Here is a 62159-nt window from a genome sequence, read left to right as displayed (position 1 = left end):
TTTCTGTTGATATTAAATTGAAATGTTAAGGTTTAGATTGGTTGGTTCGCTCACATAGGAGGGTAAGTGTGGGTGCCAGTCGCGGCTCGGTTTTGGGTCGTGACAGTTAAGAAACAGAATGACATACACTCTCAAATTTACCATTTAATATTTTTAACACACTTTAATTATTTGGCTTTGTAAATACACTTAAATAAATAATCTTTTTAAATAACAATATTTTTCTAACAATATGTAGTAGAAGTTAAATATTGAAGTGCACCATGAATTCATAAAAAGTGCTATTCTCGACAAATCTGAGAAACTAAATATGAAAACATGTAATTGAACAAAAGGTTTTTTTTTCTAACATACTTTGAGAATTACTTTCTGTTAAAATTCAATTATTTCTATGACAATACTTAACCACTAATATCTTTTGTATTGTAGAAAATATGTGAAAGTTTTCTCCACGTAAGGAATATATATNTAGCATACATATAGATTGCAAGAACTTAACAAATATGTAAAATGAAAATTTTTACTACACAATTAAAAGGTTTTTGACTTTCTAATAGTGACATTTTGGCAAACAGCTGATGTGCATTTGAGATGTCAATGTTATAAATGTTACAACTTCCACATCACTTTTGATTCTTCCTTTTTGCGTATACTTACACTCCATGTTCTTCATAAATCACTTTAATTAGAAAAATGTATTTTATTTCCACTCCAATTTTCAGTTGGACGCATAACAAAAATTTGAAATCATATTTAACCCTCTACACTAAATCATCATGTTGAAGAAAACACTTTCTCAGTCCCAATTTAAGAAAATGCAGAATTGCAAATACAAAAAGATCTGAAGATGAAATTTGAGAAAGAAATGTTAAAAACTATTTAGATGATACGTGGCGATGTATCTGTTTAGTTTCACCAGAAAAAACCATATTGTATCTATCTATATAAAAAGTAAGCCACGTTGTATTTGCCAAAGAAATCTAAAATGCCCATAGTTTGAAATTATATGACATGAAGCTCACATGTTGATTCCAATTGGATCTCACACTTCTAATATAGTCGGGAAAAAAAAAGAGAAGAAATGCGTTAAGATTCACTTTTTTTTCTCAAATTTAAGTCAGTTCAAGAATATAAAGAAAATAAGTAAAAAAATAAATTAATTTTGTTTTATCTAAAAGAGAAAAAAAAGATACAAGCACCCAACACTACAAGAAAAATAGCCGGGAAAAGAAATCTGGTCCCTAAAAAGCTCATTCTCGTCCCTAAAAGTCAATAGAGACCTGCAAAATCTTGTGATCGCTCGTCCCTAATGGCTTCTTCGCTTAAGTCAATTGCGACGAGTTTTCGTAACCAGTCTCTAAAACACTTTTGCGACCAGGTTTGTTCCGGTCCCTAAAGTAGATAAAATTATTGAACATGACCTTTCCACATCTGCATCTCAAGTCCCTCCCTTTATAATATAGTTTCTCCATATCACCCTTCTAGACCTTATATAATTTACAGGATGGATTAACATTACTGTTTATATGAAAATGGAAAATGCAATAGCATACTTTATGTTTTAGGCTATAAACAAGCAAAGCATCCTGACCTAAAAATATTAAAAATACTTACTAAGAAATAATAATCTGATAAAAGTTCATGATTTCGTTCAGCTAAACTATTGCCAGCTTCCTTTCCATATGCCATTCATATTAAACTGCAATCATGTGGTATATACTCTTGAGCAAGTTCGATGGAAATAAATATATTAAAGGTTCATATAGAAATTACTATAATCTCTCTTAGCTTCAACTGCTTAGCACGAATAATTAACAGATGTACGAAGTAGCTAATAACATAGAATGTGAAAGTTTACTAATTTGATGACATTTCAATGAAGTATACATAACCTGGATTTCAAAGGCCTACGTACACAGCAAGTTAGATGGAACATGAGGTGTACATATAAGTTTGACTGCAAAAGACTACATACACAACAATCTAGATGAACATCTATACAAAATCTAACGTTTTTCCCCTTTCTATGCTACATTATTTTATCAACAATAAACTTTACAATTTACCATAGATACATTTGGAAAAAATGAATCCCTAATTGCCTCTACTGATCCTGCGACCGAGCTAAGATTTACAGTCCACATGATAGAATTAACTGTTAGAGAAAAAACTTACAAGATAATAAAATTGCAAAATTACAATTGAAAATAAAATAAAGAAAGTAATCTCTTCAGGCTGAGGCGCGGATATCTCGCTCTCTTTAAGGAGATTCAAGCCCCCTGCAGCAAATGTTTTCACTGGTCCAGCAGTAGTCCTCTTTGACTTGTCCCCTCCAGGATACAACAGCCTTCACAAAGTATAACTCAACAACTCTGGACAAGAGGTGAGTCCAAAGCTCCACAAAAAAGAACACCTCCCTTCAACTAATAAGAACTCTCTTTTAGACTAACTCTTTCACTCTTTGTTTTCTCTTATGAATTGTATGTCTCTAAAACCAAATGAAGACACAACTATTTATACTACAAGAAGTCTTCCTAGCAATGAATAGGAAGATAATGGAGGTACTAAATAGTGAAGATAATGGCCTTAGGAGTTTCATAAGTTACAATGGGAGTTACATAGGTTACATAAGTTACAATGGGAGTTACATAGGTTACATAAGTTACAATGGGAGTTACATAGGTTACATAAGTTACAATGGGAGTTACATAGGTTACATAAGTTACAATGGGAGTTACATAGGTTACATAAGTTACAATGGGAGTTACATAGGTTACATAAGTTACAATGGGAGTTACATAGGTTACATAAGTTACAATGGGAGTTACATAGGTTACATAAGTTACAATGGGAGTTACATAGGTTACATAAGTTACAATGGGAGTTACATAGGTTACATAAGTTACAATGGGAGTTACATAGGTTACATAAGTTACAATGGGAGTTACATAGGTTACATAAGTTACAATGGGAGTTACATAGGTTACATAAGTTACAATGGGAGTTACATAGGTTACATAAGTTACAATGGGAGTTACATAGGTTACATAAGTTACAATGGGAGTTACATAGGTTACATAAGTTACAATGGGAGTTACATAGGTTACATAAGTTACAATGGGAGTTACATAGGTTACATAAGTTACAATGGGAGTTACATAGGTTACATAAGTTACAATGGGAGTTACATAGGTTACATAAGTTACAATGGGAGTTACATAGGTTACATAAGTTACAATGGGAGTTACATAGGTTACATAAGTTACAATGGGAGTTACATAGGTTACATAAGTTACAATGGGAGTTACATAGGTTACATAAGTTACAATGGGAGTTACATAGGTTACATAAGTTACAATGGGAGTTACATAGGTTACATAAGTTACAATGGGAGTTACATAGGTTACATAAGTTACAATGGGAGTTACATAGGTTACATAAGTTACAATGGGAGTTACATAGGTTACATAAGTTACAATGGGAGTTACATAGGTTACATAAGTTACAATGGGAGTTACATAGGTTACATAAGTTACAATGGGAGTTACATAGGTTACATAAGTTACAATGGGAGTTACATAGGTTACATAAGTTACAATGGGAGTTACATAGGTTACATAAGTTACAATGGGAGTTACATAGGTTACATAAGTTACAATGGGAGTTACATAGGTTACATAAGTTACAATGGGAGTTACATAGGTTACATAAGTTACAATGGGAGTTACATAGGTTACATAAGTTACAATGGGAGTTACATAGGTTACATAAGTTACAATGGGAGTTACATAGGTTACATAAGTTACAATGGGAGTTACATAGGTTACATAAGTTACAATGGGAGTTACATAGGTTACATAAGTTACAATGGGAGTTACATAGGTTACATAAGTTACAATGGGAGTTACATAGGTTACATAAGTTACAATGGGAGTTACATAGGTTACATAAGTTACAATGGGAGTTACATAGGTTACATAAGTTACAATGGGAGTTACATAGGTTACATAAGTTACAATGGGAGTTACATAGGTTACATAAGTTACAATGGGAGTTACATAGGTTACATAAGTTACAATGGGAGTTACATAGGTTACATAAGTTACAATGGGAGTTACATAGGTTACATAAGTTACAATGGGAGTTACATAGGTTACATAAGTTACAATGGGAGTTACATAGGTTACATAAGTTACAATGGGAGTTACATAGGTTACATAAGTTACAATGGGAGTTACATAGGTTACATAAGTTACAATGGGAGTTACATAGGTTACATAAGTTACAATGGGAGTTACATAGGTTACATAAGTTACAATGGGAGTTACATAGGTTACATAAGTTACAATGGGAGTTACATAGGTTACATAAGTTACAATGGGAGTTACATAGGTTACATAAGTTACAATGGGAGTTACATAGGTTACATAAGTTACAATGGGAGTTACATAGGTTACATAAGTTACAATGGGAGTTACATAGGTTACATAAGTTACAATGGGAGTTACATAGGTTACATAAGTTACAATGGGAGTTACATAGGTTACATAAGTTACAATGGGAGTTACATAGGTTACATAAGTTACAATGGGAGTTACATAGGTTACATAAGTTACAATGGGAGTTACATAGGTTACATAAGTTACAATGGGAGTTACATAGGTTACATAGGTTACAAAGAGTAATGGAGGAATTAAGAATGAAATACATTGATGGGTAACCAATGCTATGGATGATGTAGAAGTCATCCATTCCAATGTTCATTCTTATAACTCCAAAATAAAGCAATTTAATATGTTAAAAATTAATATTAAAATGCTAATAACCTAACAATCCCTCACTCATTTTAATATTTAGATAAGAGAGTATATCAGTTTAAGGAAGACTATTATGCATAATGAACGTGTGCTCTGCATTGAACCTCCACTTAGTGAAACAGTAACTTTTACTCCAGAGTCGTAGTGGTCTCAGACTTGAACTATGACTGCTTAAGGGAAATAAAATATCACTGCTCACACATAATAATCAAGGCGTTGACATGAGCTTTAACAGCCAGCACGTTATGGCCATGTGCTATCCCGGTTTCATGAGTGCATTTGAGAATAAGCCCCATTCTCATAGGAAGCGACCTACTTCCACACATCACATAGGTGAAATCTGTCGAGAGTGCTCCTGTAAGATTAACACTCCACCCATACGGGATACAGATATTCATTAAGAGTTTTATCAACTCAACCTTCACAAACTACAGGAAATAATGCACTCACATCATAGGGAGGGGGGAAAAATAGTGCATTTTTCACAACAAGTCATCATATGATCATTAGTTTTTCCCTTTGAACCTGGTTATAGGATCTCTAGTCCCCAGGTTGGGTTTCCTCATATATGACTCAAGGATTTGTAGGCTTCAATCCCATCCCCCTCGATGTGCTCCAGACCTTTTCTCTTGTTAAGGCCTTCGTAAGAGGATCTGCAAGATTATCACAAGATTTGACATAATCAACATTAATGGTACCATTTGTCAAATACGATCTTACATTACTGTGTTTCCTCCTTATAGGTATGGATTTACCGTTGTAATAACGGTTTTGAACACTACCAATTGCAGCGGTGCTATCACAATGAATTAAAATAGGAGGAATTGGTTTTTCAAAATAAGGAATTTGAAACAATAAATCTCTTAACCAATTCGCTTCCTCGCTAGCTGAAGCTAAAGCAATTAGTTCAGCTTTCATGGTAGAGTTAGCAATTATAGTTTGCTTTTTTGGATCTCCAACAAACAGCACCACCACCTAAAGTAAAGACATAACCAGTTGTAGAACAGGAATCACCTGACAAGGTGTTCCAATCCGCATCACAAAAGCCTTCAAGTATAGCAGGATATTTTTTATAGAACAAACCACAATTTTTCGTTCCAATTAAATATCTCATAACTCTTGTTATAGCATGCCAATGTTCATTACCTGGCTTGCTTGTAAACCTACCAAGTACTCCTACTGCATATGCAATATCAGGCTTAGTGCAATCAGTCACATATCTCAAACTTCCGATTATACTAGCATATTCCTTTTGATTTATTTCATCATTTTCACTTTCAACAGGAAATAAGTGAACACTTGAATCAAAAGGAGTAACAATATGCTTGCAATCATGAAAGCTATATTTTTTCAAAATTTTCTCAACATAATGTGACTGGTCAAGGAAAATCCCCTTACATGTTCTTGTTATTTTTATTCCAAGAATAAAATTTGCCTCACCAAGATCTTTCATATCAAAATGACTTCTAAGAACATTTTTAGCTTCATCAATAACATTCATGTTAGAGCCAAAGATCAACAAATCATCAACATATAGGCAAATGATCACATGTGAATTATTCCAAGACTTATGATATATGCACTTATCACACTCATTTGTTTTAAAATCATTTTCAATCATGCAGGAATCAAACTTTTCATGCCATTGCTTTGGTGCCTGTTTCAAGCCATATAGGGATTTAGTAAGTTTACATACTTTGCTTTCTTGGCCTGCTTCAACAAAACACTCGGGTTGGTCCATATAAATTTCATCATTTAGGTCTCCATTTAGAAAAGCACTTTTTACATCCATTTGATGAATTTGCAAATCAAAAATTGCAGCCATAGCAACTAAAAGTCTAATGGATGTAATTCTTGTTACCGGAGAAAAAGTATCAAAAAATTCTAGGCCTTCTAGTTGTTTAAAACCTTTTGCAACTAGCCTAGCCTTGTATTTATCAATAGAACCATCCGGTTTCAACTTTTTCCTTAAGACCCATTTGCAACCAATTGTTTTACAACCCGGTGGTAAATCAACTAACTTCCAAGTTTTATTAGAAATTAGAGATTCCATTTCATCATTTACAGCCTCTTTCCAAAAAATAGAATCATGTGAAGATAATGCTTCTTTCAAAGTTAGAGGGTCATTTTCAACATTAAACACATAAAAATCAGGACCAAAATCTTTTTCTACTCTAGCTCTTTTACTTCTTCTTAACTCAAAATCAACAACTTCTTTATTTTTCAAAGTTGAAGTAGAAGAACTAGGTAGTGACAAAATATTTTGTTCAATCCTTTGACCCCCACTATTTTTAGTATCAAAAGGAAATTTATTTTCATGAAAAATAGCATCACCAGATTCTATTACAATATTATCTTCAAGATTAAAAAATCTATAGGCTGTACTATTTGAAGCATAACCAAGAAAAGCACAAGTAGTAACTTTCTTACCCAACTTTGTAATCTTGGGATCCATTAGCCTCACAAAGGCTAGACAACCCCAAACTCTTAGATATCCCAAACTTGGCTTGTAACCTTTCCACAATTCAAAAGGTGTCAATTTAGACTTTTTATGAGGCACACGATTCAACACATAACAAGCAGTTAAGATAGCTTCACCCCAAAAATTTAAAGGTGCATGTGACTCAATAAGCATGGCATTAGTCAATTCAACCAAAGTTCTATTTTTCCTTTCTGCTACTCCATTAGACGAAGGAGAGTAAGGAGGAGTAGTTTCATGAATTATTCCCAATGATCTAACAAAAGAATTAAACTCATTTGATTCATATTCACGGCCTCTATCACTTCTAATTCTTTTTATTTTTCTTCCAAACTGATTTTCAACCTCATTGAGATAAGTTTTGAAATTTTCAAAAGCATCACTTTTATTTTTCATCAAGTAAACATATGTAAACTTAGAAAAATCATCAATGAAAGTGATAAAATATCTATTACCTCCACGAGTTAGAATTCCACCAAGTTCACAAATATCAGTATGAACTAATTCTAACAAATCAGTTTTTCTTTCAACTTGAAAATGAGGCCTTTTAGTGATCTTGGCTTTACTACAAGCCTCACACTTTTTAAAATTCTTTTTAACCATTGGGATTAATCCTAAACTACTCATGATTCCAACATAACGATCATTAATATGACACAAACGAGCATGCCAAAAATTAGTAGAAGAAAGCATATAAACAGAAGTAGAAGTTTTATTCATTTCAACATTCAACTTAAACATCCCATCACATGCATACCCCTTCCCCACAAAAATACCTTTCTTCACTATTACATATTGATCAGATTCAATAATCTGTTTAAAGCCTGCTTTATTAAGAAGAAAACTAGACATCAAATTTTTTCTCATAGAAGGAGTATAAAGTACATCTTTCAATGTTAATATCCTTCCAGAAGTAAAACACAATTCAACATCTCCCTTTCCAAGCACTTGAGTAGTGTGAGCATCACCAAGCATGATGGTTTTGGGCTCCTCAAAATGAGTGTATTTTTTAAACCAGTCTTTGTCATAACAGACATGACGGTTTGCACCAGAATCAGCCCACCATCCATCAACATTCTCAACCATGTTTATGTCGGTAATCACCGCCACAAAAGGTTCTTCGGTAACGTTTGCCTGAGGGTTAGGACCACGTTTCCGGAATCTGCAAAATCGAGCAATATGCCCACTCTTGCCACAAACAAAGCATGGTCCCTTTTCTTGAACTTGTTGATTTTGTGCTTGGTGATTTTCACCATTATTTTTCTTGGGAGGTCTACCATTATTTTTCTTGAATTTTTTCTTCTTAGGCTTTAAAGAAGTATTTTTGTGAGTTTCAGGAGTAGCATTATTCGAAGTAATTAAATTTACCTTCGATATGATGTTGTTCTCTTCTGTTTGTAAAAGTGCATCTTGGCCCCTTGCTTCTTCTTCCATGCGGATTTTCATTATCAAGGTTTCAAGAGAGGTTTCCTTTTGTTTGTGGCGCATAGTTTTTTGAAATTCCTTCCAAGAAGGTGGAAGTTTATCCACTATGCCACAAACAATAAGGTTATCTCCAATTTTAACCTCTTCGGACCTAAGCTCTCCAACAATCATGATGAAGTCTTGAGCTTGATCTACCACTGATTTGTTGTCCACCATTTGGAAACGAAAAAATCTACTAGCTGCATATTTTTTCGCTCCAGCCTCTTCGGTATCATACTTACTCTGCAATGCCTTCCAAATTTTCTTTGCACTAGAGTAAGTTCTATCATAATAATCATAAAAATTATCAGATAGACAATTAAGAAGATAATACCGACACTTATAGGAATCACCATCGTACTTTTCCACTTTCTCTAGATGAGAAATAGTTTCATCATCATTCATAGTGGTGATGTCTTCTTTATTTGGATTCTTCTCGGTTAATACATAAGAAACATTGAGAAGACTTAAGTAGAAAAGTACTTTACCCTTCCATCTCTTGAAATGGTTACCATTGAACCGAAATGGCTTGTTAAGATCTCCCATCTTGACATCCGCGGTTTTTTCAATTGTAGCCATCTTTGAATCTCCTTAAAATTGTTAGTGAAAAAACTTACAAGATAATAAAATTGCAAGATTACAATTGAAAATAAAATGAAGAAAGTAATCTCTTCAGGCTGAGGCGCGGATATCTCGCTCTCTTTAAGGAGATTCAAGCCCACTGCAGCAAATGTTTTCACTGGTCCAGCAGTAGTCCTCTTTGACTTGTCCCCTCCAGGATACAACAGCCTTCACAAAGTATAACTCAACAACTCTGGACAAGAGTTGAGTCCAAAGCTCCACAAAAAAGAACACCTCCCTTCAACTAATAAGAACTCTCTTTTAGACTAACTCTTTCACTCTTTGTTTTCTCTTATGAATTGTATGTCTCTAAAACCAAATGAAGACTACCACTATTTATACTACAAGACGTCTTCCTAGCAATGAATAGGAAGATAATGGAGGTAGTAAATAGTGAAGATAATGGCCTTAGGAGTTTCATAAGTTACAATGGGAGTTACATAGGTTACATAAGTTACAATAGGAGTTACATAGGTTACATAGGTTACAATGGGAGTTACATAGGTTACATAGGTTACAAAGAGTAATGGAGGAATTAAGAATGAAATACATTGATGGGTAACCAATGCTATGGATGATGTAGAAGTCATCCATTCCAATGTTCATTCTTATAACTCCAAAATAAAGCAATTTAATATGTTAAAAATTAATATTAAAATGCTAATAACCTAACATTAACAAAACATTCATTACAACAGTTCGGTGATCTTTAATAAAAATGTCTTAAGAGTGTTTGTTTGTGCAAACATTATTCATAAAAGATAACCTTTGACACTAATGATGCATGTATGAATTCCGGTACACCATCTTAACAAAAATCTCCCTCGATTCACGTCCTAATTTCTGGTCGAGCCTTCCTTGATTCATACCACATATGTTTCTCATTTATGATATATGATGAAAGCATCTCCGTACAGAAACACAATAGTATAAAAAAAATATAGTACCAATGAAGTTATCATACCAATCAAATAACGACTTTTGGAACAACAGGCCTGTTGGTAAATCTTATATTCTTTGGATGTCAAATCAAGTTTTAAATTTCATAAAGGAAGTATGATTGGATGTGCTCTGGAGGTTTATATGAAGAAGGCATAATATGAGAATCAACTAGGCTTTCTGAATTGGATCATTTTTAGTTGAATCATTTAAACAATGTTCCTTGAGATGGATTCTCTAGGTGACCCTAATATCTCACGTGGCTATTCCAATGATATTAGAGTGTAGTTACAGGTATTGTAAATGAAAGAAATTTCACAAAATCCATGTGTAAAGGTCAAAAATACATCTAAACTATTAGTTTTTCATTTGTTTTACACCTCAACTAGTTTGAGTAGATTGTCCCAGGCAAATGGACAAGCGAAAGAAACCTGACTGCACTACTTAATGAAGTACACAAAGTACTGCACTTGTAATTAATCATAAGATCAAGTGTTTTGGAGAAATTTTTCTTACCTTTGTCGAGAACTATTACCGGACTGTTCACAAAATTATTGGAATTAATGCATCAATGTTTAGTCTTCCAAAATTGTCTCTTAATTTTTGAAGAAGTGTTTTTAGAATTTCGTAATACATGTATCTAGTAAATTGTGATACATGTATTTAGTTATTTGTGCAAGACTTTTTGTTTTCTATTTTGAGTAGTATAAATACTGATATAGTTGATGATTGTAATCATCTCAAGTGGCCTTAAGTAGCCTATAATAAACTTGAGCATTTTTCTAAAGATATTATTTTTCCTTTCATATTTCCTACAAAAATTTGTGATGATCTGAAACCTGAAAATGAATAAACAACAGAGAAAAAGGTATTTCACAACCATTAATGTATTGTTAAACAAATACAAGATAAATTTTGTGTTCTACTTATAGAATTGATATACTCTAAGTAATAATAAGAACAAAACAAGCAAAAGTTGAAATTTAGAAGAATGAATATTGCTAATGAGTATATCAAGCGAAGGAAATACCGAAATCATATACAAGAAGTAACAATTCAAGAAATTAAAATTCATTAATTCCAAAAAGTGAGATTCCAAAACTAACTACATCGATATGAATAACTTTGAGATAACATTCACTATTTTGAAATCTCCATTGGATGAAAGCGACAATGAATGTTGATCGAGTTAGAAATATTTCATCAATATCAGATGCATTCATTGTTATTGTATATATGAAATTCCGTTAAAAAAAAGAACAATTTGAATTGAAATATCAACTAAATAACGAAACAAGAATAAGGTTACTTTCTCCAACCGCACTCCTTGAGCAGCCAACAGAACCACATTCCTTGAGCAGCCAACACAATACATACAAAGTAAAATTAGTACCAATTTTGACACTTTTGGATTCACAACGGCAACTTCGTGATGAGAAGATTAGGGCTTTAGGAATTTTATAAGAAATTGATTTTATTACTATACCCAAAAAGAAAGAGAAATAGATCTAAGTTATGTGAGTGGTGACTGGTGCCTTTTGACCCACTAAATTTACATTTAGGGACTAGTTATTTATCAACCTAGGGACCAGATTTAGCACCTTCTTTAGAAAATAAAATAAAATTGCAAACTAGAGACGAGAAGCAAAACTCGTCCCTATAAACATCCTTTTAAAGACTAAATTTTTGACTCGTTCCTGAATGTTGGTCTTTAGTAAGCCTTTTTATTGTAGTGCAAAACACACAAGTGCTACAGAGTAAAAATGACAGAAAAATTAAAATTTTAAAATTGCCTCTTCATAACAAATAACATGTCGTTACCTATCTGTTTCAAACCCTTATTTTAAGTAGGATTTTAAAAAAAAATAGGAAAAATATTTAAAAGACCCATTAATTTTTGTTTAATAGTTTACCTTTTACCCTTCGTTATATTATTTGAATATAAATCTGCATATTAAAATGTGCATTAAGATACATGTGTAAATCTGAATAAACATCTGAATATTAAGATGTTGTCGCTGAATTTGAACACTGAATTATTGAGACCGGTTATTTTCATTTTAGTAAATTAGTTTTTTATACATTAAATAATATTTTGAACATTTTTATCGTAACAAGGTAATATAAATTATCTTTTACGAATTAACATTAAGTTACACCATTAATATGACTATTATTTCCACTCAAAAACTTTTAGCATCTAATATAATGCAATGCAAAATAGTTTATATAGAGTAGTAATATTAAGTTTATAAAAACATTTTATTTTATAATAGACATATGTTATTGTTATCGATCAAATAATTAATACTTTCATATTTTCTAGAACCGTACTAAACATTATATCATGGAGCACTTATCAATTCAAATATATTGATTAATTATGAAAGTAAAAGGCATATATTAAGTTTATAAGAATAAAGGAAATTATAACGATAAGCATGTAATTAACATTAATTAAATAAAAAAAACTTATTGAGTTGTGTTGTAGTTGAATTAAGATAAGAGTCTTATTTTTGAGTCTGAATGGTGTTAAGAGTGTGTTACAGATGTGATTCATTCAGATATACTTAGACCCATTAAGAGGCTTATAAGGAAATAAAACAAACAAACTTAATGAACTGAATCTGAATAATTAAGATTTAGTCCTAAAAAGCAAAAACATCTAATAGGGCAAATCTGAATGAATAAGATTAATACCTCCATAAAGTGCAAACAAATGAGACCTACATATACATCTTAATTGGATAAAAAATAATATTATTCAATTTCAATTAAAATTCTCCTTTATCATTAATTAAATTTTTTGATTTTACACAACTAAATTTACTAAAGGCATGTTTGGAAAGTCGCTTGGTTTTTAAAATTAATGTAATAATTAAGATAGTAATTATTAACTTAGCAATTACATAGACTTGTTTAATTGCCACAATGTAATTACATTGTGATCAGATATGTGCTATTTGGATGCACAATTATTTTGAATAAATAAGAAACTTTATAAATGATATTCAGTTAAATATTCAAGATATAAATTATCTTTTGAAAATATATTAAATAATAAACATATGTTCTTAACTAATATTATGAATGTAATATTAATTTATATTTTTCAAGTTACTATATTTCAATGAATTGTTCAGAAAAATTAGAAGTATAAAATTTCTATAAACATCATGATAAAAAGATTAATATTATAAATAAAATATCATAAATTATTAAAATATTTGACAAAAAGATAGTTTATCAAATCTAACTAAGAAATGACTTGAAATGTGAAGTCTTAATTAGTCAAATACTAGAAAAATATACATAAGTTATAAATTCAAAACCAAAAGAGAGAAAAGACAGGAACTCACCACTAAAGTTGTCCCGTATTTGCATAAAGACACTTAACTTTGGAAATGTCCTATCAGCCCACATAACTATTTAATATCTTTGTAAATAGGTCATTTTGACTCATTTGCTCGTATGGGTTGTTACCATGCACATGAGGTGTGTGAGGCAGTTTTTCACTGCCATTAACAACCTATAAAGTGCAACCTGTCGTTTTATTTCTTTATTATTACTTATTTAATTAATTTACATCATCTTCCCCAATTTTAAAGAGAAAAGAGTCGTTGGTAACCCTTAAATCGATACAACTTTTTTTCCAAAGCAAGTTCATTGTTGGTGCCGTCTGTTTGAAGAATTCATTCTTTTCCATTATCTTCTTCACCCAAATATAAAAATCCAATTACCTTTTTATCATCTTCTTCAACTTAGAAGATCCATTTACTTCATCCATTATTATCACTTTTTGTTATTTTAAGGGATAGTGCACAAGTACCCCCTCAACCTATGCCCGAAATCTCAGAAACACACTTATACTATACTAAGGTCCTATTAACCCCCTGAACTTATTTTATTAATAATTTTCTACCCCTTTTCTGTCTATATGGCACTATCTTGTGGGCTTAACGCTGGTTGACTTTTTTTTTCAAACTAGTGCCACGTACGACCAAAAGGGGTAGAAAATTACTGACTAAATAAGTTCAGGGGGTAATAGGACATTAGTATAGTATAATTGTGTCTCTGCGATTTCGGACATATATTTAGGGGGTACTTGTGCATTTTCCCTTATTTTTATTTCTTGCTTTTCTTTGTTTCTTTTTTTTTTTTTTACAATAAATAAATAAATGTGAATTCAATTATTCGGTTGATTAGAGAGTACTATGAAACTCTATGTTTATTCTTATTTTTTTGTGTGAATATGGAACTCCATTACCTTGCTTTAGTATCTTGTGATTTCAATTGATTTTTTTTAGTGATGATTTAGTGACTGAAATAGTGTTGTAACAGGGAAGCATCATAGAGACTTATAAGTTGAAGGCGACAATGACTGCTACTTTTGAGGATTTACAACAGAGAAGTAAGGATTTGAGTAATGAAGGTTGAAGAAGAACTGAAAAAATAAAAATAAAGTTAATAAAAATAGAAAAATGAAATGAAAATGAAACTGAAACTAAAAATTAAAAGAATTTAATACGTGACAAATAACATTTGGTGCGTGGTTGCACTTTTTTCTTGCAATTAAGGTTGAGTAAAAAGTGAAATATTTATAACACTCTTAAATTGTTGAATAGGGAAATAGGACACCCATAAAGTTAAGATATCTTTTTGATAATTCGAGACAATTTCGATGGTGACTTTATGTCTTTTCTCAACAAAAAATTATCATAACTCTGATGTCAAATTTTAATTAATTTATTTTTTTTGCAAAAATGTCTACAAAAAATCATTAATTCCAAAATCTTCATTAAACATAAACAAGGAACTTTTGATCACAAGCCCTCTTCCTTGAAAACAAAAATACATTGCAAATGAAAAAGCTGGTGTTTTAACTACCTGGGTCCTTTAAACATCAATAGTGGTAGATATAGGCTTCAATTCTTCTTTTAACCACCTCCACTAGCCCTCATCTTGCGGAGAACACTAGACGTACCATACATATATATAATTTAAAAGAAAAGGAAAGAGAAAATGGTCAAATGACTTTCAAGTCTATAATCAATTTTTCAATTATATATTTATACTTCACGAGAATTCTATCATCCTCTTCTCCCGAACTATTTTAAAGTGAAATTATTTTCTCCCTGAATTGTCATTATCAAATGTCTTGTGATGAAATACACGCACTAGATAAGTGCATTTAACCATTTAATAGTTTTTTTAAAAAAAATTCTCCTCTTTCCTCTTTCTTTATTCCCCAATCATTTCTTCAATCCTAAATATAATACACCATTTTTTACCTGAATAAATTTTATATCTCTAACAATTTATAAAAGTAAAAATTCAAGTCAATTTTTCATCTACCCCGAATATCTAGAGCTTAGAAGATAGCGCTCCTAATCAAATCTTTCATTCAAGCAATTCAACTTTTTTTTCTAGATTTTCTTATATATCGTTCGATTTCCTCCCTTAGACAATTTCAGATACAGATTAAAAGAGTCATAAGCATTTGAGATTTGATTCAGCCCCTAAAGGTTCCTTCGACAACTCAAAATCATCGCAGAAGCATTTGAGATTTGATTCAGCCCCTAAAGATTCCTTCGACAACTCAAAATCATCGCAGATGAGAAGATCAATTCAAAACCAATTTGAGAAACCTCTCTCTTCCCCATTCTTTATTCTTTATCCCTCTAAAATTTTCATGATTAACTTATGATTTAAGTTTTTGATTTTGATTCTTTATGGATTTTAGGAGAACATGTAGGATACTTTTTTTAAAATGCATAAGAAATTGTGTTGTTTAGTTCCTTTTAATGAGTTCGAAAATACTTTTTTTTAGATATACAATTACTTCACTTTGATTTTATTACTCTTGAGTCCATGTCTTTAAAAAAAATAATTGATGGGTATGTTTTTTAAAAAAAAAAAATCAATTTGCTAGATATATTTTAAAGTCTATTGAAAAATTATTTGATCATAAAATGCATTAGTTGTTGATAATGTTATAGCAAACATCCATTGAAAAAACTTCAACAATTATAATGGTGAAAAATGTATAGTTATATAGATAAATAAGAAAAAAGAAAGAGAAAGAAAAAAAAAAGAAAAACTCTAATTTAAAAAGAAAATAAGCAACCCACTCTCTCAAAGAGAATGAAATACACTCTTTATGTCAACTCAACACTTTTAATAAGTTATTTATTCTAGGCCAAATACATAAACAAATTCCTAAACTTGTTGTTTTTTTTCCCCTCAGGTATCTCAACAATGCTATTTTCCTATTGAATCACCCATAATTTGTTCCTTTTAAATACCGTTGGTTGATGTGGAGCTAGATTTTGTGAGGGTATTGATAGAGATGATACATATGTTGTTCCAGGACACATTAGTTCAATTGATAATGAAAATATTTATGTTTTACTTCAAGTCATTTGAACACGTTAGAAAACAACCGAGACTAATAACACACAGTTTGTCTTCATTACTTCAATCAAAATCATTATAATACGAACACAATTGAAGGCATCTACAATAGAAAAGTCTATCAAAATCAGTCAACATTGTTTAAAAGGAACAAATTTATGGGTAGTTCAATGGTTCAATAGAAAATTGACGTAGTTAGGTACCTAAGGGGAAAAACCCAAACCCCTTATGGATCTGTTTATGAGTTTGGCATATTCTATATTAAGGTAGTTCAAGGGGGGTAATACAACTCTCGCGAAGGATCAGGGACAACTCAACATAATTCGAGGCCTAAAGCGAAGTTTTGATTAGGGGCCTAAAATTTAAATAAATTTTATCTGAATGTATTTATTTTTTAAATTTTTTAGATGTAAATTATTACTTAATATCTTTTTATAAATGATTTTTTCAAATACCTTTCTAAAATATTATTTTAAGCAAGATTTTATCAATTCAACATGGAAAACAACATTTAATAATGAAATTATATTATAAATCGATAATATTGTTCTATAAATAATGAGTTCATAAATTTTAAATAAAGAAAAGGGTTAGAATTATATAATCTGATTCAAAAAGTTGATAACTTGGCATATCCTACTTTAATCTAAAAAGTATGAAGAAATAAAGAATATTTGTTATTTACTTTGTTCAACACTTTTCGATTATTGACTCATATTTTGAGAAAATATTACTCCAACTTTAAAAGATATGAAGAAATAAAGTTAATAAGGAGTTTAAAAAGACAAAAAGTTGTGAGTGTTAGCTAGCAAAGATAAATGTGTAGTTGTAAATTGAATAATATACGCTGGGGGTCAACAAAAAATTCTACATTAATTTAAAATTCATAATGCAAATAAAACTATGCTAATGAAAAATAGAACTACAAAAAATTGCATAATATCAATGAAGTGAAGGTTAGGTCGAAAATGAAAAAGAAAATGGAATATAAGTGATATAAATAAAATATAAAATTGTTATAAATCCATTGAATGAGTGGATAGTCCATAAAGCTGGTACATGAACAACCATCTAGATTCACTAGGTTTCATGAACCTTTTTGCCGTTTTTGGATAAGAATGTATCTATTTATTATGATACTTAATATGGTGACTTTTGGAGTGATTTCTCACTCTATAAATAAAGTTGTTCATTAACTATTGTATGATATACAGTGAAACTTACATACACTTGAATAAGAAAAAAACTCCTCTATTTTATACTTCTTGTCTTCCTCTCTTTATGATTTTACTCTTATGAGCTTGATTTTATAACACGTTATCAGCACGAGTCTCTAGCCAATTGAGATTGAGTTTTAGTTTTTCTTTAACTCATGTTTTGGTTGATCTCGTTATGAGAATCAATGTATTATATTCATAAAATCATATATGTATTTTCTAAAATATTTTTATGATTTAGAATACAATAGTATTCAATCACTAACAATTATCAGGAACCTAAGGCATATACAACTATTGGTTGAATATGACATGCTATACAAAACTTCTTAAATGGAAGAAGGTAAAAAATTTTAGTAGCATGAGTTTGAATATTATTTTGATTATTTTAAAAGACTCAAAGGATGAGTCATGTTGTACTTCGGTCTATTATACTGTTGGTTAAGGGTAAGACGATGGAGTCAAGCCCATCGCACCAAAAGGATAGACATCTGGTTAAAGTCCGGATGACATAATGAAAAAAATAAAAATTGATGGTAAGACGGTAGATTCAAGTTCTATCGCACCAAGAGAATAAGACATCAATCTGAGTTTTGATGCACCATGATGATAAGGATTGGGTTCAAGTCCCTTAGAATTTGGCCTAACACCCCTTGTATGGATAAGACATTGAGCTTGAGTCAATGCACCATAGTGATGAAATAATGATGACTAAGGTTTTGATGAAAAGCCTTGAAATTCGTCATATTAAACTTGCTCCATTCCTTGAAAAGAATGTGGTAGCAACATATGATAACTTGGAAATCCGATGTTGACTTGCTTCATTCTATCGTATGAATGTGGTAGCAGTAAATAATTAGTCTGAAAGATGACAAATGATTAACGATATGAAAAAAGGACATGAAGGGACAGAATTATAATAGTCATCATTGTGGTAATTATAAAAGGAAGAACACTATGGGTTCTCCAAATAGTCCTTCGAAATGTGAAGGCAGTTTTCATTATCAAAATGGTATGAAAGGATATTGGACTTGTGAATGTTGTCGACCCAATAATTTGACAAGTTTATAAATCCTCCATCAAAAGACAAGAAGATAAAGTGATGGTACACTTGATCTTTCAAAGTGATGTTGAGGTGTGTTATGGAAATATGATGAATTTTAAAGCCATGACAATGTGCTTATAATGCAAATTTATGAAGTACATATAAATGATTAGTTCATTCCTTGAAGAGAATATGACTTGTGATGAGTATCGTGAATGCTCGACCATTCTATAAGAGAATTGGTCCAGATGTGATAAAATCATAATGGGTTGGATGTATGCCACATCTCACCTCTATGGAAGGTTTGACAAAAAAATGATATATGTCACATCTCATCTCTATGGAAGTTTTAAGAGAATAAATAAATTTTATTTGACATGAATGGTCAATGGTCGTGTACGTTTATACGTCATGAATATTATCGTATGTTTGTTATGAACTACCGAAAGAGCAAAAAGAAAGAAATAAGTCTTGCCTATAAAGGTTGTGGTCATGATCAAATACACTGTGTGACAATACAAATTTGTCATTGCTTGTGTACCTATAGTACAACAAAAGAAAAGCAAGAAACATGTCTTGCTCGTAATAATTTTAACCATGACAATAATGATATAATTTCTCCTTGAGGAAATGTTCACCATATGGATGATGTCATGGAATATGTGATAGTACACAAAATTAATTGCAATCTCTAACGACTTATGCTATTATCAGAGGAATAATATTGGGGTTGTAGTAAATCTCAAAAGAAACTTTTTAAGCTTCGGATGAATTGAAAATAAATATTGAGACTATAAATCACTACAACCTAAGAGGGTAATAAATATTTATGTAAATGATTACCCCACTTTTCCTCTTGTTTGTTCATACAAACATGTACATGCTGATGAAATCACATGTAAAAGTAAATTATAAGTATACTAAAATAAAGATCAGTTGGCATGAATGGTTGACCATTTCGATTAGATGTGATGCAAACGTAATTGAGAATTCAGGTGATTTATATGATGAAGAAATAAACATTCTTCAAGAATTCTCTTGTGTTGCTTGTTCTCTTGATAAAATGATCATTGTACCAGCTAAGGTTGGGATTGTAATCCCCTAAAATTTTTGGAACATATAAAAGGGTGAATATGGGCGCGTTCACCTGCCATGTAGATCATTTGCAATTATATAATCGATGCATCTATGCGATGATCACATGTTTTTTTGTTGTCAACTTACAATTGGTTTTTGTAATATTGTTTGCTCGAATTGTTAAAATTGAGAGCACAGTTTCAAACTATTAAATTATATTAATAATGCTGGTTGATTTAGCAGAAATTCTATGCCTCCAATTATAGCTAAATCATGGTTATGAGAACAAAACTCCCAAATAAGATTTGGTATGAGATAATTTTATTTAACATGTAGCAACACATGTATGCATCAAACCAACAATGTTTTCCATTAAAATTGGTTCAGGGTCAGGAATCATATAATTTTCATCTAAAATATCGAATGTGCGGTTATGATTTTAATTGCTCCACCACGCACAAAGATGAACTTTCAAATAAGATTGGAATGAATGTTAGATTTTCTAACATTAGGGGGAGAGATGATTGACAACTAAAAATTATGTGTGAGGTTAATTATGAATTATCTAGATCTTTGTTAAATAAATATGTGAACTTAAAGTTTAAGGGATAATTCAGTTGCATAATGTTGCAAATCAGTTGCAGATGAATGCACTGACCCTATGATATAATTCATCTGCAGATGCTCCAATGTGAAGTCCTTGAAGGACAGACTCTACTATACGCCGAAAACGTAATAGACCAATCGATTTCAAATATAAAATTCCTTGAAGAAGGAAGAAGCAAATGATCAATATGGTCATGATAATGAGGCAGGTGCTATAAAAGAGCACATTGACATAACACTTCATAAAATCTTGAAAAAGGTTCAGGTACCTGAAATAATGAAAAATGAAGAGATCTCGATAAGTTATGTCTTGTTGGAATCGATATCAAATAACCGTCGATGGTATCTTTGATATGAGGTAGCGCTCAATGATATAAATTGTGACGAGGATCTTGAATTCAAATCTGTCATATAGTGTGGACAGATAAATGGTTGGCCAAGTAAAATGCACAATTCAAGTATATTTTCTTTCACTTAGAAAGTGACATTTTGGACTGGTAGTCCATAAATCAAGGTATAATGTCAGTGGGGTACAAATAAATTATTATGCGATAGTATAACCGTAAGATATCAAATACGGTTTGTGACTTGGGGCATAAAGGTTTATCGCAAAAGTCCTGACATTATTGGAGATGTTTTCTCCTTTGGTGGATGCAATGAGGTTTGTTTTGTCTGGCAACATATGAAAAACTTGAATGCATGTAATGAATAATTGTAATGTCTAGCTAGACAATGAAGGTTATATGAAAATCCTTGAAACAATCGAGATGTCTGAAGCATATAAGAGTTTGAAAGAAACTTTTTCAATAAAGCTTCAAGAATCCTTATATGAATTGAAATAGTCAAGGAAGAAAAGGGTACAAAAGAATGACCCTAATTGTCCTTGTATTTTTATGAAAAGGTCCTGGTAAGACAAAAAAAAAAATTTGACCTGCAAATTGATAATTTGACAAATGAAATATTTATCTAACAGTGCAAATACACTAAAAAGTTTTGATGCAATTTTATATGGATAAATCGCATTCATTGAGTACCCTAATGATTATGAGATCACTTGACATAAATGATGATTCAGTTTGATCTCAAAAGAAGGATGAAGAGTTTCTTGGTGATGAAACTCTATATCTTGGTGCAATCAGGGCACTACTGCATCTTACTAACAATATTTGACCAGATATTTGTTTTGCAGTAAATTTACTGGCAAGATTCAGTTTCTCCCTGATAAAAGGACAATGAAATGGTGTTGAGCACATGATTGAATATCCTCGAAGGACCATAGTTATGGATTTATCCTATTCCGAGGAATCCAAGACAAAATTGATTGTTTATACAGATGCAGAATATTAATCTGATCGCATAAAGCACGATCTCAAACACGCTATTTATTTTCATGTGGAGGCACAATAATATCCTACAATCAATAAAGCAAATGTTGCTACACAGAAATAAAAGTCCTCCATGAAACAAGTCGAAAGTGCGTCTGGTTGAGATAAATGACACACCATATTTAAGAAATGTGTGATTTTTCTTTGAAAAAGAATATATCAACCACAATGTACGAAGATTGGAGACATCATCACAAGAAATTAAGTGATGTTTTAATCAGGGGGAGTATAATACGCGTTGCACTCTTTTTCCCTTGACCGAGGATTTTTTTTCACTGGGTTTTCCTGACAAGATTTTTAATGAGACAACAAATAGTGCGTATCAAACGATATGTGTAATCTTTTTCCTTCATTAGAATTTTTTTCCACATGTTTTTTCCTAGTAAGGTTTTAACGAGGCACATTATCTATGAACATCCAAAGGGAGTGTTATAAATCCATTGAATGAGTGGATAGTCCATAAAGTTGGTACATGAACAACCATCCATATTCACTAGGTTTCATGAACTTTTTTGCCGTTTTTGGATAAAAATATATCTATTTATTATGATACTTAATATGGTGACTTTTGGAGTGATTTCTCACTCTATAAATAAAGTTATTCATTCACTATTGTATGATATACAGATAAGACTTACATACACTTAAATAAGAAGAAAAGTCCTCTATTTTATACTTCTTGTCTTCTTCTCTTTATAATTTTAGTCTTATGAGCTTGATTTTATAACAAAAATAAACTTTTAGAATATTTTAAAACAATAAAAATAAAAAAAAATTCAAAACAATAAAAATAAAATATAAATTAAATTAAAAAAAGAAAATAAAATTAAAAAAAGAAAACTGTTTGTAATTACCCATGTAATTATCAAAATTTACAGTCCCTTTATGTAAATCGAAGACCGTAATTACTCCGTCAATTATATTCAATTATATGCTGACCTGATCCATCAAACAGGTCCAAACAATATAATTATATTTAATTATATTTAATTTAATTATTAAATGACTTTTAAATTAATAATTATATTTAATTTAATTATGTGACTTTTCAAATTGATAATTTTAAGGTGTTGATATGATGTAATGAGAAGGAGAGAATAAGAGCTGTTAAGTTTTAGGTGACAAGTGCGGCTGTTTAGCCACCTATTCAACTAATCTTTTTCCATGGCAGCATGCATGCGTTTCGTCTTTGCCGTTATTTATTCCCAACTTTTCGTATGAGTTTGTGATGTTGCCAATTATGAATTTAACATTTTTAAAATATGGATATATTATTAAAAAGAAGAAGAAAAAACATATTAAGTGAATATTGAATCCTACTTGTCTAAGGGAAACAATTCAACATCCAATTAATTTTAACATTTTTGACATATATACATATTTTCTCAGTTTCATTTTGTATGTCACTTTTTAATATAAATAATTAGTTTATAATAATTTATTTTATAAAATTAATGTATAAATTATCATACTATTTTTTATGAGTTATTAGCCTTAAAAATATATATTTACCAATTTAGAAAAGTTAAATAAATAATTAATGTTCATTAATTATATTAATTAATCAAAATAAATTAATACATATTCATAATTGAAAACATGAGTTTCAAAAAAATTAAACAAGGGTGGAAGGATACTAAAGTTATATAATTTCTAAATGGAAGTGAAAAATAAAAAAATGACATTAAAATAAAATGGAATAACTAACTATTAAAATAAAATAAAATCACCAATTCACATGCCTCTAATTTTTACCTATATTCGCCAACAACTAACTATTAAAATAAAATAAAATCACGAATTCACGTGCCTCAAATTTTACCTATATTCGCCAAGGTGCTCCGACTTCCTCCTTTGCCTTATAAGTTATAGAGTAAAACCTCTATAAATTGGTGTAGGTGCGGCCATGAAATTTTATTATTTTATACAGATATTATTTAATTGATAAATTAATCTTTATTAATTTAAAGAACAATTTAAGATTTAATGAAGATTAATTTTGAATATATCATAATCATTGTATTTTTTTACAAATTTATGTAATACATTTATTGATTTCACATTTTTAAAAAAAGTATACATAAAGTACAATGAATACGTCAAAACCATAGTTTCTTACTAATTTCAACCTTATGATGTTGGGATAATAAGACATCTCAAGATGTATTATCCAAAAGATTTTGTTGTAGGATATTAAAAGACTATGAAGTGGGACAAACTAATCCAACAAAGGTTAATGTTTTGGATGCTATCAATTTTGCAATCCCTGTTTGGATAACAAATATATCTAAGACAATAGAAAGTTGTTTTTGACTCTGTGCAATTCGTCCGGAGGATGCAATCTCAATGAATTTAAATGAACTTACTTGTGAAAACGTCATTCATGAACTTGAGGTTATTGACGAATAATCTCGATTACTATAATAAAATGGATGTCAATAACCTGTTGAATTATTCGGGTGAAAGTGATAAACGTTCAGAGGTCCAGAGCTAAGAAGAAATTGCGGATACCATCGAAAAAATCAATGTTGATGATGAAGTTGAAGATGATATTATATCTTTGGAACCACTTACACTTAAGGAAACACTTATCGCTTTTAGAACTCTTCACATTGTGTGGTGCAGTTCGAAAAGACAACACCGGAGCTCTTGAATGCAATAAAAAAAGCTAGAGATTAGCTTCAACTAGATTTAAATTTTAAGAAAAAACAGAACAAAATAAAATCATATTTCACTAAATTGTCTAGATATATTTGTACTTTTAAAGAATTATTGATTCATGATATTAATGGGACCATAAATTTATATAGGAGCTTCTGAAAATATATTATCTTATTATCTTTTCGAAATTGATGTTTTTTTTTCATTGACCCAAGTCGAAACCGGAGAAAAATATTATTTTATGGAGTTATTAATTTATTGAGTATTAATTTATAGAGATTTTACCGTACGTTTCATGTTATTTATTTTTTCTTGTTTGTCGAATTGGAGTTATAAATAAGTGTCGTATGATTTAACTCTGTTTATAAGTCATATAACTGCATTAATCTATTTTTATTATCTTAATTAAAACTTTTGAGAGTTGATTAAAAATTTTATTCACTAAAACTCTTTTTTATGATTTTAAAATATTTTAAGTTATTAAATATTTTGATTTGTAGTAATTTTTATTAGTTTCTAAATATTTAAAACGTAATGTCCTAGTATAATCAAAATGTAGAAGTTTTGAATTTTAAAATTTCATTTCTATCACACTATTAATTGGGACTAAGAGAATATAATCTAAATGCGTGAATATTATAACAGTTAGCAAAAAATAAATTAAAATCAAGGTACTTGATGTGCCTTTTCTTTTCTTATCCAATATTGATACTGTTAGAGATTTATTATTTTTTTGGGTAGAATACGATAGGATAGGATATTCATGAGATTAGTTATTTTTTTATTAAAATAAAATAGATAATTGTCATTGTTTCAAATTTAAATGATGAGATAAAGTATTTAAATTAATTAATATTCATAATTAAATATATGATAAAATAATTTAATAATTTTTCAATAAAATTGATTACTCACTATTGAAAAATTAGCAGATCCAATTTAGTTTTAGTAGTATTATCCAAAATTGTGGCGTAGTAGATAAATTTATTGTTTTCTTAATTAAAAATTTATTTCGAATTCAAAATATGAAAAGATTTTTAATACAAAGTATTTATCACAAATAGAATTCTATGCCGTATAAAGTCAAATTAGTTGTGATCCTGATTTAGTATGATAGTGATGGAAATTTAAGATATAAAATAAAAATTTAACAGCGGCAAAGTAAGTTTGGATGTTATTTTAATGTCTCACTCAAATTTCATTCCAAGGCCCAAGGCCAAAAATAAATAAATTAGGAATCTTATACATGTAGTAGATAAAGGATGCTCGTGGAAGGGCACGGACTTGGGTATTGAAACGTAAATAAAGAAGAGATGATTAAACTTGATATCAACACAATTTTGAGACATAAACAAATATTGTTTGTGGAAAATAACATTAGACAGGGAGTTGGTTAAAAAGGCTAAATAATTTGTTTTCTTTGAACATATTACTAAAACATATCACAATCTCTTTTGGTCTTTCAGCTAAGGTCTAGATTTTTGAAGCAGTACCACAACCTTCTTGTTTGAAGAAGTGGAAGGAGTTTATCTGTGACAGGACAATAATGTGATTGTTACAAAAGTATTGCTAAATGATACAATAAAAATAAATTGATTTTACAATATATCTGATGAAAGTAAAATTGCAAAATGATGGATCTTTTGATTGTCTTTCACCATTGGCAATACTAACCTGTACATCCTTTCGTTGATTTACAATGAGATATAATCCTCATTGTGTACCATATTCTCCTTTCCCTTTTTATATTTTGCTTAGAAATTCTTTTACTTCCTCTTAGTTAAATTGATCGACCTTAACACTATGCAAGAACTTAAAAATGATGAATAGTATAGAAAATAAAATAGAAGAAGTGACTGATCGATCCACTCCTAATAACTTTTAAGCACAATCTTCAATTCTTTTGGAACTATCACCGACACCTATCAGTGTCCTAATAGACATTGCAAACCTTTATCTCTTTCTGATCAACCACTCATCTTGGACTCATACTTGTCTAAGAGAAGTATAATAGCACAACTAATAACCCCATAATATATAGGAGGCTCACTTTCTTATACGAAATTTCAAGCGAAGGCTACAGACAGGAACAAAGAAGATATATTTACCTGCTACAATTACATATGAATAACTTACGGAAGATGAAAAAAATGAGACAAAGAACCTTTGAGTATCAATAGTTTCACTTCCCTGTTCCCTTAAAATTTTGATTATTTATTTGGGGAAAAAGTTACTATACACCAAGAAAGGAAAATGTGATAAGTGTCTAAATAAAGAAGAATCAGTTCTAGTTGATTTATAATAGCTATAAGCACACACATTGATTACCTAGGCATTATGATTATAATTCACACAAGAAACATTTTCAACAACAGATTTTGCATCTGGGCTAAATATTTTTATCATACCAAAACGTAAAAACTATGTAAACCTTAACAAAGATTTGAAGAGGTGAAGACTAATATCTAAGTACATCAATGCAACCCTAATTTCCTGGCTCATAGCAAAAAAGAAACAATGAAAATTCTTGCCAAATAGTTAGGTTATTTAGGCATATCATCGAACACCTTGGATTCACCTTTCTTCAACGCTTAAAACTTTATCCTAGTCAATAATAAGAAATAATGGGGAAAAAATCAAAATAAAGGAAGAGAAAAGAACCAATAAATTTGTATTTGTACCAAATTAAAAAGATACAAAAATAATATGATATTCGAAATAGGTTCACTGCTAATTGTCTGAAGCGAAACACCATTAGAGAACAAGCACGCATTGAAGTATCTATTTGTACATATGCATGTGAAGATTGGATAAAAATACAGGAAAATTTGCTCAGAAATAAGGACAATCAGAGAAATTAGTTGGAGAAACACTTACCACAATAGATAGATTAGACCTGAGGCAAATTAGCCACAAAATGTATGAAGTTTGAAAGAAATCTAGTGCTCTAGAAACTTGGATATAGGGGAGACGAAGAGAAAAAGCAGAATGAGACAGAAACATTGACCCGATGTGAGGCAAAACAATGCGTCTATTTTGCGCTAAACCACATATAATACGTTAAACAAAAATATAAAAATATTTTTTGATTGTCCGACAAAACCACCTGATTTACGTAAATACCCCTTATTTAGAATATGGCGACGTTTTATTATTTTGATCGGACGGAAGAACCATCACTTATTAACAATGATGATAATGATAATTTATTTTATTTATTTTTTACAAAATATTGTTAACTATTTGTGGGGAAATTGATAATTTTATCAAATATTGACAACTAGAGCGGCAAAATTTGGACGTTAACCAATGCTTTTACCCACGTGTCCCGCTAATGTGCGCCAACGTACGTATTCGCTTCTACACACGTGGAATCTCTGCTAAAATATCTCAATAAATTATTCTTCATTTTTTACACAACGAATTTGGATTTCATTTTATGTTTTATACACTATTATTATTTTGTGTTTTAATTTATAGTTTTCTGGTATTTTTAATTATATTCAAATTATTATATTAAAGTTTAATTATATAAATATTAATATTTTCTTTAATTTATTTGTAATAAATAACATATATAATACTAAATATTGTCTCTTGAATTTTTTTTTCTTTTTGGATGACGAAAAGAATATCCAACAATTGAAATTCATAAAGCTAACCTCAAATTCAACGTACAGAAGTTTCTCGAAATTTGGACAACCTTCCTTTACCTGCAAATTTAATTATATCCAAATAATTTTTATTATTACTAGTGCTATCATTATTGTGATATGTTACTCTCTTCTTGTTTATCATAATTTCAATTTATAGAGTCAGATTATAAGGAGTATAATTGACATTTTAAAAAATATTTTTACATTATATTGATATATAAAAGGTTGTAATTTATCGTATTTTTTATATAATTTTTAAATATTTAAATTTTTTATTTAAGATATTCAATTAAAGTAATCTAATTTAATTTTAAAAATTAATCAAATTGATTTTTGAAAACACAACATAACAAATAAAAATGGACGAAGAAAATAATTATTACAAATTAAAACATAAATAAATATTGATATAATTAAATTTTATTTTTTATATAAGCTAATATTAAAATTCGAATAAATTCTTTTTAGTATACATTAAAGAATCAACCAATTAGTAAGGAATTTAATAAAATTGAAGTTAAAGAGTATTTTAAAACCAAAAAATTAAAAGAAAAAGTATTTCTAAGCCAAAATAAAAATGAAACATATTTTTAGACGAAAGAAATATATAATCGTTTTTAAATATTGTTAGCCCTTCAATTAATACATAAATGATCAGATTTAGCGATTTTACTTCACCTGTAGAGTTGTATTATAGACTGTGTGCCGCGTGGCACATGATCCACGTGCATAACCAATGTCTGTACACTTGTAACTTGTCCAAGTATAAATGAAAATGTCGTCGTATGTATTTCACTTTTTGATTTGAATAAAAGAAAAGGTAAAGAATGGAGGAATGTGGCAAAAAGAGGATTGAGTGTGTAGAATCAAAGAGGAAATCAATGGTTGGACGTTCGAGAAAAGGTTGTATGAGAGGTAAAGGTGGACCAGAGAACGCTTTATGCACGTATAGAGGCGTGAGACAACGAACCTGGGGTAAATGGGTAGCAGAAATAAGAGAACCCAATGGGGGTGCACGAATTTGGTTAGGTACTTTCAATACTTCAGTGGAAGCAGCCAGAGCTTATGATGATGCAGCACGCAGGCTTTATGGATCCGACGCCAAACTCAATCTCTCAGAACAAGAATCAACAGATGTTAGCATAATTGAGGATGGGGATGGAGAATGTTCAGTACTTGAGGAAGCATCCATATTTAAAGATGGAAACGGCAAGTATTTAGTGTGGGATACGCCAGCCCCTAGTTTGCTTGGGGTCGATTTTCATGGAGACGCTACGACATGTTTCAATTGGAAAAATCAACCTGAATTGATGTATTTTTAATACTATTTTCTACATCCTAATTACTCTTTCCTCTCAAGTTTCTTCTTCCTTTTCATTTTAAAATTCATCCATGCACTCTCTACCTAATATAGTTAGTTAGCAGGTTTTTTTGAACGGTTCTAGATATATTTCAGTTTTGATCGAAATTCAGATTTTGAACGGAATTGTTACCCCTACACTATTTTAATAAAATAGTTTATTTTTAAAATCATATATTACTAACCTATCCGGATATTTATATTTTTTTAAAATATATTATTAAATAATGTAAAGGTAAAAGGTGCCGTTCAAAATTAAAATCGTTACTAACGATCTCGATCAAGTTTGAGTATATTTCACTTATCTTTTTTTTCTTTTACCTTTTCTCTAATTTCTAGTTGAAAAAATAGTAAAAATTGGTCGACTAATATTAGATGTATGTATCTAATGTTTGTTGTGTAAGGTGGGAACTTAGTTAAAAGTTATTGTACTGTGTGTATTGGATTTTGTTTTATTTTGTATGATAATTCAATTTTAGAAATGATAATCTTACAAATAAAAAAATATGTTACAGAGTTTTTACCTAAATTCGGAAGATATAAGATATTTTTTTATTACAGAGAAGACTAAAAACATTAGTTGAGACGTAATCACAACTGCTTAGAGGACCAGATTGTAGTAAGACCTTATTTCATGCTTTACGAGATCTAAATCCGAATACACTTAAGATTTATATTAAGATATAAAATTTTATTTCAATAAAATATATAACTTTTGATTATAAGCAAAATAACTTTTGATTTTAATCATAAAATCTTTTGATTGTAATCAAAAAGGTTTTGAAAAGTTTTAATCATATTTGAATAAACATCTGATTATTAAGATTTATATTGAGATATAAAATTTCATTTCAATAAAATATAAATTTTGATTATAATTAAAAAAGTTTTGAAAATTTTTAATAATCATAATTTGAAATATTATTTTTTCATTTAAAAACTTTGATAAATAATAATACATCAAAAATATTATTGTAATTAGTGTTCTTTACATACATCAATGTAAAAAAATTGCTAATATAAAAAAAATACTTGAAAAAATTTATGAAAATTTACGGTTAGAAAAAAATGGTGTTTGATTAAGAAAAGTGAGAAAGAGAGTTTTTAGTTATGAGATAAGAAGACATATTTAAAGCACATAAGCTGTGATTTATTATCTGATAATTTATCAAATGAGTATAAATGTTGTTTAGAGTTTCCTACAGATCTGATTTGTTCAGACCTCTTTAGACTTAGAGTTTTTTTAAAAAATAAAACAAATGAACTCAATGGACTGAATCTGACATTCAGAGTCAGACCTAAAAATCAAACGTACTTAATAGATTGAATCTGAATTATTAAGATTCAGACCATTAAATGTAAACAAATGAGGCCTAAAGCAAGCTGGCGACAACTTGGATAATTTTCTTCACTAGCTAACTCCATGACTGTAAATATCCTATGGTTCTTGTTTATTGGAAATTCTTCATTATACACTCAATTTCTCTTTCTTTTTTCTCTATAGAAAATGTGATTTAAGAATGTGCTAAAGAAGAGAGAAGAAGAGAGAGATATTATTGATCTAAAAAATATAACTAACTTTTACAATAAACTATGCTTTATATACATACTACATAGTATTAGTACGTACTAACTAACTAACAACCTTGTGGACCTCACTAGCTAATTAACATTTTTACTAATTAACTTAATTAATTAACTAACGACAAAAGGAACTATTTAACCAATTCCTTCATTTCCTCTTAAGCTGGATCTATTGAACAAGTTCAAAAATTCAAGCTTGTCAACAAGTGATTCATGATGTGGTCTTCCAAGTGCTTTTGTCAATAGATCTGGTTGTTGGTCCTTGGTATGGATGTAATTGATCTTGATCAATCTTGCTTGAATCTTCTCCCGGATGAAATGACGGTCTATTTTGATGTGTTTAGTGCGCTCATAGAATACAGGATTAGCAACAATCTGTATAGTTGCTAATCCTGTATAGCTGCTTTGTTATCACAATAAATATTGGCTGGTCCTAGTAAATTAATCCCCAACTCTTGAAACAAATTTGTAACCCAATCTATCTCTGCAGTCTGTGCTGCTAGACTTCTATACTCTGCCTCTGCAGAACTTCTGGAAATTGTGTTTTGTTTTTTAGACTTTCACAAAATTTAGGAATCACTTAACTTCAAGATATAACCAGTAACAGATCTTTTGTTATTTGTGCAAGCTGCCCAATCTGCATCACAAAACCCTGTTAGCTTCTGATCTGAACTCAACAATAACCCCTTACCTGGATTACCCTTAATGTATCTTACTACCGTTGAAGCTGCATCCCAATGTGAGGCCTTTGTTGCTGCATGAACTGACTAGCTTGCAAATCAGTCTTTGATACCTGTTTACATCTTCAAATAAATCATCATGTAAATCAGCACTCTGGTCATACTCCACACTAGTCATTTTCATGTTACATTCTAGTGGTGTAGGAGCTGGTTTAGCAGCTGCCAATCCTACCTCAGATATCAACTCAAGGGCATATTTTCTTTAATTCATTATCATCCCTTTATTTGATCTAAGAAATTCAATGCCTAAGAAATACTTAAGCTCTCCCAAGTCCTTGTTCTTGAAGTGACTGTGTAACACAATTTGGTCTCTTCTATCAATTAGCATCATTCCCTGTAATCAACATGTCATCCACATATACTAAAATAATAACCAGCTTAGAGCCTCTCTTTTTAGTGAATAAGGAGTAATCCAAGTGACTCTAAGTATATCCAGAATCACAAGGTGCAGTTGTGAGCTTTGCATTCCATTGTCTAGAAGCTTGTTTGAGTCCGTAAATAGACTTAATCAGCTTGCAGACAATATTCTTCCTCTGTGGTTGAAATCCCTTAGGAAATTCCATGTACACCTCTTCAAACAAATCACCTTGTAAGAAGGCATTGTAAACATTCATTTTATAAATAATCCAATGTTCAGCAGCAACTAATGAGATTATAGATCTACCTAAAACCATCTTCACCATTGGTAAAAATATCTCTTGATAATCAATTCCCTCATTCTGATTGTACCCTTTAGCTACCAGTCGTGCTTTAAATCTGTCAATACTTGATCTTAAAAATCCATTTACATCCAATAAAATGCTTGTGTATTGGCAAGTTTACTAACTTCCAAGTCCCATTATCTTCAAGTGCCTAGATCTCTACTTTCATGGCATCTACCCACATTTGATCCTTAATTGCCTCTTTATAGCTCCTTGATTCAACCTCTGTGTTAAATTTGGACAAATATGCAACATAAGATGGAGAAATATGCTGATATAAGACATACTTTCCAATTGTATAAAGCTGGTTCGAATCTGATACTTGCTTCACATAGTCCTTCATCCATATAGGTGGATGTGATACTCTAAGTGATTGTCTAGTCCCCCCTTCTACATTCAAATTATGATCAACATGACCATTTCCTTCAACTGAGTTCTCTCCTTCTACTGCAGCATTATGATCAACATGATCATTCCCTTCAACTATGTTCATGTCCTGTAAGGCAACATTAGGCAATATCTCCTCATGTGGGAAATGATGAGTTGCTTCATGGAATTCATGATCATGAAGTGTTTGATCATCACTGGAAATAGGGGTAACTACTTATTACTGATCTGCTCATAAGGAAATATATCTTTTTTAAAAACAACATCTCGACTAACCTACATCCTTTTCTGACTCAAATTATATAATATGTATCCTTTCTGAGCAAATGCATATCCCAAGAAAATACAAGCATCTGCTCTAGGGGAAAATTTGTCAGCTTTAGGCACTCTTGTTACATAACACAAGCAGCCTAAGGTCTTCAGATGATCTAGCTTAGCTTTCACCTTATGAAACACTTCATAAGGTGTATTTCACTTCAGTACTTGTTGTTGGCAACCTGTTTATCAAATACACAGCTACAAGAACACATTCTCCCCAGATTCTAAGAGGAATGTGTCCATGAAATATGAGTGCTCTAGATACTTCAAGGATATATCTATGTTTCCTCTCGCCACTCCATTTTGTTGTGGAGTGTATGCAAAACTACTTTTATGAACTATCCCTTGTTTACTAAACAATTCATTGCATTCTTTGTTAAAAAATTCAGTTCCATTATTAAATCGCACCTTTTTACCTGTTTCTTAAATTGAGTTTGAACAAATGAAAGAAATGATTGTAAGGTATGAAACACATCACTTTTCAATTTAAGCGGATACACCATGTCATTCGAGAGTTATCATCAACAATTGTCAGGAAGAACTTATAACCATTGTGAGTCATCACTTTTGTATGGTCCCCAAGCGTTTAAGTGAATCAGATAAAAATAGAAGTACTTCTAGACAAGCTTAAACTAAAAGGAAACTGGGTTGTTTTGCTAATGGACACACAGGACATTTATCACAAGCAGCATCTGTATCAGTTGAAGATAATGACAGTTGTCTCAACACCTTGACGGAAGGATGGCCTAACCTGTTGTGCCATAACAATCTACTATCTATTTTTCCATCTTGTGCCATCAGTAAAATCTCATATGCTTTATTTTCTCCTTGTGTTGGTCGATCTGAAAAGTAATACAATCCATTCAATTCCTTACCAATCCGCTTCACCCTCCCATTTGAGAGGTCCTGGAAAACAACAAACTTAGGAAAAAAAATTAACTGAGCAATTTAATTGTCTGGTTATTTGAGATACATAGAGCAGGTCTGGAACCACCAAGACATTTTTAGTGATTCACCAGTAGTTATGTCACAATTCCCAGTATGTGTTACTGTAGTAGTCTCTCCATTTGGTAGATATACTTTTCTGCCTATGCAATTTCTACTGTGAGTTAATCTTCCTAGCTTAGAAGTCATGTGACACGTAGCCCCTGAGTCAAATATCCAGCTTCTTTTTTTATCATTCACAGAAAAAACTTGAGTAATTGAGCTCATACCTGTCATAGCTACATTTGCCACAGTGCTATCATCTGCTTGTCCTTCTTATTGATCCAGCATAAGCATAATTCTTTGGTATTGCCTTTGAGTGAAATTAGGATGAGTTCCCAAGACTCCTGATCCACATGCATTGTTATAATCTTGCTCATATCTTGCATTAGTCAAGGCTCTTGAACCAAATACATTAGAATCCTTCTCACATCTAACTTGGTTGGCTAGAGGCTTATCATTGATCTGCAACCCCTGCATCTGACTAGTTCCTCCCTGATCAACTCCTGATTCATTCTTCTTCTTGAACTTCCAATCTGGTGGATATCCATTCAATTTGGAACAATTCATTTTAACATGTCCCTGCAACTTGCAATAGTCACAAAATTGATTCCAATTTTTCTTCTTCTGCTGAAAGTTCCTTGTGTCTCTTTGATAGGGTCCTTTCCATGCATATAAGGTTACTGAATCTAATGGTTCTCTATTAGAATGAGTCCCTGCAGTTGTATGCTGACTTTCATTTGCCATTATCATAGAATAAGCTTTGCTCACACTTGGCAGTGGATTCATCATTAAAATCTGAATTCTCGCTTGACTATATACTTCATTCGATCCCATCAGAAATGCAAATAACCTCAAGTATGTTGTGTGATCTACGTATGTCCTCGACTTATCACAGTTACATGATGGTGGAGGTACAAACGCATCAAACTCATCCCATAGTAACCTCAATTTTGTAAAATAGTTAGAAACAGTCGAATTACCCTGATGAATTGTGAAGATCTCTCTGTGAAGTTGATAAATCCTCGATCCATCGATTTTGTCGAGTCGCTCTTTCAGATCCTTCCATACAGTTGCTGCATCATCTGCATACACAATCCCGCTAAGTAATTCCTTGGAGACTGTATTCATAATCCAAGAAAGTACAAAACAATTGCATTTTTCCCACTGCTCTTCCAATTCCAGTTGATAGTCACTTCGTTTGCATGTTCCCAATACAAACCCTAACTTGCTCTTAGCTCGAAGATTGATTAGCATAGATTGTCTCCATATAGAGTGATTTTTTGTTCCCGTGAGTTGTACTATGGTGAGAACACATCCTGGAGTATCTGAAGGATGAAGATACAGAGGATAATTACGTTTTTTCTCGATTTCATCTAGCGTCTCTGTTCTGACTGCTGTTGCAGTAATTGATTCTTCGTTGTTCACCATTACCTCTGCTTCCATAGAAGGTCTTCAATGGCAGAAATACAAGATCCTAGCTTCACACAGTTGAATCGAATTCGATTCCGAGCTCTGATACCATGTGAAATTAGGTCTTAGGCCTAACTCGCACCCCAAAAGCTAGCTCAAAGGGAGGATGATTGTCTAATCCTTATAAGGAGTCCACCTATCTTATTAACCACCAATGTGGGACTTTTGTCATTTTTTAACACCCACCTCACGCCTAGTGCTTAGCATCTGGTGCGTGGTTTTGATTTTGGGGGTCCCAACATCGGGTGAGATGGACCCTGCTCTGATACCATATAGAAAATGTGATCTAAGAATGAACTAAAGAAGAGAAAAGAAGAGAAAGATATTATTGATCTACAAAATGTAACTAACTTTTACAATGAACTATGCTTTCTATACATACTACACAGCACTAGTACTAACTAACTAACTAACAACCTTGTGGACCCCACTAGCTAATTAACATTTCTACTAATCAACTTAATTAATTAACTAACTACAAAAGGAACTATTTAACCAATTCCTACATTCTCCTTTCTCAAAACTACAAGAATGAATGAATGAAAAGAAGAAAACAGGATAGCAATTTATACAGATGTTGCACTTCTTTAACGCTGCATACATTATTTTTAGGGAACTTTTTTTACATTTTATTGAAACTTTTATTTTTATTATTTACTCGGTTTCTAATTTTTATAACAAAAATTATTTATGGCAACTTTTTTTAGGAAAGAGTTGTGACAATGTAAATTATTAGATTAATATTTTTGAATTGTTGTGCAATTAATTATTTAATGAGGAAATAATAAAAAGAAGTCTACTTTCAACTCTAATTTTTCTTTCTAGGGTAAGTAACTATAATTTAATACCTCGTTTTGATCTTTGTTACATTCGTATTATATTATTAATTTAAATATAATATTTATTTTAATTGTTGCTCCAATTTTATTATATCGTCTTGTTCAGATACATCTTAGACGGGAGTAGAGTAGGAAAAAATTTGTCTGCATCAAATGTTTACACCCACTTAATGAACAAGTGACATCTGTAATTTTCTCAACTACAATTTTTTTTTAAAGATCTTAAAGTTAAAATAATATATTTTGAAACTAGAAGATCTTTGTTAATTTGATAATACGTTTGTGACATATATAATTCTTTAATTTAAATACAAATACCTATACAAATATAAACATATACTTGTATTAATGAAAATATTTATCTCATAACATTAACTACTCCTTAAATAAGCGATAAAAATTAAAATAATATAAACTTCAACCGGTGTTATTGCAAGTCATATGAACTTTTCATGGTCTAAAATACTGAAGTATTAAGAAGTAGTAAGTATGTAAAACAAAAGGGCCATTTTGAAGCGAATTTCATGAGAGTGCACATAAGTAGCATTAATAAATAAAATCATTCTTTTTTCTTGAGCATCAACGAAGAAACTTGACTTTATAATCAACAAAGAAACTTTACTTCAATCATAGAATAGTTTTTTTATATTTCCCTAAGACTTTTATTATATTGAATCTAATGACACTTAACTAATATTTGTAAAAGATTTAACACTCTTTATTAATGTATCTATTTAGAAATATCGCGTTTCAGAAAACACCCACTACCCAAATTGAATTATCTCCCCCAAATAGATCTAGACCTCTAAATTAAATTCTTGGATGTTTTGAGCTCTAATTGGGGAGATTCTTGAAGGTATTTGAAGATTTTATTTCAAAGATAAGATTGTATCGCCTTACTTGGTTTTTATTCTTTGATTTATCACTGACTTGATCGTTAAACAACATTTGGGTATTGAAAATTAAGGAATTTTGCACCTAAAGTTATAAATTATATTGTGGTGATTTAAGAGTTTAGAAAAAAAATCCAAATATAAGTTACTTATCCTTATGGTTAAAACGATTCTAAAAGAAAATTCTAAATTTGACTTCAGTGGTTTGTGGTTAACTTTTTGATCCAAAGTTTAGTTTGACAATATGAGTATCGTTAGACTAGTATATTCATGTAAAACATAATTCTAATAGATTGGGAGCGTTTTGGAGGTACACAAGAGTAAGGTAATTGTGTAAGAATTTGTGATGAATTTTCTTAGCTTTTGAGGTAGATTATGACTCACGCTCTAGACTTTATTTGGGTTATAGCTTATTGTATAAACAATGTTATGGCTTGGGAGAAATGATGAGACTAGAGTACTATAGAGATGAATCATTATCGTGAATTTTGAGTTAAGATTTTGCTAATTAATTGATATTATATGACTTATAATATATCGTTATTGAGTACTACTCTGTAAGTCCATTTTCCATGCATTTTTGTACATGAGGAGTTATTTGTGGAAATGAATATCGTAGTGAAAATAATTTTCTTAATTGATCAAATTTGGCCTAAAAAAGTATTTCGAAAGTACATTTATTATTCGAGAAAGCTTGTCGCATGCGATTGTTTGTGTTGACCAAGACATTCATATATATATATATATATATATATATATATATATCATTCAAAATTTTCTTTATTACTGCTATCATGGATACATATTATGTTGCCAATATGTGTTTAAAAACAGAATCACTGATTCAACAAACTTTACAAAAATACGAAGTTATCAAAGTTTAATGAACCAATAAGAACATAAATTAATTCACAACAAAATAAAAATTTGTAAACATACCAGAATCTGGAAAATCAGAATGAAAAATGATCAAACTCACTGAATGCACAATGTCCCTTTAAGAAAATTATTTTCCTCTAGTACCGAAGTTTGATTTGGAATATATCCTCCCAAGATAGATGACGTCAATCATCAATGTATTGATATCCAAAACGCTGGTGTGAACGACCCGCTCAACAACAATAAAGTACACAAAGAGACTTAGTGCAGAAGAAAAAGAAGAAATCAGAAAATTTTGTAAGGAAAAAGTCTGAAGAATAAATGTTATTTATATCCAAAAGGAACTAGCTTCGAAAGGTTGCAATCCTTTCATAATTCACAGGACCATTTATGAAAATTTGCAACCTTTCAAATGGTCATGGTTGTTCCTGAAAGTTGCAACCTTTCAAAACAATCATTTCCAACGGCGGAAAGTTCAAATTAAAATGAAAAGAAATTTAAATAAAACAGGCTGAAGCCGAAGCCGAGTGAGCAACGATGACGACGATGACGACGCGAGGGGGTCCCTCTTTCCAACCCTTTTTACAATTAATAGGAGTTTTTCTATATTAAAATCTTCTATTTTCTTTTCACGATGAAGGAGAAACACCTTTTCCCTAAGTCATAAGAGGACTTTTCAAGTTCCCAACTATTCAAGTTCCTCTCTTGTTATCTTTCCTTCATTTCCCATTAACTCTTGCTGTATACCCAACAATCCCCCACATGAATGAAGAATGGTTATAACATAAGGAATGCATGGACGAGTGTGTACTTTACAAGCAAGGATAAATTGCATCTGGATAAGTAGGTTTCGCCTTGGACTTTCCGTAGTGAACATATGTCGGATATACTCGGTCAATCGATAGATGCGATATCTTTGAAATGTTGAGCTTTGTGTATACCTAGACAATCATATGTCACACAATTAAACCTTTACCGTTTATGGTTCTTACGTTTGTGTTTGTTTCAGCCATCAAAACCTCATAGTTTCATGAATGTAGAGAGAATAGGCTTTTGACATAAAATTCTGTTTGAAGCGACTTACACTTCACACTCACATATGTGATTTCTAACCGTGTCATCTCGTAGATATACTATTTGGTCAAATATGCCAAACTTAGCAAATCACTAAAACTTTAAGCTTTATTAACTCATTAACAAGCCTTAAAGTCATAACCTTGTTCCTGAACATTGTCTTCATCATGAGAATGGATTGAGTTGATTATCAATGTCGAACTGTAAGTCACAACTTTGTTTTTCTCCTTGAATCTAGTTCTTGGGATATCCAGTCTACTAAATGGAGTTACCGCCATGCTGACTTGTCCTAAGCATAACCCATTCCCTTAGATGATCTTTCTATTCCTCTCTCACTAGGCCTTTCTTTAGTGGATCTGACACATTATTACTTGACTTCACATAGTCAATTGTGATAATTCCACTACAGAGAAGTTGTCTTACGGTGTTTTATCTCCGTCGTATATGATGATACTTTCTATTGTACATGATGCTCCCTGCCTTACCTATTGCTGCTTGACTATCACAATATATGTAAATAGGTCTCACAGGTTTGGGACATATTCGAATATCCTTTAGGAAATTCTGAGCCATTTAACTTCTTCACCAGTCTTATCTAAATCAATAAATTCATATTCCATTGTGGAACGAGCTATACATGTCTGTTTGGATGATTTCTAAAAGAATGCTCCTCTGCCAAGTGTAAAATCATAACCACTTGTGAATTTTACTTCATTTGACCCGGTGATCTAATTTGCATCAGTATATCCTTCAATCACGGTTATTTATTTATTTATTTATTTATTATAATGCAAAGCATAACGTTGTGTATGTTTTAGATACCTCAACACACGTTTCATGCCATCCAATGAGTTAGATTCGGATTAATACTGAACCCGCTCTGTTTTCTAATAGCACATGCTATTTCTGTACGTATACAATTCATACTATACATCAAACTTCCCAACACTCTGACATATTCCAATTGAGAGTCACCACCTATATTCTTTTGAAATGTGAAGCTTAAATCAATTGGAGTTTTGACAATATTGAAAATCAAGTATTTGAACTTATCGAGTAATCTTTTAATATAACGAGATTAAGATAATGCCAGTCCCTGAGGAGTTTTGAGAATCCTGATCCCTAAGATCAAATCAGTAACTCCTAAGTCCTTCATAACAAACTTGCTGGACAACATGCACTTAGTAACATTTATATCGTCAATATCTTTATTCATTGTTAGCATATATCGTCAACATACAGACAAACAATGACTTCATGGTTCAGAACGTTCTTAATATGAATACACTTATCATATTTGTTAATCTTGAATCAATTTTCCAACATTGTATGGTCAAATTCAACATGCTATTGTTTGGGTGCTGCTTGAGCCCATAAAGTGACTTTACAACTGTGCACACCTTCTCCATTTATCAGGAACTACAAACCTTTCAGGCTGTTTCATGTAAATTTCTTCCCCCAACTCTCCATTTAAGAAGGTTGTCTTTACATCTATTTGGTGGATTTTAAGATTACGCACTGCCACTAGTGTTATTAACATCCTAATTGATGTTATCCTTGTTACTATAGAGTATGTGTCAAAGTAGTCTAAACCTTCCTTTTGCCTGTATCCTATGACTACAAGTCTAACCTTATATTTATCAATAGTCCCATCAACTTTTATTTCCTTTTAAATATCCACTTTGATGCTAAATGTTTATTTCTTGGAGGAAGATCAACCAATTCTCAAGTTTGATTACTTAAAATTCATTTTATCTCACTATTGACTTCTTCTTTCCAATAATTTTGAGTCAGAAGAAGACATAACTTCTTTAAATGTTTGAGGCTCATATTCAAGCAACAACGCTACAAAATCTAGTCTGAAAGAAGTGAGTTTTCGTTGGCGTAGCTAGGATCCTCACTAGGTAGTATATTTTCTGTTGATTCTTCTCGTGGTCATTCAGGTGTTTCACTTGCTGACTCACATTTAATTTTATATGGAAATGTTTTGAAATAACTACGCGTTATTTAACTTAATTATCGTATTAACATGAATCTCAGATTACTCGGCAGGTCTTACTATTCATATCATATCCATTTAATAAACAATCCATCGTTTTGGGTATAATGTTCATCCTTTTGGGTAAAGGAACCTCTACCCTTACTAAAAACACCCACACATTGAAATATTTCAAGTTGGGCTTCCTTCCTTTCTAAAACTCAAATGGAATTGACTGCGTTTTGCTACGGGGTATCCTATTGAGTATCTTATTAGCCATAAGGATGGCTTCCCCCAAAGGCTTCACGCTGAACCAGAACTGATTATAAAGACATTCATTATTACATTTAATGTTTTGTTCTTCCGATCCACCGAACCATTTGACTGTGGTGTATAAGGTGCAGTAGTTTGATGAATAATATCATATTCCAAACATATCTCTGCAGAAGGAGATTCGTATTATCCACCCCTATCACTCTGAATCATTTTATCTTTAGATTCAACTGATTCTACACTTCATTTGTATTGCTTAAATGCATCAATTACTTCATGCTCACTATTAAACAAATGTACATAACAAAATCGAGTGCAATCGTCAATAAAATTTATAAAATACTTTTTCCTACCACGAGATGGTGCGACTTCATATCACATATATCTATGGAAATTAAGTCTAAAGGCTTTGGATTCATTTCAACAGACTTATAAGGATGTTTCACAAGCTTACTTTCTACACAAATTTCACATTTCGATTTATCACATTTAAAATCAGGAAATACTTCTAAAGTAACCAATTTTTGCAAGGCTTTGTAAGTTACATGTCCCAAACGGGTGTGCTATAAATCATTTGACTCTAATAAGTAAACATAAGCAAGATTCTTGTTAATACTGTCAACAACCATTACATTCAGTTTGAAGAGGCCCTCATTGAGGTAGCCCTTTCCTAAGAACATCTCATTCTTACTTATTACAACGTTGTCACTAACTAGGACACACTTAAACCCGTTCTTAATGAGTAGTGCAACATAAACTAAATTATTCTTAATAGTAGGGACATGCAGAACACGTTCAAAGTCAACACCTTGTCGGATGTTATTTTTAACATTACTTTGTCAGTTTCTGCAATCCTTGTTGTTGTGTTTCCCATGAAAAAATCTTCATCTAAATCGGCAGGAGTGTACGTTGCAACGACTTCTTTCATAGAAAAAAAATATGCCGAGTGGCACCTGAGTCGAGAAATCATTCCTTGGGATTTCCAACTAAGTTGCACTCCTATGTCATTGTAAACAAGTCATCTGCATCTCCTATCTCTTCCACGGTGTTTGCTTGACTTTTACCTTTGACTTTGTCTTTGTCATTTCTTGGAGCACGACAATCAGAGGAATTATGACCAGCCTTACCACAATTGTAACAATTGCCCTTGAATTTCTTCTTGGCCTGTTCTGATTTTTGTCCGTTGGACTTCTTTCTCTTCTTGTCTTTGGTAGGAGCTTCTTCAACAATATTAATCCCAATTATTGTAGAACTCTTTCGCGATTTCTTTTCGGCGATTTTGTTATCTTCCTCTATCTTTGGCCGAATCACAAGATCTTTGAGCTTCATTTTCATATGCTTGTACTTTAGATAGTTCTTGAAGTCGTTCCACGAAGGTGCTAACTTTTCGATCATTGCAGCCACTTGAAGAACCTCATTTACTATAATATCTTCAGTAATCAGATCATGGGAAATAAGTTGAACATCTTGCACTTGTGATCCAACAGATTTACTATCTATCACTTTATAGTCTAAAAACATTGCGACCACTAACTTTTTCAAGCATGCATGTTATATTTCTTCTGAAGTGCATCCCACAATTCTTTCAAAGTTGTCATTGCACTATAGACATTATATAATTCATCCTATAAAGCATTCAGAATGTAGCCCTTACATCATAAGTCTACTTGTTTCTATGCTTCAAAAATCATGAATTTTTCTCTATTTGGCATTTCAGCAACACACACTAAGTTTCTTCATTGGTAAATTTCTGCAGACCAAGAGTGGTAATATATAAAAATACCTATTTCTGTCACCATTGAAATTCACATCGGAGAATTTCCCAATTTCTCTGCTGGTGGTACAACAATTTGGGTTGGTGCAGCAAAACATTGTTGTTTGCCATTTTTTATGAACAAAATCCGTACAGACTTAGTATGCAATAAATTAATGTTTCAAACTTAATAAGGGTATAAAATCACAAAGGTTTTTGTCTCCATCAGAAACACAAATTAAAAAAAATAATTTCCTTAAGATTGTTATCGATCTGTGTTTAAAAATAGATTTATTGATTTCAACAAACTTTGCGAAAATACGAAGTTATCAAAGTTTAATGAACCAGTAAGAATAGAAGAACAAAAATTAATTCACAAAAAACTAAAATCTATAAACATACCAGAATCTGGAAAAATCATAATGGAAAAAGATCAAGCCCACTGAATGCACAGTGTCCCCTTAAGGAAATAATTCCCATATAGTATTCAAAGTTTGATTTGAAATATGTCCTCTCAGGATAGAATAATCTCAATCACTAGTTCATTGATACCTAAAAGGCTGGAGTCAACGAGCCACTCAACAACAGTAAAGTACACGAAGAAACTGTGTGCAGAAGAAGAAATAAGAAAATTTTGTAAGGAAAAAGTCTGACGAATGAATAATATTTATAGCAAAAAGGAACTGGTTTCGAAAGGTTGCAGTCCTTTCAGAATCCAGACGACCATTCATGAAAGTTTGCAACCATTCAAATGGTCATGGTTGTTCTTGAAAGTTGCAACCTTTCAGAACATTCATTTCCAATAGCAAGAATTTAAATAATACAGGTTTTGCGATTCGAGTCGGGTCGAAATGTTTCGGTTAATCAACTAAAAAGTTGAAACATTTCATTTAATCTCAACTAAATAATTGAAAATATTTGGGTTATCAAATAATTAATTGAAAACATTTTGTCCATTTAATTTAATTTAATTAATCAAATAAATAATTAAATCAAACTTTGTCCAAAAAATAATCTCTCGATCGATCATTTTCCAAAAGTCGTGGCCGAAGTCGAGAGACAACGACGACGCGAGGGGGGTACCTCTTTCCAACCGTTTCAGCAATTAATAGGAGTGTTTCTATATTTAAACTATTCTATTTTTTTTCCACCACTGATGATGGAGAAATGTTTTTTCACTAAAGTATAAGAGTACTTTTCAAGTTCCTCTCTTTTCATTTTTCCTCTATTTTCCATTAAATCTTGCTATATACCCAACATATTCATTCATCCCAATGAGCGTATTTTTGTAACATGGTTAAAATAAATGGATCTTAGCCTAACTCAACAACAAAAGGATAAGATTTTTCGACATTAAAAACCCTAGCATCCGCTCTTCTCTCAAGTGATCAATGGGGACGTGATAGCAGCCATGACTGCTTCGCCTTCTTCACAGCCTGTGGCTGTGGGGGTGAAAACCATCAACCCTAATTCAAAAATATCCTACTCAGCAACTCTAAAATTACCAAAAACGATCTAAAAACTGTCAAAAGATAGACTAAAACCAATTGAGTTTATTCATGGGGAACCTACCATGAGATTTACTATGGAGGAAAGAGATTAGTTTTCCAAGGAAGAAGGCTTGCATCAAGCAGTGATTATCAGATTTTCATATGGAAAACCACACTTATCAGAGTTGTGAAAGTGTTTACCGAAGTAATTTGATGTTAAAGGAAACTGTAATATTGGACAACTTGATTTTCGTCATTTGTTGATCAGGTTTGATTTATATGAGGACTTTGTACATTTTTGTCAAGTTCTTATGGCTGTTTTCAGTTTGGTGGAGAGGAGTATTTGTTTAAAAATTTTCTATGGAAGCCATCGTTCAACCCTAAGGACGAAACACCTAAAGCCTGGGTGTGGGTTTCATTGCCAGATTTACCTACAAATCTCTTTGCAAGAAAGTCCTTGTTATCAATTGGTACAGCTCCATGGAAGACTATCATAGTTGATAAAACAACACAAGATTGCACTAGGCCAAGTACGACTAGGGTTAAGATAATTCTAGACCTACTAGACAAGCATACTAATAGTGTAAGACTACAAATTCAGGAGAAAGAATCGGGTAAAATTATTGAGCATTATTAAAGAATTGTCTATGATAATCTTCCACTATATTGTACTTATTGTAAACATCAAGTACATGAGGAAAATGAATGTCGTTTGTTACTAGGGAAGACATTGTCACAAGGTGATCGTTTAGTCGACGAAACTGAGAGATGTTGCCCTTACACAATCTGATTCTGAGGCTAACAATATGGAATAATTACAAGGAGATGCACGTGATATTTTGAGAGGATATATCGAAAAATCAATTGGCAATCAAAATGTGATGCAAAAATTGGCTACAAATTATGGTTCTTTGGCTACCTACTGTTGATGGAGTCTCAAAATTGCATGACATATGTACTAATGAGTTTAAGACTGATACTTTTGTAGATTCAACTCCTAAATCCTCTTTGATTGGTGAGGAGGCGGTAAAAGAGGATGCAAACCATCAAGTCATTTCTGAACCTTCAATTTTACCAAATGAAAATTCTATTGAGAACGATTTGGAGCTTGGAAATTGAGGTGATATGAGCACAAGTTCAAGTGATAGAGTTTTTGGTACACCTATAAAAACAACACAACATCAAAGGTCGAAGAATCCAAATTTGATGCAGCAAGTCAATATTTCTGGTATTGGCAATTTTAATCACGAATCTTTAAATGAGGTCCCCCGACATGTTGAAGAATTGGTACATCAAGCCAAGGAAATTGCAGTTTCAACTGCTATTAATACGAGTGAGGACATTGATGGATCATTAGCAATAAAGCTGGACAAGGATTTGAACAAAGGGAGAGGAACTTGTAGCAAAGAAATGGAATATGGTTATACGTAGGATGGCATCATCTAATGTTTCTCCAGGTTCGTGAAGTAATTCCTCAATTGACCTATTATGCTAGAATAGTTTTGATACTTTCTTGAAGGATACCGTAAAAGATGGTAATGTTATGGATCCAACATTACATATTTCTAACCTGATGTAAATAAGATTATTCAAATATGTAAGGCTGTCATGACACTCGAATCCAATATAGCGACCAAGCCACCCATAGTCACTTTAAACACCTTTGCTCACGAGGTCCCTAACAATTCTTTGGAGTCATTTGGGAAACTTCAAGGTGAATCTGGACAACTTATTTTGTCCAAAGGGAATGACAAAGATTTGATGAAAGGTATGTCATCACTTTCTCAAGCTAATCTCACAACTAGTTTGATTATTTCAAAGGAAAATCGGGGGGAGATGAGTGCTCCTAGGTGGGCTGATTGGTTGATGAAGAAGAGCAGGTCTCACCTTTTATTTTGGATGGAAAATTAAGGCCACAAGATTTAGAATTTGTGCCTAAAATTTTGATTGCAAATAAGAATAAATTAGAGGCCTTGACATCTAAATTTAATCCCACTAAAGTTATTAGAGGCCCTGACATCAAAGTTTAATCCCACTAAAGTTTATGCTATTGATTTGGGCAGTGATTCTTTTGATGACGATGAGGAAGATGATATACTAGACGAATGCTTTGATAAAGTATCTAGGGATGGGGATATCTCACCTAGGTATCAAAGAAGTGGAAGTAACAAGAGCAAAAGGAAGACATATGGTAGGAAACACAGTTGGGATGGTAAAGTGATCGGAGAGTTTGATCCATGGCAACTACCTAGGCGACTAGCAAAACAAAACCATATGAAAGTGTCAATAGATTTAAAAAGATCCAATCAACTCAAGAAAAAGTGATGAACTACCAAGTGCTGTTGGACAAATTTGAAGAAGAAGACAAGAGGGAAATACTTCTAAGTCACTTTAGACAGATAACCTATTTTTTAATTCATACATTTGTAATAGGAAGGCTGAGGTTGATAACACAACTTTTGTCACGACCCGCAAGCACACCATAGAAGTTAGAGCGTCCTTGTGTCGTCACATGACAAATGAGACTTCAAGAAGTCTTATCTAAGCCTCTCGTATCATTCATTGCATAATAAACATACTAAAATGAGTAAGAATTTAAAACTTTCTTGACACACGAAGAACTCTTTCGTAAACATTACACAGGCGGAAGACTTTTATTTAAAACATTAAATCTTTACAACATCTACTTGAACCATCTAAACTTTAGAGTATACAACACTTGGGACTAATCTCATACAAGACGATAAAATAAAGACTATGACATAAGGGACATGCGGATATTGTCCTCGAATAGATGAGGACTCACCAATACTTCATCTTCAAGCCTTAGAAACCTATCCATCCTCCATGGCACATCAAGACTTCCATTTCCCTACACTTTAGTCAAAAGAGAAAACAAGGGGTTAGCACATTAGATGTACTAAGTATGGAAGTCATGCAAAAACCATGAAAAAGGTACATTAGTAAACAACATGCTTTTCATGAATTTCGATTAAAAGATTATACTATAAGCATAAGAACAACATTTAACAAATTAGAAAAACATAAGAAATCACTTAAGCCAATAATCACATATGTAGAAACTTAAGTGAATTCACTTCACTATAGAGTGAACTCAATTCGCTGTTACAGTGAAGTTCCTTCACTTCACTTAAAACACCCTTTATCATGTAATCTTCTCACTCTAAGCCATCCTAAGATTCACTTAAGTCTCACAAAGAGAGGCCGCCCATACACCCTCTCTAGATGTGCCTAAACGACCTTCAAGATTACGTAAAAATGAGTCGCATACACACTTAAGAGACATTAACATAAGAACATGAGATTTTCCTACAAAGATGTTTCTAAGGTTCACTTGAGTGAGTTGTGAAGACACCTCCCATACAATCCCTTACACACACACTTAAGAGATCCTATAGACTACCTAAGATAGAATCATTCTCATTTAACACATTAACATATAGGTTATATGACATTCTCCTTCAAAGGCTATCAAAAGACTTACTTAAATAAATCAAGAAGATAACATACATGATTGACCTCTTCAAGATTACCTAAGTAATCCTTAAGACTACCTAAGGATTAGATCATGTCCACATAATCAACCAAATTCCCTAACTAGAGTCATTCTTAAGAGTTATCTAGGTAAGATAAGAAGTGACCATTCCTATGCCCCCTTCATACCTTAACTAGACAACCCTTAATTTCTCTAGGTAAGTACTACATCATTTAACATACTTTATTAACTTTAGTCATTTATCCGTTAGTTCATTTAAGACTCATTCACCACATAAAGGACATTCAAGTAATGGTCTTAGACAAGACTTAGGGACTCTCACTAACACCTTCAAAGCCTATTGTGTAATGTCTAGATAGTGTCCCATACCACCACCTAAACTTCATAGAACTTCTCTAATGCTAGTAGGTATCCCATATGATGAGAATAGGCAATAACCGACATAGACCATGGTAGGAACTCATGGAATCCGTAGTTCTAACCTACTCCGATGAGGGTGTTCTACTTGCCAAGGGTAGAACTAGGACACATCCCATGTAGGCACATGGTTAAGGAATATGAAGGGCATGCTTTGTAATCTAGTCTCATACTTAACGAGAACTACTCCCTTTACCATACTCATTCGGTGATAGCCTTCGTTCTCATAGATTAACCACATTAAAGTTTCACATAAAAGGGTTCCAGAACAAGTTCATAACCCAATCACATTTACCCTACCAAAAAAAGGTTTACTAGGGCTACCTTACAATGGCGAGAAGAAGTTCATGATGACTTTCCTAAGGATTAATATGATGCCGTTCCAGCCAATTAACCTTAAGTCCATCATTCCTTTACTTTGAAGGATACAATTATGGCTTACGACTTCAACATCCATAACCTTACCACTAGGTTCAAGGTTTCACATAAAAGACACTCTTAACATCATTCAAGGTCACATATATTTCATACATTCAAGAATAAGAGACTATAGCATCCTAAGTCAAGACATCACATATTCATATTCATACAAGCATCAAGTAAGGGACACAAGTCAACCAAGACAAGACACCACATACTTTACCTTAACACATATTACTACTCATTCTATAAGAACATAGGAATAACCATTATCATCTTTAAAGTCATCCTACACACTACCATATCATCATCAATAAACTATTATAAACTCATATAGTCAAGTAGGAACAACCATGCATCAACCCTAAGACTATACATATAAGCACATAGCCATAGTCTACATGATTTCCTAACATACATGGAAAAAACACATACTTTCACATTACTTCCCAAATAGATAGATACACTCATACTTCACATAAATCAACTAAGAAAATCATCATAATACTTCAAGTAGTGCCGACAAGGCCATGATCATCACATTGCATAAAGTAACGCCGACAAGGCCATGATCATCACATTGCATAAAGTAACGCCGACAAGGCCACATCAATTCACATAGCACCGCCACCATAAGTGGACCATACCAATCACAACATAATTAAAGTCTAATTAACATAAAATAAAAGGAATTAGGGCAGCATACCCCCACTCCATCTTAACACTTCAATTCCGAAGCTTATTCATCCAATTTGATACAATAAGGCCCTTACCCATGGCCATGAACATCAATTCAATACATAAACTATAATACTCAATGAAATCTAAGTCAATTCAATAAAGATTTATCAACCTAAAACCAATTAGATATAAATTGAATACAATTCTTACATCATTAGAAAGCCCATAAAAATCTACACTAGAATCTATAAGTATTAAGTCAATATCAATTCAATAAGCTTAGCATGCAATAGATCTAAGAGTATTCATTACTCAATTAATCAAACTGAAACAGCCTATACACCATACATACATAATCTATACATGAATCAAAAGCCCATAACAATCTACACATGAATTCATTAATCTCAAAGCATAATCAATTCACCCATATTTTAGTGAAATTTAGAGATTTGAGAAGATCAAGGGTTCATGGATAATTTCATTGGAAAACATCAATTATACATCAATTTCATCATATATAAACGTTTGGAAACCATTATGCAAGAACCCAAGACTTCGAGTAGAAATTGGACTTTTTCATCTTTTTAAAATCCTTTGAAAATCATCTTTGAAGTTGGCTCTAAGGTGATAACAAGCCTTAGATGAAGAACTCCCATACCTTATTTGAAGAATCCAAAGCTAATTGAAGAAGAAACTCCATTGAATACCCATCTTCAAGTTCCATCTTCACTTTGAACTCACATGGAGGTTTTTGGAGGAACTTTTGGAGGGAATATGTTTTGATTTAGTGTTAGGGTTATAATGAGTTAATGGCTTATATACTCTTAAGATACCCATAAACACCCAAAACAGATGCACTCACATTTAATAAGATTTGGGGTGAATTTACAACTTCACCCCTGAAGTTAACAGAACGCTAGCAGAAAACAAGCAGCCCATCGACGGATGTATCCATGGTCCGTGGTCTCACCCATATCCCGTCGATGAGGGTCTCGTGGGTTGCACCTGGAACTCCCCAACCTGCAGGAGAAGTGTCTCAATCGACGGGCCGTTTCTAGGACGACTGGCCGTCGTTTGGGTCGTCGATTGCCACTGCCTGGTAGTGTTGAACTCCAATGTTGGGGTCCTCCTTTAGGGCCCCTTGCGGTTCCTACATGGAGTGGCACCCAGACGTTTCCACCCCAAATATGTTTGTATACAAGTTTAGGACCTACCACATGAGTTTCATCAAAAACGAACAAGTAATACTCGATGAAACATACATAGACACACAAGATCGTTTCAAGGCAAACCTTTCGAAAGTCATGGACGTTCTTGAACTTTTGACCTTCAAACTTCACAAAACTCGAAACACTTACTATATATACCATAATAACTCCTTTAAGTACCTTATGAACTCATGAATCACATAGCAATACATAAAACCACATATGAGGCACATATGTGACTTAGTCGTCGAACGTCTGGGTCGTCCCTTGACGTTTGACTTCCAATGCAGCTAAACTCTTAAACACTGCCTCAAACCCACATTATAAATCATTTTAGGACCTTAGACCATCATAACAACCATGTTAGTCTCTAGATTCACCTAAGTCATTTTTGAGGTCTTACAACTTTATTCTTGGCTTTTATAATTTTGCATTATTTAAGTATCCTTACTTGAAATATCATCATAGTGTATGTTACTAACTCAATGATGGTCATAGAATACTAGTTCCCTCTAGTTCTTATTTTCTTCATGCTTGTTATTTAGTAGAGGTTCATACCTTCTTAGGATTGGTAAGATAAGGGTTAGCCCCCCTTGCTTGTACTTATACCTATTGATAATTTTTATATTTCTTATATCAATAAATATTTATTATTAAGAAAAGATACATATTCATTCTCAAACCACAAATTTGGTATTATGGAAACAACAAGTAAGCTTGTTTATTAGGCTTGGACGGGACAACTCATCCCTTTAATATATTTGGTACTGATATACCAAATCGGGCAAAAAATCATTTTCCCAATAATGGTTCGGGCCGGTATTGATCTAAACAATGAAAGGAGTAAAAAAACCTGACCCATGCTCGGTTAGGATTTTGTTGTCGGTCCCGGTTTCCAATAATGGATCGGGCTGGTTCAATTCTTTTTATAATTACTGTTTATTAATTATTAATTTTGAAACTTTGAGTTATTATCAATATAGATGTTACGATACGAGAGTACTCCCTAGACGTAAAATGATGTACAAAAATCCGAAGAGCCTTACACAAGCCTCTTAGTATATCATAACATAAGAACATAGGAAATTTTATGGAAATTTAAAACTTTTCTTTACAACTGAAGTCTTTTACTAAAATATCCGCTGGGAGTCTATGACAATATGTCTCAAACCATCTACACACTTGAATAAAACTTTGGTACATAACCCATACAAAAGTTCTAAAAGTAAAATAAAAGACGTAACGGGTAATAATGGGTTTGTCCTCGAATCTATCAGGACTCACCAAATCTTCAACTCTATGCTCTTTAAAAAACTATCTTCCTTCTCATAGAATTCAAGCCTACAAACCCCACACTTTGTAAAAATATAGAAGAAATATGGGTTAACACATATATTTACTAAGTATGATAGCCATGCATGAAAACCTTTGAAAACATACTAAAATGAACATTTTAGTTGAATGCATGCACTCTGCTAGTTTAAATCACCATTTTTGGAAAGTAGTATGAAAACACAATCATAAGCATACAAGACATCATGAAGTAACATTGTCCATAACATGGTAGACAACAATCACAACTAGTGCACATAAGAGATATCATTAGGAACATATACACAATTAATGCAATCTAGTGTTAACATGATATGTGAGCAAAACTTCATGAGCCACCTCAAGGCAAGCTTGTGCAATGCATAAGTAAGACCCTCTTTTAATCTCATCCTTAGCTCATCTCTCATAGACTAGGAAACATTCACTTTTAGTCAACCACATCAATAAAAACAACTCATAACAACAACCCAAGTTAACATGCAACAATTTAAGTAGCCTTGACATCAGTTACAACAACTAATTAAACCCAAGCATATTCATTACATGAGTCATCTTGACAAATAGCAACCTACCACTACTACTCTCAAAGACTACTTGTGAAATGCATGAATGAAGTCCTATACCCCCACCCATACTAATTAGAACTCCTAGAATATCCATAGCACATCCTAGACTTGACCTTGTGGAAATTAGCTTTAAATGACATAGACCATGTGAGCTTGCATGTAATTTGATGTCATGCCCCATACCGAACAGAGTTGTCCTACTTGCCTAAGGTAGAACTAAAATGCATTAGCTTGGAAATGAATCCAATGGCTAAATAACCTAGAGGGCACATAGTTATGGGATAAGGAGATTGTTTCTAGAAACCAGCCTTTTCTAGCGGGGGAGATTCTATCTCATGAGATTCCTTTCTAGCGGAGGGAGATTCCATCTCATATTCAATATCCACTCGGTTATAAGCATAATTCCCATGAAGTATTTATTGAATCCTAACTTGTTTCATTAGGATAACTCATTAGATCATGCGTGAGAAACACTTTCACAATCCACGTGTTCTTGACAGATTCAATTAGGTGAGAATTGACTTTCAATCTAGAATCTTCATGCTGGATTCAATTAGGTGAGAAATACCTTTCAATGTAGAGTCTCCAATATGTGATGATTACTTTCACATTATACTCATTATGTGTCTATGAAAATGAACTTTCAATCAACATAGTAATATCATCATAATCATGAGATAATCATGTAAAAGTGTATGAGTGAGAACAGACTTTCAACTACACCACAATTACATTAAAGTCATGATCACTTTACTTGCTCAAAAATGGTCTTATATCATGAACACACTTTACCAAGGTATGTATAATATCATATATTACCCTCTAAGGACCAAGCACCATATTTACTCAACACCTCTAGCATTTATTATATTAGACATGGATATAGTGTTCTTCGTTCAAGTAATATAGTTATTCAATGTATGATATCACTCATAATATAGGTCATGTTGGTGGAGTCTTTCTACAATAAAACAACATGCAATTCAACACACAACTATTTAGAGTATAATCATGTTCATAAAGTATACACATTCAGCCACAATCTGGCATAAGTCTCATGTCTTACCCTTCTTGGATCAAGGATCACAATCAACCAATCTAATTTAGGATTACTACATTTGAAATGAAAAGACAACATGATTCAATTAACTCAACTAATACATTATAACCCCACAACATTCATCTTACTACAAATCACCCACATCATAAAGTCACAATTTGGAGACATAGGGGTTCATAAGTTCTTTAGGGAAATTCAACATCAAAACCATATAAATTCCTTAATTAATACCTAAGGAAAGCTTGTGTTCCATTGAATGGTGCTTCTTAGAATCAAGCATGTCAGAGTTGGGATTTCCTTACTTATTCATAAAATGGGTAATCGCTTGCATTACTTCAGTATCATACTCTTGGAGGAATCACAAAACCTTTCGAGGGCAAGAAAGGCATCGGAAAAGGGGACCCTATGTCTCCTTACCTTTTTGTGCTTGATATGGAATACCTCCAAAGGGAACTCTATCAATTGGACAAAAGCATTGGTTTCCAGTATCATTCAAGGTGTAAAAGGTTGGGGATCTCATGTTTGTTTTGTATATAACCTATTGCTTTTTTATAAAGCTGAGGTGAAGTCTATTCAGATGCTACATGGTACTTTTACAAGATTTTCTAAAGCTTCAGGACTGCAGGACAACACAGAAAAAAGTTGTATATATATGACTGGGGTGAAACATAAGGTGAAACAGGAAATTCTTGGTCAGCTTGGCTATCAAGAAGGTGATCTACCGTTTAAATATTTGGGGGTTCCACTATCCTCAAAGATACTATTTGTGGCACAATGTTTACCAATAGTTGAGAAGATATCTGCAAGAATCAGGCGTTGGTCAGCTAAATTGTTTTCCTACGCTAGAAGGAATCAATTAATTAGACCAGTTACTTTCGGCATTCAAATATATTGGGTACAAATTATTCTATTGCCTAAAAGAACTTTGAAGATGATAGAGACTTTGTAGAACCTACTTATGGACAGGTAATATTCTGAATTCAAAGAAGGCCTTAGTATCGTGGACAAAGTTATGTAGTCCTAAAGTTGCAGGCGTCCATAACATAATAAATATGACACTTTGGAATCAAGCAACTATTCTTAAGCTACTATGGGCAGTAACAAAAGAGAAGGAGAGCTTGTGGATTAAAATGGTTGTAGGTATATTATATGAAAGGGCAATCTAGGGAATTATGTTCCATCCCAACGAATGCTACTTGGGTATTAAGAAAGATTGTTGAGGTTCGAAAAATCATCTTGAATGCCCAACACTTGCAAGGTGATCTAAAGAGTAGGCTAGCAATGATGGTCCACAATGGTAGATTCTCGATAAAAAAAGATGTACATTAACCTACTCCCTATTTACCAAAAGATGACATGGAAGAGTATTGTTTTGCATCCCATCATTCATCCCAGATTTAAATTCACTTGTTGATTAGCTGCTTGGCAAAGACTTGCTACAGCTGATAGACTGCGGAAAATTGATATACATGTCCCTCTTGAATGTAGCTTCTGTAATAATGCAAAGGAGACTGTTGAACATTTCTTTTTGATTGCACTGTCACAAAGGGGTTATGGGCACGTTTACTAATTAGGTTAGGTTTTACCAGAAGTATCGATGGCTGGACAAATGAACTACTTTGGTTTACTACTCAAGCTAAAGGAACGTCTGGAAAAGGTATGTTGGTTAGTTGTTGTTTCGTCACACTGGTAACATTGCTTTGGAGGGAGAGGAATAGAATCTGATTTGAACAGGGTAAACTTCAAGTGGACAAGTTATTAAGGGAAATTGTTTATCATCATCATGTGAGAGCTCAAAATCGTCCAAGATGGAAGGCTGCTCTTACCTTGATAGTTGGAATTCCGTAGGGATAGGCTGACACTGGTCATAGTAGTTGTTAATTAGGCTCGAGATAGATTGTTTTGATTCCTATACATAGCGTATATTAGTTTCTTTTATATAGTTAGTAGAACTAGTATAGATGGAAGTGGTTAGAAGATTTGAGAAATAAGTGGTCTGCACCTGTTTAGTTTTGTAGTGATTCACTTTGGTTTTGAAATAAAAAGTTTCGTTTATCAAAAAAGATCCAACTTGAAAAGTTAGTGAAATTCATGAATTCATGAAAGAATTTATCATAAAAACATCGTAAATCAGTAATTATACCATGACATAAAACAATTGAATCATTGAAAACATTTTGCAAAAGAATTTATGACTTGGAGTGAAAACCCTAGTTTTGGAGAATTTTCTAACTTTGAAATTGAGAATTTAAGGACTTCTTGGATGAAAAGTTAATCATGAATCAAAATTAATATACCTTAACTGAAGAATCTTCATGAATTTGAGTGGAAAAGGTGAGTTCTTGAGCCCTAGACCTTTACCTTTTCTTTTCCAATGGAGGTTTTTAGTGAGAGAAATATTTGAGGGTAAAGTTAGTTATGATATGGGGTCTTGGGATTATGAAGTAAAATAGGTTGGTTAATGTTTTAAAATACTTATATTAGTTTATTAAAATGAATTAAAACGACTCCACACTATAATAATTAAATTAGGAAATATGTGGAAACACTTACCTTTGGCCGAGTTTGGAGGCAACATGTCAGGCATGACCTACGACCTCACCCCCCAACACGGACCGTGAGTGGGTCCATGGGCGTGCTGCAGGTTCGTGGTTCATGACTTGCAAATACTCTTCAAGGTCTCTTGAGCTATACCCAAGAGCTACGGGGTGTGGATGGACCTATACCCAATAAGTCCCATCCGTAGGTCAAGGATTTTTTTCACAGTTTTTTGGTTCTTGGCAGCTTTAGGGCTTAAACTTTAGGGTCCTCCTCAAGGACCCTTGGTCGGTCCTTGAGGGGGTCATACCTTAACGTCTACCCTCGTAAGGCTATAGTTTTACCCATTAGTTTTAGGGGGTGTACACTAGTGTATTGTAATCAATTTAATTTTGTAATAATTATAACTATTTATAACAATATACTATCTAAATAATTAAATAGTTACATTATATATATTTAGTGTATGTGTGTGTGTGTGTGTGTATATATATATATATATATATATATCAATTATATTAAAATACTTACATTATATTATACATAGTAAAAATTACTGGAATCGCATAATGTAAGATCTAAATTATATCCTATCCCTACTATTTTTCATTTTACAAAAATCTCTTAAAATAAGAGTCATCCGGATACTTATTTATTGTCAAGATACATTTTATCAAATACATTATTAAAATCCTATTGTTGTGATTAATAAGGAAAAAATAACATAAAACTATTTCACTTATTTTAATTCCCACTGTTTACGCCTAACTGATTATTATCAGTCTATCCCAACAGGTAAATGATACTCTAATTTCAAAACATTATGAGTTCTAAATTCTTGATTATGAGTTGCTATATAGTATGCATTGAGATCCTTGAGTTTTTTTTCACGTTTATGTTCCCACATGAATCCCATTTACTGATTTTTCTTTAAGAATGTTTTGATCAAATATTTTTTCTTAAATTGATTTTTGAGAAGTTAACAGTGAATCCAAAAGTGAAGTTTAAAGTATGACTTTGATTAGAGTTTAAGGGAACTAAATAATTCCCAAATGTATTACAGTAGTACCTCAGTAAATTTATACTCTGTTAATCTAATAATGGGAAAATTAGTAAACTAGTCAAAAATAGTAACATATTCAGTAAAAATATCCGTACTTTAATATTAGTAATAATGTCAAAAATGTCGTTATTTTAGAATTTTTATGTATCCCAATTTTCTTCCTACTTTATCTCCCTCCACATTTCAGTTAATTCTATATCCTATTTTTTTTTTTAAAAAAAAACATTCTCTCTCTCATATTTATCTTTTCAAATTTTTAATTCTCTCTCCCATTAATTTTTTTCTCTCTCTCATATTTATTTTTTCTATACTCCTTCAACATTATCTGTCGTATATTCTGGTTGTTTTTTTTGTCAAAATTGAATCAACAAAAATCCCTTTGATTAATGTATCCTTAATCTTTATCATATTTTTAGATTTCTTTTCTGATTTTTTTGTTTAAATATTAAAAAGTTATTGTTTGTATTTTTTAAATCTCGGTTAGGGTTTACTCTCCAATGGTTGAATCCAAGAGGCTTACTAGAGGTATCCATCTTAATCAACGGATTTCTAGCGATTTTTCGTTCTTTAATTTATTTATTACTCAAGAATTAGCAGATAATGTAGGATCCGCTGCTAAAATGCAGGACCCAATTTGTGTGCAAAACCTTCCTCAAAATTCAGAACGGAAATGTAGAATCTTCATCTACTAGTGGGGATCTTGAAAAGAAGACGAAGACTGAATAGTTGTCGAACAATTTTCTATTAGTTTGTTTTGTATTTATAGTTCTTTTTTAGAATTTTGTTCTTTTGTATTCAAATCACTATGTATGCTATCAATATTTGTATTTATTAAAAATCCCATGTTACATAGTTTAGAAATTTTGTATTTGTCCCTAATTTATATTCATCCAAAGGTATGTCAACTAGTTATGTATTTTATTTATAGGAAAAACAACTTTTTATTAGTTTATTTTGTTTTTATAGTTTTTCTTCAAATTTTTGTATCCTTTCTCAATTTGTATTTAAACTAGTGTATGCTATTAATATTTGTATTCATGCAAAATCTTATGTTGCATAATTTATGAATTTTTATTTGTCCCTAATTTATATTTATCTCAAAGGCAAGCCAACTAGTTATGTATTTTATTTAAGAATGATTGCAACAAAAATTTTCGTATTCTTTTCCAATTTTATATTTCATTCTCACTTTTCCCTCATATTATCTTTATATTTAATACATCATTATTCAAAATACAATATAAAAACTAGAACGAATACAAATACAAATAATATACATATTGGAATGAGTACGACATAAGATTCTGAAGAGAAATAAATACACAATGAAAAAATATACGAATAAGAATATGTTTCTCAAATAGCTACATATTTATTTGACATATATATTGGAATGAATACAAACTAATAAAGAAATACAAGTTTCATTATACAAAATACAACATGAAAACTAGAATGAATACATATTCAAATGGTTTATTTATTGGAATAAATACGATTTAAGTAAGAATACAAAATTCTGGAAAATAAAACAAATACACTATGAGAAAAGTATGTCAAAAAATAGATAAAACTATAGGTGTTCAAATTTCTCAATTAAAAAAATTAAATTTAATAAATAAAACTATAATATACTATCATAAAGTTTTGTAACAATAATTAGTGAAAATTGGATATTAATTTTTTTTATTCTGTGATTTTCATAACAATAATTAATGAAAATTGGATATTGAAATTTTTATAGGTGTGGTACTTCTTTAATTCTGTGATTTTCATAACAATAATTAGTGAAAATTGAATATTTTTATTTTGGTAAATAAAAGTGTTTAGAAACAATGAAAATTAACAAAATTGGATATTGAATTTTTTAGAACAATGGTGAAAGGCGTGTTTTTTAGAACATGGTGACAGAAGAAGAAACACATGAAAGTTGGTGTATTTTGATAAATAGTAACTGATGAGACTTTTAAGCATTTGTTCCTTTTTAAAAATAATTCTTTCCCCTAAATTCCTCGCGTCTGCTATATAAATTTTGTATCCTTTAAAATAATAAAAACATAAATAAGATGCATAACAAATTAAATTTTGACATTTTACTAAATATTAAAAGTGTTGCTAATGAGCCCTCTTAAATGTTAAAACATTGACATTTTGAAAATTTTCTCAATAATAATCTCTTTAAGATAATATTTTTCTCCAATCCCAACTTGTGTCAATGGAAAAAAATCACTCATTTCTATATAAATTTTGTAATCCTTAAAATAATAAAAACATAAATAAGATGCATAACAAACTAAAATTTTGACATTTTTACTAATTATTAAAAGTGTTGCTAATGAGCCCTCTTAAATGTTAAAACATTGTCATTTTGAAAATTTTCTCAATAATAATCTCTCTAAGATAATATTTTCCTCCGATCCCAACTTGTGTCAATGAAAAAAATCACTCATATCTATAAGATAATATATTTCCAAAAGACCCCTATATGCATAAATGGCCCCATTAATATTATTAATTAATAATTTTTTAAAAGTAAAAATACATCTAAGATAATTTAGTGAAATATGATTATATTATTTTATATTTTTTCTATTGTATCCAAAAGTTTCAGTTCTATACTTTTGAACTGCACCATAAAATTGTGATGAGTTCTAGATGTGATACGTGCTTCCTTACACGTACTGGTTCCAAAGATATTGTATTTATCTTCAACTTTATCATCATTATTTTTTCCCCAATGGTATCCATAATTTCTTCTAAACTCTTGACCTTTGAACATGTATCATTTTAACTCCTCCAACATGCTATTTGTAAGACCCCGAAAATGAAATAGGATGCGCTAGAGCCTCACATGTGTTTTAGGAGTTTATAACTTGTTGATTTAATGTTAAAATGAGTTTATAGGTTAGTTTGGTTGTATTTGAGGTCAAACGTCAAGGAACGACCAAGACGTTCAGAGACTAGTTTTATGCGTACTAGTGTGTTTCAGTGTTATATGGGTGAAGTTAGTGTGTTCTTTGAGGTCTAAGTCATGTGGAGATGACTCATATTAGTGGAACATCGAGTTTAGGGGTTTAACGTCCGGGTACAACTCCCCAAGGACCCAAAAGGGACCCTTGAGGAAGACCCCATCTCTTGGCCAAGAAGCTGCCAGGGCAGCATGACTCACAACCACAAACCACAACCTGTCAAGCAACCAACGGCTCGTGGGTCTTGGGCGTGAACTAGGACTGCAAAGGCCTGTAGGTTTTGAGCCTCTGACCAGAACCATGGATCTCAATGATGGAGCGTGAAAGACCATGGTCCGTGGTCTAGTGGGTGTGGTATGGACCTGCAATGCTAAACTTGTCTCGGCCAAGCCAAGGGTGGTTTGGTAAATTCCACCCTTGGATGAATAAATGGGGGGACAATTATTTTATGTGTATTTAGGTATTTTAAGTTATATTATACACTAAAAACATAGAATTTAGACTTCATTCTTAAAAACACAAAACCCTACCCCCCCCCCTCCAAAAAAAAAGAAGAAGTTCTCTCAAAATCCTACGGAAGCTTAATCTCAAATTGGAGCTAGGATTGAAGATTTCCATAGCTTTCTTCTACAATTTCGATGGCTTCTTAATATTAAGGTGTGTTGACTCTTTATCTAGAGTTAGATTTCTCTCTAGAGCCAATTCGCAAATGTTTTCAAGCTTTCCAAAGATTATGAATAACCCACTTCTTCTCAACTCATGGGTTCTTGCATAAAATGGTTCCAAACGAATTTATATGATTATATTATGATTTATTTTATGATTTCAAGTGAAAAATCCATGAACCTATGATCTTCAATAATTTCTAAATTTGACTTATAAATTGGGTTTTATGATAATGATTAGATATTGATGAAATTGAGTTTAGATTGAATTGTATTGTTGATTCTTATTGTTATCTACTTCTATTGATGATAAATTGTTAGTATAAGGATGAGTTTGGAATTATGTCCTTGTGGGCAAATTATGGGTAAGTCCTCTTGTGATGATAGAATTGTTGGGAACTGAATGATGTCAATTTGGCTTTGGATGATGGTAAGTTATTCTATTTTCATTGTTAATGTAGAATTGATAGTAGTATGCATACATGGGTTGGTTATAAGTTCTACCCTAGGCAAGTAGAACACCTTCCACGGTGTGGGGTCTTATGACACCGGATTCCATACCTATCTAGTGTGGTCTATGTCGGTTAATACCTATTCCCATTAGATGAGATGT

The 62159-nt window shown here is 31.9% G+C and overlaps 1 protein-coding gene and 1 long non-coding RNA gene across 3 annotated transcripts; one reads left to right on the top strand and one right to left on the bottom strand.

Moving 5' to 3' along the window:
- Positions 1-25899: 25899 nt before the first annotated feature.
- Positions 25900-27782, bottom strand: LOC107017208. Of its 2 annotated transcripts, none has more exons than XR_001456472.2 (2): positions 27603-27782; positions 25900-26255 (listed from the first exon to the last, which is right to left on the bottom strand). It is a non-coding gene; the product is annotated as an uncharacterized LOC107017208 (long non-coding RNA). The 2 variants fall into 2 exon arrangements; XR_001456473.2 differs by lacking the exon at positions 25900-26255 and adding an exon at positions 26790-27329.
- A 1435-nt stretch (positions 27783-29217) lies between these two features.
- On the top strand, positions 29218-29868 carry LOC107017425 (dehydration-responsive element-binding protein 2G-like). Its single transcript, XM_015217661.2, has one exon. The coding sequence runs from the start codon at positions 29263-29265 to the stop codon at positions 29701-29703; it is 441 nt and encodes a 146-aa protein (XP_015073147.1). The 5' UTR covers positions 29218-29262; the 3' UTR covers positions 29704-29868.
- The last annotated feature ends 32291 nt before the right edge of the window (positions 29869-62159 follow it).

This window comes from Solanum pennellii, chromosome 4 (assembly GCF_001406875.1).
Source record: "Solanum pennellii chromosome 4, SPENNV200".
NCBI lineage: Eukaryota > Viridiplantae > Streptophyta > Magnoliopsida > Solanales > Solanaceae > Solanum > Solanum pennellii.
This window is presented reverse-complemented; position numbering and strand designations above follow the sequence as displayed.

What these genes read in the sequence shown, in the direction of transcription:
- LOC107017425 (XM_015217661.2), top strand. Translation starts at nt 29,263, where the DNA reads ATGGTTGGACGTTCGAGAAAAGGTTGTATGAGAGGTAAAGGTGGACCA.